A 72,089-nucleotide genomic window follows, 5' to 3' on the forward strand; every position below is an offset into this window, starting at 1 on the left:
ACACCCTCACCCCCTCAGGGCCTAGATTGTGGAGCAGTAATCTCTTTTTTCTTGCTGGGGTGTATTCCTCTCCATTCTCATCCTCCAGTGCTTCTATGTAGTTCCTAAAGTACTCCCTCCAATCCTCCCATTTCATCTGGGGTTCCCCTGGTCTGGGCAGGAATGGGATGGGGGCCATCAGGGCTGAAGCTGGGTTTGCCATCTTGGCCTCGCGTCTGGGAGCTACTGCTTGGGCTCCGGGGTTATTGGGCACACTGGATGCTCCTGCACTCTCTGCGGTGTCTCCTTGACTTCTGGGACTCCCTGGAGTGTTATCCCTTATAGCTTGCGTGGGGTTGGTGGATTGTACCCCCTCCTCTGGCTTTGGGATGGTGCTTTTGGTTGCCAGGGTGCTAGGTTATGGGCTCCTTTCCCTGGGGCAGCACTGACCTGAGCCTGGTGTGACTTGTCTCCTGGTAGGTGGAGCGGTTGCGCTGCTGCCACGCTCTATACTTGTGTTCTTTTGCTGATTGCTGTTCTGTCTTCCGGGCTAGTGGAGGTGCCGGTGGAGGATCGATGTCCAGTTCGGCTGTGCCTGAATGGGTTCGTGTCTCAGCCTCGTCGCCAATATAATGTTACTCCTTTATACTCCCACACAGCACAATGAGCCTCTGATTACTTGGAATACGTTTATTCTATTCAAAACAGCTTATGCGTTAATATAGAGCGCCGAGCGTCTGTGGCGGTAGAGCTCCGGTCGCCAACTGCCCTTCTCGGGTTTCGCGCTCTCCGCCTGTGTCCTCTGCGCATGCGCGCCAGTCCCGCTCTCGCCTACGGCGTGACGCGTCATCGCGTTCACGCTCGTAGACTAGAGCGCAACACCACACTCTGTACTTTCTGAAATGCTGTTAACCTGGTGGGGCATCTCCATGACAACAGACAGAAGTATCTTATCTATCAAAAGCCAATAGCGGCCCAGGGTCTAACTCCTTAATAAACGCATTTTTAAACAGCTTTTAATATCCCATCTCTGTGACAACAAATCATAATCCTGTAAACATACAATTCCTTCACATGTCAGATTCAGAACCCTGTTATTGCGCAGTTACAGATGCATTTGCTACTTCATGGTGAATGGTGTGTCCTGTAATTCAGGTGTGCCCAAGAGTTTCAGACTAATGCCAGATTTGCATGCAGCACATGCGCAGGATATGCAAATGAGCAGGGGCGGCTGGTGACATTTGAAAGTGGTGGGGCATAAACTAATTTGCATATTGCACCGCAGCGATCGAGCACAGCGAGCGAGCCCGAACCACCTTGCATCCATCCATACATCATTCATGCATCCACCCATCTATCCACCCACCCACCCTGCATCCATACATCATTCATTCATGCATCCACCCATCCATCCATCATGCATGCATCCATCCATACATCATTCATACATCCACCCATACATCCACCCACCCATCCTGCATCCATACATCATTCATTAATGCACCCACCCATCCATCCATCATGCATCCATACATCATTCATTCATGCATCCACCCATCCATCCATCATGCATCCACCCAACATGCATGCATCCATCCATACATCATTCAAGCATCCACCCATCCATCCACCCAACCATCATGCATCCATACATCATTCATTCATGCACCCACCCATCCATCCATCATGCATCCACCCATCATGCATGCATCCAACCATCCATCCTGCATCCATACATCATTCATTCATGCATCCACCCACCCATCCATCCTGCATCCATCATTCATGCATCCATCCACCCATCATGCATCCATCCATGCACCCATCCACCCACCCATCCACCGAACAATCATTAATGCACCCCCCTGCATCCATCCATCATTCATGTATTTTTATGACCATATAAAAATAAATTATGGACTCTAACAAGCCTTTAGGATCGATGTTGAAGGATGTGCCAGTTTACATATTACATCACCCCTACCTTTTTATGCTGAAAACCTTCTACCGCCCATGTATTTGCCATCCTGTAAGCCCTAGGTATGTACTATACAAATTCACATACAAACACACACCAACATACATGCAATAATAAATGCATATATCATGCTATTCCGCCTCTACCGTTTGTTAACATTTTGAATTTTTATAACCTTAGTTCAAAGAGTACATTATATTTGTGGTGACAGTTGTTAACTCATTTTCTGGAAAATGTTTATAAAATGAAATCTCTTTAAGGCTGTTGTTGCAACTATCAAAAAAGAAATTCTGAGAATTTTTACATTTCCAAAACCCCATGCCGTGAAATAAACGGGTGACCTGGAATAGACACACACATTCTGCAGCAGATGCTTTAACACACTGAACTATCTCAAGTCATTTGTGCAAGCTAGTTTACTGGAACACCGAAAAACACACACTCTTACCTTGCTGCCGGTCCCGCACACGTCACAGGCTCACAGCGCCCCTGGCCAATCCTGGCGCCAGGGGCACAGGTACCCTCATGCCCGCAGAATGCCCATTAGGGCTCCTGATGGGCATGCATAACACCGCCAAAACACAAGTGCGCATGCGTGGGCACGGGTAAAAATTCACCCTCCGTCCCCACGCATGCGTACTTGTGTTGCCGTCTGTACAATCATGTCAATGAATCAACATGAGGCCCGCCCGGCGGTCTGACGTCATGTTGATTCATTGACATGATTGTCATGAGGGAGCTGCGGGCGGCGTCTGGCAGGGGGGGCTACGCTCCCACACCCCAATGGACGAACCGCGCCTGCAAATGAGTTCAATATACGCGGATACTGCCCAGTGAAAATATGACTCCCATTGGAACAATGAAATGCTGAGTGCTCCGTTGATGGCAAAGGAGTCGCTCTGGGCCAATAATGGCTGTTACAGACCTTCTGCGTTAACACGCCAAAGTTTGTCACATTGTTTCTCTCAGTTTAATGTTGAACATGTGACCCTTAATGTGAGGAATGCTCTCGGAGCGTTATAGCCCATCTCCCTCTGGCTTTACCAGTCATTAAATGCCCTCCACATGATTATCAGCCACCGTCTGTGGTTTATACCTAAATCCGTGGTAGAGTTATTTTAACGGTTATTTTAGTCCTCAGCCGGGAGGTAATCCTAGAATAGTGCAACAAGCCAGGGCCAGGAGTGCGAGCCTAAAATACCAGTTTGAACACTTGAGGGCCGGGGCGACCTCATTACAATACAGATTACTATAGCAGCCATCACAGGGCTGGGGTTTAATTTATTGGAGCACCATGTCTGCCAATGGCCCATGGGCGTGCAAGGTAACACGTCATAAGTAGGCAGAGACAGGCAGGCATTTTTATTCTGATAGCTAGATGTAGGGTTTTTAGTAGAACCAGGAAAGGTGGCGCTAAGACCAGTACGCGTTGTGTTTACTATGCTCAGAATATGCACGGTGCTGCTTGGTCGGGTGAGTGAGTCGAAGAACCCACACCAGTAATGAGAACACAGTCCCGGGCACAGGTATTGGGGCTATGACAATGGTATAAAAGTCTTGTTTAGATCAAATTGCTACGGTTGACACCAGTATGTTGTTCAGAGTTATTTAATGAAGCAACAACAAAATAAAAAGCCGACATGCGTTTCGTCACAAAGGGAATTGTCCTGTGACTCTCCAGGGCTGTGTGGCATTGTGAAAAAAGAGAAAATGGTTCCACAGGGCTGGTGTTAATTCCAACACCGCCTGGGGTTTGAGGAGGACCGAGTGGTGAGTGATGAAGTAGGAACTCCAGCGAGTGGAATACACGTCTCAGGTGCAACGTGTAGAGGAGATGGCGAGGGAGCGGGAGTATGAGCCGCCTTGGGGTAGAATGGCATTAAGTCTGATATCTCGTGTAGATACGCAGGGGCGGGTGCGCCAAACTGCGGGTTAACTTTGAAGGCCTAGGTACACGGTGAATAGGACCATCCAGTGTCTTATGAGAGAGCGAGATGGAGGGTGCACTGTGCTACGGCAGAATGATCAGACGCCTGAGTGCATCGTGTTGGTAGCCATCCAGGATATGGGAGGGAGCGAGAAGGCGGTGTTGCATTCTATTATTTTCCTTCTGTGCTGTTCCTGGTTATTTATTTATTTCCTTGTTGGAACTAGAACCTGGCTCCTGCGTGAGCCTCCCTGGTTCTATGTTCCAGATTCCCTGTTTGGCAGTTTGATTCTGCTCTCCTCCTTTCTGGATGCTCTGTGCCTTCTCTTCACCAATTAAACCTTTTTATTGGATTTCAACGTGTATATTCGTACTTTACAAATTGGCGACGAGGATGGGATGATGACATACCTTGTGACACAGTAGAAATTTTGCCTTTAGAGGAAAAGGAAGAATCCTTTCTTGTACCAGTGTCTTTGCACATTTTTGAAAAATGACCTACACGTCCACACTTAGTGCACTCTATAGCAGGACAACGAGAATACGAAGCAATGTTGTTAGGATTACCACATCTAAAGCAATAATAATTTTTAGAATTAGACTGAGTTTTCGTATTAGTATTAGGCTTGCTATTGGAAAATGAGCTAGAGGAGGAAACAGCATTAACATTACCCTCATCAATACTAGAAGAAGATTTGCTAACAGTACCAGAGGAGGCTTTACTTTCTAGTGTTTTCATCCAACGCTCAGATTGTTCAAGAGCTTTGGAGGTACTGATAGTCACTTCTAAACTGGGATCACCCAGGATCCAAAGCTGTTCCTGAACTTTTTTACTTCTCACGTGTACAATAATTTGGTCCCTGAGCATTTCGTCAGTCATTAACCCAAAATTGCAATGTAGTGACAAAGCTCGAAGAGCAGTAAGAAAGTCATCAAAACTTTCACTTTCTTCTTGAGCTCTAGTATAGAATTTATACCTGTTTAATGCAACACTAGTATTGGGTTTGAACCTATTTTCAATACGCAACAATGCTTCATCATAAACATTGTGATCACCTCCAGAACGCATAGGTGGAAGAGTTCTGAATACATTTTGACCCTCTGAACCTAAACAGTGGAGAAAAATATTTTTTTTTCCTTTCAGCAGACATACGTTCACCATCAATGGCCTTTAAATAGGTAATAAATTCTTCTTTCCATCGTGACCATGGAATAGATGGTTCACCTTTAGTCTGTAGAAACTTGCTAGGAGGATCAAATTGCATGGTAAAATAGTATGGTTACACTAACTTAATACAGTAACTGTATACTATAGAATAGTATGAGTAACTCTTAAAACAGTAAAGAATAGTCTCCAAAAAAAAATAATAAAAATAAAAATAACACAAATAGAAAATGTTTTCTGAAAAATGTGAAAAATATCAAAATTGAGAAAGTTTAAGTGATGTTGATGTCCAAAAAACGTGAAATGCTGCTTAAAGTTAAGTTGAGCAAGGGTTTCACAGTCTAGTAAAATTTTCTCGAAGACACGAGTCTTTCCTGAAAGCTGATAAAGTAAATACGAATCTCACAATTTCTCGAAGACACGAGTCTTTCCTGAAAGCTGATAAAGTAAATACGAATCTCACAATGCAAAAGTACCAACCAGATTGTAGAGATGCTGCTCGCTGAGTGCGTTGACATCCAGAGAAGAACAGTATAGCTGCCGTATGGTTCAGAGCAACAACAGCTGAAGCGTGTTAGGTATCAAACGCTCCCAGCTTACAATAGCGCGGACTTCCTCTTGCACGTCAAGCATCAAGCACACACAGCGCGGAAAGCTTGATTGGCGTCATACAGGGCCGACGCTTCAAGGCTCTGGACGCTTTGTGACGTGGGAGACAAGAAGAAAACAAGGCGCATCAGCGTTGGAAACAAGGTGACGCGTTGAGCGCGCTGGGTTGGCTGATAGAATGCTGGTTGGTGGTTATGGCAACCGGACGCGCGTGACGTTGTCGAAGAAATGGTGGCTATGGCAACAGCAGTAGAAGATCTCGGCAATTTAGAAAAACGTAGGAAATCGATAAAATCCGAAAAGTACATACCAGGAGGCTGCCGATCGGACGCTTGAGTAGAGAACTTTTTAAACAGCGCTCCGAAAACGTTGAAAACGAAGAGGTAGGCGGGTTCGTTTTTTTGAAGAGGAATTTTCGCACCTGTGCCTTGTAATGCCGCAGAAAATGTTCCTCAGGTTCTCCAATCGTCGCCAATTTGTAAAGTACGAATATACACGTTGAAATCCAATAAAAAGGTTTAATTGGTGAAGAGAAGGCACAGAGCATCCAGAAAGGAGGGGAGCAGAATCAAACTGCCAAACAGGGAATCTGGAACATAGAACCAGGGAGGCTCACGCAGGAGCCAGGTTCTAGTTCCAACAAGGAAATAAATAAATAACCAGGAACAGCACAGAAGGAAAATAATAGAATGCAACACATCTCCCTCCTATAAAACAAACAGAACTGTAAAGGGAAGGGAAGTGTTAGGACAGGAACCTAGAAGGTAAAACAACAGGTCTGGCATTGGTTTTGACTCTATGAGCCACAGACTGAGAAGGTAGAACGCTGTTGCTGTCATGATGAGTAGGACTCTGAGCAGAACATTTGTCATGAGGAAGTATCTGAACAGGACCAGGTGGAACAGACTTACACTTGGCAACCTTCCTAATGTTCCAGGCTCTACCATCTTGAGTAATGACAGAGTTTCTGAAGACTTTAACAATCTTAATGGGATTGCTGAACTTAGAGAGACCTTTGAGAGTGAAACCAGGTTTCTTGATCTTGACCCACTCACCCACAACAAAATCAGGAACTCTCACATTCATTTTGCGGTCAAACAAAGTTTTCATAGTGTTCTGCTTGGTTTCAACACGATTGGCCACTTGCGAAATATCCAAGTGATCAACCTTAACATCTAGCTTCTTAACCCACCAAGGACAGATATCGGAACTAGGGGTTCTCCCTCTCAGAAGTTGGAAAGGACTGACCTCCGTGACAGCATGTGGGGTGATGCGATACATCCAGAGTCTTTCCCTTACCACATCCTTCCAAGACTCTCCCGAAGAACAAGCAAGCTCCACAGCATTTTTAAGGACACGGTTAAACCTCTCAACCTGGCCATTTTCCCTAGGCTCATACAATGAGGGAGTGTGATGCTTGATACCACAGGAGACAAGAAAATCCTCCATGTCCCGGGAGACAAGTTGGACGCCGTTATCAGTAACTAGGATTTCAGGAGAACCCTCTCTAGCGAAAACTTCCCTAAGGAAGGAAATAATAACTAAGGTGGTGGCACAGGAGACAAACTTAACTTCCGGCCATTTGGTGTGATAGTCAACTAAAACCAAAGCAAAACGAGCACACTCAGGAAGGCGATGGAAAGGACCAGAGATGTCAAAAGCTAGTTTTTGCCAGGGATGATCAGGCCAAGGAACAGGACAAAGGGGGGCAGAAGACACCTTAAGCATCTTATCACTACTGACACAATCCACACAATCACGGACAGTTCTGTCTACCATCTTGTCAAGACCAGGCCACCAAAAGTTGGTTCTAATAAGGCGTTTCATAGAGGACATCCCAATATGAGTTCTATGGGCCAAAGAAAGAATCTTGTTATACAAAGAAGCAGGAGGAATCATTTTCCCAGCCTTAAACAAAATCCTACCAACAGCCTCAATTTCAGACGAAACCTAACAAAAAGGAGCAAATTCAGGCAAAACAGACTTATCTTTGGGCCAACCTTTTTCCAAACAGTTAAAAATGAAAGAGAAAACGGGATCCTTCTCAACTTCAGACATCCACTCAATCTCAGAGATTCCCTTGAAATCATTAGAAACATAGTCATTGATCACAGAGACAATATCAATTTCACGATTGTCAGGATTGGTACCAATATCAGGGCAAGGCAACCTGGAGAGAAAATCCGCCGTGACATTACTTCTACCAGGAACATACAAAACCTCAAAATCATACTCCTGCAACTTTGAAGATAAGCGTGCAATGCGAGCAGTTGAGTTCCAACCGCCCCAGGAGACAAAATTCCAACCAAGGGCTTGTGGTCAGTTTTAAGAATAAATCTGTTGCCCCAAACATAATTGCGAAAATGCTCCACAGCCCATGTGCAGGCTAACAACTCCCTTTCAATGACCGCATACCTCCTCTCAGTGAGAGATAGGGTCCTTGACGCAAAGGCAACGCACCATTCTTCCTTGCCAGAAACTTGACCTAACACAGCTCCAAGCCCATAACAACTGGCATCCACGGTGATGATGCACTTCTTGTTAAGAGAGAAGGATCTCAAAGTGGGAGCATTGACGATATCTTCTTTGATAGAAGAAAAGGCAGACTCCTGCCTTTCAGACCACACAAAGTCTGAGGACTTCCTGGTAAGCTCCCTGAGGGGTTCCATTTTCGTGGCGAAATTGCGAATAAACTTACTGTAGTACTTGCATAAGCCAGCAAAGGAAAGCAATTTCTCCTTGTTATCAGGAGAAGGGGCTTTAACAATGGCATCAACAAGGGAACACTTGGGAACTACACCGTCAGCAGACAAGGTGTGACCCAAGTATTCGACACTCTTACAAAACAACTTACATTTGTTAAATTTAAGGGTGAGACCAGCATCACATAACTTGTTGCACACATCCTTAAGATGGACTCGATGATCATCCACATTCTTGGAAAAAATGAGGATATCATCCTGGAAACACTTTACGAAAGAGCAAACATCCATAAAAATGTGGTGCATGGCCCTTTGAAACACCGAAGCGGCGGAGGCTAGGCCAAAAGGCATCCTCTTAAATTGAAAAAGGCCAAAAGGAGTGATGAAAGCGGTAAAATGTTTTGCATCATCAGTTAACTCGATTTGGTGATAAGCGGAACGCAAATCAAGAGTAGAGAAAATGCAAGCACCATTCAACAAGCATACCATTTCGTTTATATTGGGAAGGGGGTGACAATCAGTGATTAAATTCGCATTGAGAGCCCTTAGGTCCACACACAACCTGATACTTTTATCGGGTTTCTGAGCCAAAACGATGGGCGAAACCCATTCAGAGGACTCTACTTCCTCAATGACACCTCCAAGAATCATGTCGTCCAATAAGACCTTGAGTTCAGCTCTTATACTAATGGGTACACCCCTCAATTTTTGTTTGACTGGGATGGCACCAGTTTTAACTTTGATTCTATGGGAAAAACCTTTAAGTTTGCCAAGTTTTTCAGAAAAAACTTGAGGAAATAACAAAGGGAGGTCCTTCTCGAGATCACACACATTCTTGGAAGATTCAGGAGCAATCATACTATCATCAGACAGAAGAGTACTAGTACTACAGGAAGCAGTGTTGTCCAAAGGTGCAGCATCGCAAGTAATGGCAACCACAGAGATAGGATCTTTGTTCCTGGGATTTAAGGTAATTCCAAGTCTGAATTGATCCCTCCAGCCCAGAACATTCACACCTTTGACAGCAATGTACATTTTGATCCAAGCACTATTTCCTCTAAATTCAATAAGGACTTCTTTATAACCAACAACATTAATGTAGGATTCATCAAAGTTTTGTGCAACAATATCAGGCTCACATAAGCTAGTTAGATCAACAAGGCTCCCAAAACCTTCATTGCAATATAACTTGGTAATAATGGTCCAGGGAGAGCCTGAATCAGCCATAAGTTTGAGCTCTTTTCCTAAAATACTAACGATACAATCCGGAGAACTCAAAGTTTCTGCAGATTTGGTATCAACCATATTGCGGATAGAAACAACAATACCATGTTCTAGGTCTTGGGATGATGACATACCTTGTGACACAGTAGAAATTTTGCCTTTAGAGGAAAAGGAAGAATCCTTTCTTGTACCAGTGTCTTTGCACATTTTTGAAAAATGACCTACACGTCCACACTTAGTGCACTCTTTTCCAATAGCAGGACAACGAGAATACGAAGCAATGTGGTTAGGATTACCACATCTAAAGCAATAATAATTTTTAGAATTAGACTGAGTTCTCGTATTAGTATTAGGCTTGCTATTGGAAAATGAGCTAGAGGAGGAAACAGCATTAACATTACCCTCATCAATACTAGAAGAAGATTTGCTAACAGTACCAGAGGAGGCTTTACTTTCTCGTGTTTTCATCCAACGCTCAGATTGTTCAAGAGCTTTGAAGGTACTGATAGTCACTTCTAAACTGGGATCACCCAGGATCCAAAGCTGTTCCTGAACTTTTTTACTTCTCACGTGTACAATAATTTGGTCCCTGAGCATTTCGTCAGTCATTAACCCAAAATTGCAATGTAGTGACAAAGCTCGAAGAGCAGTAAGAAAGTCATCAAAACTTTCACTTTCTTCTTGAGCTCTAGTATAGAATTTATACCTGTTTAATGCAACACTAGTATTGGGTTTGAACCTATTTTCAATACGCAACAATGCTTCATCATAAACATTGTGATCACCTCCAGAACGCATAGGTGGAAGAGTTCTGAATACATTTTGACCCTCTGAACCTAAACAGTGGAGAAAAATATTTGTTTTCCTTTCAGCAGACATACGTTCACCATCAATGGCCTTTAAATAGGTAATACATTCTTCTTTCCATCGTGACCATGGAATAGATGGTTCACCTTTAGTCTGTAGAAACTTGCTAGGAGGATCAAATTGCATGGTAAAATAGTATGGTTACACTAACTTAATACAGTAACTGTATACTATAGAATAGTATGAGTAACTCTTAAAACAGTAAAGAATAGTCTCAAAAAAAAATAATAAAAATAAAAATAACACAAAGAGAAAATGTTTTCTGAAAAATGTGAAAAATATCAACATTGAGAAAGTTTAAGTGATGTTGATGTCCAAAAAACGTGAAATGCTGCTTAAAGTTAAGTTGAGCAAGGGTTTCACAGTCTAGTAAAATTTTCTCGAAGACACGAGTCTTTCCTGAAAGCTGATAAAGTAAATACGAATCTCACAATTTCTCGAAGACACGAGTCTTTCCTGAAAGCTGATAAAGTAAATACGAATCTCACAATGCAAAAGTACCAACCAGTTTGTAGAGATGCTGCTCGCTGAGTGCGTTGACATCCAGAGAAGAACAGTATAGCTGCTGTATGGTTCAGAGCAACAACAGCTGAAGCGTGTTAGGTATCAAATGCTCCCAGCTTACAATAGCGCGGACTTCCTCTTGCACGTCAAGCATCAAGCACACACAGCGCGGAAAGCTTGATTGGCGTCATACAGGGCCGACGCTTCAAGGCTCTGGACGCTTTGTGACGTGGGAGACAAGAAGAAAACAAGGCGCATCAGCGTTGGAAACAAGGTGACGCGTTGAGCGCGCTGAGTTGGCTGATAGAATGCTGGTTGGTGGTTATGGCAACCGGACGCGCGTGACGTTGTCGAAGAAATGGTGGCTATGGCAACAGCAGTAGAAGATCTCGGCAATTTAGAAAAAACATAGGAAATCGATAAAATCCGAAAAGTACATACCAAAGGGCCATGCACCACATTTTTAAGGATGTTTGCTCTTTCGTAAAGTGTTTCCATGGTGATATCCTCATTTTTTCCAAGAATGTGGATGATCATCGAGTCCATCTTAAGGATGTGTGCAACAAGTTATGTGATGCTGGTCTCACCCTTAAATTTAACAAATGTAAGTTGTTTTGTAAGAGTGTCGAATACTTGGGTCACACCTTGTCTGCTGACGGTGTAGTTCCCAAGCGTTCCCTTGTTGATGCCATTGTTAAAGCCCCTTCTCCTGATAACAAGGAGAAATTGCTTTCCTTTGCTGGCTTATGCGAGTACTACAGTAAGTTTATTCGCAATTTCGCCACGAAAATGGAACCCCTCAGGGAGCTTACCAGGAAGTCCTCAGACTTTGTGTGGTCTGAAAGGCAGGAGTCTGCCTTTTCTTCTATCAAAGAAGATATCGTCAATGCTCCCACTTTGAGATCCTTCTCTCTTAACAAGAAGTGCATCATCACCGTGGATGCCAGTTGTTATGGGCTTGGAGCTGTGTTAGGTCAAGTTTCTGGTAAGGAAGAATGGTGCGTTGCCTTTGCGTCAAGGACCCTATCTCTCACTGAGAGGAGGTATGCGGTCATTGAAAGGGAGTTGTTAGCCTGCACATGGGCTGTGGAGCATTTTCGCAATTATGTTTGGGGCAACAGATTCATTCTTAAAACTGACCACAAGCCCTTGGTTGGAATTTTGTCTCCTGGGGGCGGTTGGAACTCAACTGCTCGCATTGCACGCTTATCTTCAAAGTTGCAGGAGTATGATTTTGAGGTTTTGTATGTTCCTGGTAGAAGTAATGTCACGGCGGATTTTCTCTCCAGGTTGCCTTGCCCTGATATTGGTACCAATCCTGACAATCGTGAAATTGATATTGTCTCTGTGATCAATGACTATGTTTCTAATGATTTCAAGGGAATCTCTGAGATTGAGTGGATGTCTGAAGTTGAGAAGGATCCCGTTTTCTCTTTCATTTTTAACTGTTTGGAAAAAGGTTGGCCCAAAGATAAGTCTGTTTTGCCTGAATTTGCTCCTTTTTGTCAGGTTTCGTCTGAAATTGAGGCTGTTGGTAGGATTTTGTTTAAGGCTGGGGAAATGATTCCTCCTGCTTCTTTGTATAACAAGATTCTTTCTTTGGCCCATAGAACTCATATTGGGATGTCCTCTATGAAACGCCTTATTAGAACCAACTTTTGGTGGCCTGGTCTTGACAAGATGGTAGACAGAACTGTCCGTGATTGTGTGGATTGTGTCAGTAGTGATAAGATGCTTAAGGTGCCTTCTGCCCCCCTTTGTCCTGTTCCTTGGCCTGATCATCCCTGGCAAAAACTAGCTTTTGACATCTCTGGTCCTTTCCATCGCCTTCCTGAGTGTGCTCGTTTTGCTTTGGTTTTAGTTGACTATCACACCAAATGGCCGGAAGTTAAGTTTGTCTCCTGTGCCACCACCTTAGTTATTATTTCCTTCCTTAGGGAAGTTTTCGCTAGAGAGGGTTCTCCTGAAATCCTAGTTACTGATAACGGCGTCCAACTTGTCTCCCGGGACATGGAGGATTTTCTTGTCTCCTGTGGTATCAAGCATCACACTACCTCATTGCATGAGCCTAGGGAAAATGGCCAGGTTGAGAGGTTTAACCGTGTCCTTAAAAATGCTGTGGAGCTTGCTTGTTCTTCGGGAGAGTCTTGGAAGGATGTGGTAAGGGAAAGACTCTGGATGTATCGCATCACCCCACATGCTGTCACGGAGGTCAGTCCTTTCCAACTTCTGAGAGGGAGAACCCCTAGTTCCGATATCTGTCCTTGGTGGGTTAAGAAGCTAGATGTTAAGGTTGATCACTTGTATATTTCGCAAGTGGTCAATCGTGTTGAAACCAAGCAGAACACTATGAAAACTTTGTTTGACCGCAAAATGAATGTGAGAGTTCCTGATTTTGTTGTGGGTGAGTGGGTCAAGATCAAGAAACCTGGGTTCACTCTCAAAGGTCTCTCTAAGTTCAGCAATCCCATTAAGATTGTTAAAGTCTTCAGAAACTCTATCATTACTCAAGAGGGTAGAGCCTGGAACATTAGGAAGGTTGCCAAGTGTAAGTCTGTTCCACCTGGTCCTGTTCAGATACTTCCTCATGACAAATGTTCTGCTCAGAGTCCTACTCATCATGACAGCAACAGCGTTCTACCTTCTCAGTCTGTGGCTCATAGAGTCAAAACCAATGCCAGACCTGTTGTTTTACCTTCTAGGTTCCTGTCCTAACACTTCCCTTCCCTTTATAGTTCTGTTTGTTTTATAGGAGGGAGATGTGTTGCATTCTATTATTTTCCTTCTGTGCTGTTCCTGGTTATTTATTTATTTCCTTGTTGGAACTAGAACCTGGCTCCTGCGTGAGCCTCCCTGGTTCTATGTTCCAGATTCCCTGTTTGGCAGTTTGATTCTGCTCTCCTCCTTTCTGGATGCTCTGTGCCTTCTCTTCACCAATTAAACCTTTTTATTGGATTTCAACGTGTATATTCGTACTTTACAGGCGGGTACGCTGCGCTGTTGTCCGTGTGTTGGAGGCCGTAAGACAGTTGTTCCGTATCAACTTCCAGTCGATGCACTCAGGCGTCAGTGTTGTTTCATACCTGCTGTGTTGCTTCCCACAACCAAATTCTCTATGTTCCTTCTGTGGTTTCCAGTGCTGGCACCTGCACTTTAATTGTCAGCGGGTACTTAATTGCCAGAACCTGCACTTATGACAGCTGGCTCATGGTGGTGCTGTTTGTACAATTTAAACAAGAGCAGAAAAACAGCTGTTTGTAAATGTAAATTGATACTTGTATAGCACACTACTCACCCGCAAGGGTCTCAAGGCGCTTGTACAAATACCGCTGTGGAACCCATCCTGGCTTTTCCCTGTGAGGCGTCCACTCCTGGGCACCACCAAGGTGGAGGCCAGACATCCTTAGCGTTGTGGGGGCCGTTGTGGTGCAAACTGCGATAGTCTCCTAATGAGAGCCCCAGCACTAATTTGTTTCCAAATTAAGCACTGCTGTTCTGCCCCACCCATGTTGCTTCTATCCACCCCTGCTGTCTGCATAACTTTCCCCCTCCCTCCCCCGCCCACTAACACCCTCTTTCAAAGTGGGTGATATGTGCGTCTATTACAGAAATCATTTTGTAGAGAATTGTTGTGTTTATGTTTTATGCAACATCCATAAAATAGATGAAATCAGGATCTCACATTTGGGAAATGGGAGGGTGTCACAAAGGATATTTGCAATAATATTAGTGAGCTGCTGCTGTGTTACAATATTGAAAACACATCACAATCCCTGAATATTACATGTAAACTCTTTTAGAATTTGGACGTCAGTGACCCAGCCAAAGAAAGATCAATCATAAATTCAAAACTGTTCCTCACAGGTGTAGAGAGCCACCCGGCCTCTGGACAACATTGTATCCACACACACACACGCACGCCTTCACCCTCGGGACGAGCACGCCCCGAGGTATATAATAAAAGCGCGGAAGACCGCTCGGGGTCTTTCCGGCATACCCTCCTACCTGTGTGTGTGTCCACTTCCTTCACCCGCACCACCCCGTGCGAGGCCCAGACCTCGCGCGCTACACTGGCGACGAGGCCGGTTCCGCCCCCGCGCGTGCCTGGCCGACTGGTAGGTGCCGCCTGCTGTGGTGCCTGCTGGTGGCTCTCCAGCATCTTCGTGACCGCGGAGCCCGTCCGCCGGTCTGCGGCCCACGCTCAAGTCGGCTCCCCGCCCACGCGCCTCCGAGGACGGAGCGTGTTCAGCCGGCGGGAGCCGCCTGGTGAGTCTATTCGCCCCCGCCCGCAGGCCTGCCCGGGGCCCCCGCGCTGCGTGCGCCGCTGTCCTGGAGCGTGCCTCGTGGTGCTCCCAGCGCGAGCGCGCTGCCCCGGTGGGGGAGGGGCGAAGAGGGGAGACGCTGCACATCAGCCCCGTGGCCCTTCCAGGGGTGTTCTCTGCACCTGCCCTGCATTCCGCTCCTGCGTGCACTGCCCTGCCTCGTGTGCAAAGCTGGCTCGAGGCCCGAGTTGTAGGAGCCTAGAAAAAAAAAAAAAAAAGAAAAGAAAGACACGAAGAGGACAGATTGATGAGCAGGCCGGTGGTGTCCCTTCTTTAAACAAGCACTGGCGCATCCAAATACAGTCGTCGGGGGATTCACCTGCATAACAACCAAACCATTCCAATTCATTCACTCTGCCCCAACTACACAGCGCGACCTACACAGCTGAATTGTCCCCCAGAGGAGGCACTCCAACATGAACGACGCTGCGACAGGAGGTGCCCCCACGACGCCGGCCACATCTGCCGTCCCACCACACCCGCCTCCACGGCGCGGAGTAGAAACGCATGTGGTCAGCCATGCGCACACTGGAGTAGCCCCACTTCCGCCGTTCAGTGAAACTGCAGACCCCGCGACTGCGGCACCACGCTGGAAGGCGTGGCTAGGACGCTTGAACCTCTACTTCAAGGGGACCAGGGAAAACAACAGCACCGTAAAGAGGTCGCTCCTACTCCTGTATGGTGGTCCGGAAATATATGATCTCTTCGAAAATCTCCCGAATACTGGTGAGGACGACGACTATGACGCGGCGGTGACCGCGCTCAACACTCACTTTGACCCACAGGTCAACACAGACTTCGAGAAGTTCAAGTTTAAACGGGCGTGGCAAACCGAGAGCGAATCGGTGGACATGTATTATGCGAGACTGCGCCGGCTAGCCAGCAGCTGCCCGTTCACCGACCCACGTGAGGAGATCAGAGACCAAATTATCGTAGGCTGCAAATCGAAGCTGTTGAGGAAGCTCATCCTCAGACAACCGGGTATCACGCTCGATGCCATTCTTATCCTCGCTAGATCCCATGAACTGTCAGATTCCAGAGCAGACGAAATGGAGCTGGCCCTCCGATCCCCCATAGCCCCACAAATAGCACCCAAGATGGCGCTCGTCAAGGAGGAGACCGTCGACGTGATACAGAGGAGACCGACGGGCGGAAGAGCGCGACAGTGGCAGGCTCGAGACGCCCAGTGCGCATACTGTGGGGGAGACCATGCAGCGACCGCTGTGTGTAACGCGAAGGGAAAGACGTGCTCGAAATGCGGCAGACTCAATCATTTTCCCGCGGTATGCCAAGGAGGACGATACAGACCCAATGCACAAAGGTCGCGAGGCGGATATGGGCCTCGGTCGATGTCATCCAGAGTGCGACAGCTATCGCTAGACCAAGCATCTCCACCGCCTGACGCGCAGGCCCAAGGTCGGAAACCGTACTACGAGGACGAAGAAGATGACGAAGTATACGTAATATCCTATGTCAGCAGGGTAGCCACCCGGAAGAGACCATCACCCATGTGCACGATCTCAGTAGAGGGATCAGAAATCAGAGCACTGATCGACACCGGAGCCTCCGTGAATGTCATGGACTCTGATCAGTATGAACAGATGTCACCAAAACCCATACTGGCCCCGACGCACGCCCGAATATACACCTACGGAGGCACCGAACCCATGCCGCTGCGCGGTGTAATCAGCACCGTCATCAGAAATGGAGACTACACAACCACGGCCCGGTTCCACATAACGGAGGGGAAGAAAGGCACACTGCTCAGCTGCAACACCGCGGAAGATCTAGGGTTGGTCTTCTTCGCCAACCAAGTCCACCAGTCGCACGCCGATACCATGCTAAAAGAATTCCCTGCGCTCTTCAGCGGCCTTGGAAAGCTCAAAGGCAAGAAAGTCAAACTGCACATTGACACCTCAATTCGTCCTGTCGCCCTGCGACACAGAAGAGTACCTTTTAACCTCCGCCCGCAGGTTGAAGAGGAGCTGAGGAAGCTCGAAGCTCTCGACGTGATTGAAAAGGTGTCAGGACCGACCCCATGGGTATCTCCCCTGGTGGTTGCCCCCAAACCCAAGCAGCCTGGCGCCATTAGGCTGTGCGTCGACATGAGGCTACCGAATACAGCTGTGAAACGGGAGCGCCACCTCACGCCCACCATGGACGACATCGTGGCCGACCTCAACGGGGCAAAGTGGTTCTCTAAACTCGATCTCAATGCGGGCTACCACCAGTTGGAACTCGACCAGAACAGCCGTTACATCACGACATTCTCCACCCATGTAGGGCTCCGGCGATATAAGAGGCTAAGTTTCGGAGTATCATCGGCGGCCGAAGTGTTTCAGAACGCGATAAAGGAAGTTCTGTCAGGGTTGAGTGGAGTCATAAATCTGAGCGACGATATCCTGATCTACTCAAATACATTGGAGGAACACCACACACATCTAAGGGCCACCCTTCAAAGACTACAAGACCATGGACTAACCCTCCACAGAGAAAAGTGCTCATTCTACCAGGAAGCAGTGGACTTCTTCGGATACAGATTCACACGTGAAGGGCTCAGGGTGGACCCAAAGAAGGCGGAAGCCATTCGGAATGCCAGCACACCCAGAAACCCCACCGAGGTGAGGAGCTTCCTCGGGATGGCCACGTACTGCGGCCGATTCATACCCAACCTGGCCGACCTGGCCGAGCCCCTTCGCACACTCACCAGGCAGGACCACGAATGGGAATGGACGGGCGCAGCGAATCGAGCCTTCCAAGAAATCAAGGCGAGCCTTCTGGACAAGGCTACGATGGCGTGCTTCCAACCCCGCAGGAAAACTGAATTAGTCGTGGACGCCAGCCCCGTAGGCCTCGGCGCCGTCCTACTGCAGGAATATGGTCAGAATGACTGGAAACCCGTTGCGTATGCGAGCAAAGCCCTCACAGAGACTGAGACACGGTATGCTCAAATTGAGCGGGAGGCGCTGGCCATCAAGTGGGCCTGCCTCCACTTCCACCTGTATCTCTGTGGCCAGCCCTTCACCATTGTGACCGACCACAAACCACTTCTACCCCTGTTCACCGGATCCTCCAGGCTCGCCCCACCGCGGATCGAACGATGGGCCGTCCAGCTCCAAGGCTACAATTTCACTCTGATCTTCCGGCCCGGCGCCAATAATCCGGCAGATTACTTGTCCAGACACCCCGATGTAACCCGACAAGCAACCCCGCTGGCTGACAGTCCATTGGTGGAGGAATTTGTCCACATGGTATCCGCAGCTGCCTGCCCGGAGACCCTCACCCTGTCGGAGATCGGAAAAGCCACTGCAGAAGATGAGACCTTGACCCGAGTCAAGAATGCCCTGGACACAGGAAGCTGGACAAGGTTTCTGGAAGGAGCACAAGGACTTCGTCCCGAGATAAGCCATGCCCGACAACAGCTATGGCAAATCCGACATGAGCTGAGCGTCGGCGACGAAGGCATCATACTGCGGGGACATCTCATTGTAGTGCCGACAAGCCTTCAACAACAGATCCTTGCGATTGCCCACATGGGCCACCAGGGAACAGCCAAGACCAAGGCCAGGTTACGAAACAAAGTGTGGTTCCCGGCCATGGATCGCATGGTGGATGAGGTGGTGCGTTCCTGCCATGCCTGCACCATCACGGGGTCGGACCCAGCCCCAGCCCCGATCATCACGGAGGAAGCGGCGACAACACCCTGGACCCAGCTGAGCATCGACTTCGGGAGTTTCCTCGACGGCCGACACACGCTAGTGGTCGTGGACTCCTTTTTCGAAATTCCCTGTTGTGGAGCTGCTGTCATCCACAGCGTTCGGACCTGTCAAGAAAGCGCTGGACCGCATATTTGCCACCATGGGACTCCCTGAAGTGGTGAAGTCGGATAATGGACCCCCCTTTCAAGGGCGAGAGTTTCAGGCATACCTGGATGGCCTGGGGATAAGACACCGCAAAATCACACCGCTGTGGCCGCAAGCAAACGGCGAAGTAGAGAGGCTTATGCGGACCCTCAACAGGGCGCTCCGCATCGCGGTCAATGATGGCAAAGACCCAGAAACTGAGCTGGACCGGTTCCTGAGTGCATACCGGCAAACCCCTCATAGCACCACTCATTGCGCACCGGCACATGTCCTACTCAAGAGGGCACCCAGAGGCAACATCCCGGCGTCTTCTACATGGACCCCTGAAGAAAGAGATAGTGATGCTATCCAAGCACGAAGAACCGTCACGAACCAGAAAGCAAGTGAGAGAAGACATGCAGAACACCATGGGCTACAAGTAGGAGACCGTGTCGTGGTCCAAGATCGGCACCCGGGGTGGAAGTTTAGAACCCCATTTGAACCAGAACGGTGGATCGTGGAAAAAGTCCGAGGGACGATGGTGACGGCCCGCCTCGGCCAGCAGACCGTCACAAGGAATGTATCCTGTTTCAAAAAGATAGGAAGCTCAGACAACGCTCACCACGAGGCCGACGAAACCATGGACACTGCAACAGATGGCTCGGGCGATGGAAGGACGAGAGCCCAGGACTCCGTGCCTCCCCAGAATCGTGACCAGCCAGAAGGTGACAGGCGTCAGGGCGAGGGGGGCCGAAGCGAAACAACTGGTTGTCCCTCCTTCTCCCGAGACGAAGCAACCATCTCGGCTGGGGCTGGCGAGTCACCCCCCCGGTCCAACCACAGGTACAACCTGCGGCCCAATCCTGGACCGAGCCAAAGACTCCGAGACTTTGTATGCTCTTCCCCGTAGCCATTGTATTTGGACAGTTGCATATGAACTAAATTGAAGGAGGGATGTAGAGAGCCACCCGGCCTCTGGACAACATTGTATCCACACACACACACGCACGCCTTCACCCTCGGGACGCGCACGCCCCGAGGTATATAATAAAAGCGCGGAAGACCGCTCGGGGTCTTTCCGGCATACCCTCCTACCTGTGTGTGTGTCCACTTCCTTCACCCGCACCACCCCGTGCGAGGCCCAGACCTCGCGCGCTACAACAGGGGCCCCCCAAATATGCTTGGTCCAGGGCCTACAAAATCCTAAGATATCCCTGTTCCAAGCTTGCTGTGTTGATGTCACTGCCAGCTCTCCTAACTTCACTTGACAATCAAAACAATTTTAGAAGCGTCTCTGCACTCACAGAGTGCAAATAAATATTTAACAACAAAAAGAAACAGAAGTCATAGAGGCGGCCGGAGTTTCCTCCTCTGGTCACAGCGCCTCTTAGTGGTCGCCTTGCCAGAGTGCATTACACTGCACAGCCCTCATTTCACAACAGGCGACACAGAGACATGTTTATAAAGTGACGTATTCCCTCTTCATGAAGGCACACTTGGAATGAGACATTGATAAACTTAATTAAACGTCTCTCTAGCAGTTGCCTGCTGCGCTTCCTCCCAGCTGAAGGTGTTGTGAAGGTTTGTAAACACGCATTAATATTATCGCACGGATAATGAACTGCCACGTCACCACTATATGGTTTATTCTGAGGTGCCTCGCACGTGAGTTTACACAGATTTACATGTAAGTCCTAGCTTTTACAAAAATAAACCCCCCTTTCACTGAGTGGCTGTCAATTAAATTAAAATAAAAAGCCCCGTTTCATAGCGTTTGGCTTCAAAGCGCTAGATCTGCATGGGAGGAATCTACCATGTTCCTATTAGGGCGCTGCGAGTGCCAATGACGCCCTGTGAAGTCAGTGTCAGCGAAGGGAGAGAAAAAATAGAAGAATTAATTCATGAGCGAACAAAGAAAAGATTCGTGTAATATTTACAACAGATTACTAGAACAGTCTTAAAGTCAACATAAAAGTGATATCCGCCCGAATAGGGACTTGAACCCTAGACCCTCAGATTAAAAGTCTGATGCTCTACCGACTGAGCTATCCGGGCTCCTTCTAAGAGCTTTGTAATCTTATTTTCTGAAGTTGCGTGTATTCGTTGTTGTTTGTACTTTGAAATATTTTGTGAGTGATATTCTTTTTGGGGGTGTGGGGGGCTCCCATCATTCCCTTCCATAAATGTATCATGTTTTCGTTTGAACTCACAGTCAGGAGCCATCCGCCTCACAGAAGCCACCCTGAGTCTCTTGTCCTGGCCCTCTCTCTCTATTGACACATTTTTTTGTGTTCTTCACCTTTGATTCCACACCCAGTATCGAGAGAGAAGGGACAGGGCAGCCCAGGGCAGTGACCGCGTCGGCTGCGGCAGGGTAGTGACGTAGAGCCCCCACCCTGTCTTTAGTTGCTGCTCTGCTCTTATCTGTTCCCCCGCCCCCCCCCTTTCTGTGTCTTTCTCTCTCTCCGCCCCGCCCCCCTCACTGGAAAGTGCCTTACCTCTTCCTACCTTTCACCCTCCTGTCTCAGTTATTAAACCCTGCCCCCACTGCCCCTTCCCACAACTTGAATAGTGCAACACATTACGGACTTCCAGGAAAAACCTCATTGTGTCTCTGGAGTGCTCCCGTGGACCTTTTATCGACCCCAGATTAAAGTTCTATGTGCATTTCCTGAGTGGGGGAAGGTGGGTGACTCTGTGAAGCTGGCAACTGCTGCAGCTCCATCCTCAGTGGGGGAAGGAGGGTGACTGTGTGAAGCTGGCAACTGCTGCAGCTCCATCCTCAGTGGGGGGTGGTGGGTGACTGTGTGAAGCTGGCAACTGCTGCAGCTCCATCCTCAGTGGGGGGAGGTGGGTGACTCTGTGAAGCTGTGAACTGCTGCAGCTCCATCCTCAGTGGGGGAAGGAGGGTGACTGTGTGAAGCTGGCAACTGCTGCAGCTCCATCCTCAGTGGGGGGAGGTGGGTGACTGTGAAGCTGTGAACTGCTGCAGCTCCATCCTCAGTGGGGGAAGGAGGGTGACTGTGTGAAGCTGGGAACTGCTGCAGCTCCATCCTCAGTGGGGGAAGGAGGGTGACTGTGTGAAGCTGGGAACTGCTGCAGCTCCATCCTCAGTGGGGGAAGGAGGGTGACTCTGTGAAGCTGGGAACTGCTGCAGCTCCATCCTCAGTGGGGGAAGGAGGGTGACTGTGTGAAGCTGGGAACTGCTGCAGCTCCATCCTCAGTGGGGGAAGGAGGGTGACTCTGTGAAGCTGGGAACTGCTGCAGCAGCATCCTCAGTGGGGGAAGGTGGGTGACTCTGTGGAGTTGGGAACTGCTGCAGCAGCATCCTCAGTGGGGGAAGGTGGGTGACTCTGTGGAGTTGGGAACTGCTGCAGCACCATCCTCAGTGGGGGAAGGAGGGTGACTCTGTGGAGTTGGGAACTGCTGCAGCACCATCCTCAGTGGGGGAAGGAGGGTGACTCTGTGGAGTTGGGAACTGCTGCAGCACCATCCTCAGTGGGGAAGGTGGGTGACTGTGGAGCTGGGAACTGCTGCAGTTCCATCCTCAGTGGGGGAAGGTGGGTGACTCTGTGGAGCTGCAAACTGCTGCAGCTCCATCCTCAGTGGGGAAAGGTGGGTGACTCCGTGGAGCTGGGAACTACTGCAGCTCCATCCTCAGTGGGGGAAGGTGGGTGACTGTGGAGCTGGGAACTGCTGCAGCTCCATCCTCAGTGGGGGAAGGTGGGTGACTGTGGAGCTGGGAACTGCTGCAGCTCCATCCTCAGTGGGGGAAGGTGGGTGACTCCGTGGAGCTGTGAACTGCTGCAGCTCCATCCTCAGTGGGGGAAGGAGGGTGACTGTGTGAAGCTGGGAACTGCTGCAGCTCCATCCTCAGTGGGGGAAGGAGGGTGACTCTGTGAAGCTGGGAACTGCTGCAGCAGCATCCTCAGTGGGGGAAGGTGGGTGACTCTGTGGAGCTGGGAACTGCTGCAGCACCATCCTCAGTGGGGGAAGGAGGGTGACTCTGTGGAGTTGGGAACTGCTGCAGCACCATCCTCAGTGGGGGAAGGTGGGTGACTCTGTGGAGTTGGGAACTGCTGCAGCACCATCCTCAGTGGGGGAAGGTGGGTGACTCTGTGGAGTTGGGAACTGCTGCAGCACCATCCTCAGTGGGGGAAGGTGGGTGACTCTGTGGAGTTGGGAACTGCTGCAGCACCATCCTCAGTGGGGGAAGGTGGGTGACTCTGTGGAGTTGGGAACTGCTGCAGCACCATCCTCAGTGGGGGAAGGAGGGTGACTCTGTGGAGTTGGGAACTGCTGCAGCAGCATCCTCAGTGGGGGAAGGTGGGTGACTCTGTGGAGTTGGGAACTGCTGCAGCTCTATCCTCAGTGGGGGAAGGAGGGTGACTGTGTGAAGCTGGGAACTGCTGCAGCTCTATCCTCAGTGGGGGAAGGAGGGTGACTGTGTGAAGCTGGGAACTGCTGCAGCACCATCCTCAGTGGGGGGAGGTGGGTGACTGTGTGAAGCTGGGAACTGCTGCAGCTCCATCCTCAGTGGGGGGAGGTGGGTGACTCTGTGAAGCTGGGAACTGCTGCAGCACCATCCTCAGTGGGGGAAGGTGGGTGACTCTTTGAAGCTGGGAACTGCTGCAGCTCCATCCTCAGTGGGGGAAGGAGGGTGACTGTGTGAAGCTGGGAACTGCTGCAGCTCCATCCTCAGTGGGGGAAGGAGGGTGACTGTGTGAAGCTGGGAACTGCTGCAGCTCCATCCTCAGTGGGGGGAGGTGGGTGACTCTGTGAAGCTGGGAACTGCTGCAGCACCACCCTCAGTGGGGGAAGGTGGGTGACTGTGAAGCTGGGAACTGCTGCAGCTCCATCCTCAGTGGGGGAAGGAGGGTGACTGTGTAGCTGTGAACTGCAGTTGACATAAAACAACCTAGGCAATCAATGGTGAGAACTTGTTTAAATGAAATATTAAAGGAGAAAGAGCTACCAATCAAATCAGTTTCTGGTATTTATTATACATCAATTACATAACAAAAATGTATAAATAATTCCATTAATCACACACATTGAATGCAAATGAATACATCAAACAAAATTAAGTTACAATAAAAACGGAGGAATTATCTTTTTCAAAAGTACAAAGTGGCAAAATAATTCTCGACGCGCGTTTCGGCGACCAGCGCCTTCTTCTGGAGGAGCCACGTGTTTTCTATAAATTAAAATTATAAAGACAGAGGAGATTACAATCAATAAAAAACAGTTCAATCAGGGAATAAAAAATATAGACAGATAGTCTTATATAAACCTTTTATATTAAAACAAGCTCTCTAATCAATTATTTTCAACAATCATTTTAATTCCTTGTATATTTACACCCAAGGAGGGTTCACATCTTAGACTGATGGGACAGTGGAAAGGAAAGGAAAGAAAGGGGAGGGGGGGTTTGGCTTTGTTATCTATAGGTGAGTCATAAACTATTTGTGATTGAGACATTCAAGGCTTGTCATAGTGAATTCGAACATAAATCATGATACTAGTTTTCTATAGATGGGCGAAAACAGTTGATTCAAACATGTCTATGACTAGATTAGATGCCTAATTTAAGGGGACCCAATTCCAGAATTTTTTATATACTTAAGGGTCGAAATAGAGGGAGTCATGATGCATTTAAGATCAATATTTCAATGGTTCAATTTCTATCTTCAGGGTAGAGTTCTGCATAACGGGCCTTAAACTATAGACAACATATCTCAATTAGGGTCTTTGATGCCCCTTTATAAAGGGGACTTGATTCTGGGTCTTTTGATGCTTACCGATAGTGTTAAATGAAGTTGTGGTGTAATAAGGTAAAAGGCGAATGGTTCAGTTTCTTTCTCCACAATAGATTTCTAGAGTATTGGGTCTCGGAACTGCGGAAAACATAACATAATCAGGGTTTCCAATCTGGTGATGGATATACATTGCCGATGTCAAGCAAGAGCCCTTCAAACATGTTTAATCAATTATGTTGTTTACCTATTGAGTATAGTTGGGCGCGTCCTCGAGACAACACTTTCTATAGGTATATGATGAAACCAAGGTATGATTATTTGTTTTCAATCGTTTTTATGGTTCCTATATTAAGACATTGAGCGGCAATTTCCCTTGTATAATCATGTTATGACATGTAGACAAAAGTTAATATGCGGCAAATTTTTATTTTATTTATGTAGATACATAGCACCAATGGGTGGTATCGAACTCTAATCTCGAGTTAATGAGTATTAATAGTAATGGAATTTATGATTGAAACAAAATCGGGACTATGAATTAAGTAATATGTCAACATGTTAGCGCATAGGGTTCTCTTTAATGTATAAGGTCATTCTAGTTCAAAAGGACTTGAAAAACATGTACCTGATATATATATATACAAAAAGGTTTTTTTTGATGTGCCCTCTCGCTGTCCGAACTGCAGTTTACGTTATGTTTCGTGGGCTGAAGACAGAGAATAAATGGGATATAAACAATTAATTTTTCAAACGATCACCATAATAGAAAAAGTGATTCAAGGGGTGTGAAAAGTCAAATTACCTATAAGACCGTGCTGATTCCGTCTATATCGGAAAGTCCTCCTGATATGGGGAAATTCCTTCTTTTTCGAATTCCTAATAGTTTATAACAAAGGTACAATATATTAGATTAGTCGTTACCATTGGACAAAGCCAACACGTAGCTAGATATCAGCTAAATCACGTGATGGAACGCATAAAGTCACATAGCTCTTACCTAATATTGATATTGTAAGGAACTCATAAAGTCCGACGGCGAGAAGCGGGGTTCTGAAAACGACACCAAATAACCGATATATCTCGTGTAATGGGCAAGAAACGCTTTTATAAAGATATTTCCAAAAGACATCGGCCTCAGCTGTGGATGGTAAGTCGTCATTCACCATGCGAGAACACTTGTCTCTGTTTGTGGAGATCAAAGAGGGACTATTGTGTCCGATACTGAGGAAATACAAAGGAAGGACTTCTCGTTTCTAAAATACGTCGGATGATAGAAAGCAAAGGCAGACCACACACTTTTAAAGGCAATGAATAGAGAAAACTTAATATATTATCCTCTGAGGTGCGGCAATACTTAACCTTATTTGTCAAGATCAAAAGTTAACTATTGTGTGAAATATCAGGGAAGAATAAAGGAAGGACTCCTCGTCTCTCAACTACGTCAGAATGATAGAACAAGAAAACAGACTACAGACTGTCACACGTAATGAGTGGAAAACATCAAAACCACTATAAAAACATATAATCAACTTGTACTGGTTAATTAATATTCTAATAGTTACATAGGTACACTAATATTAGAGATAAAGGAGAGATTAATTCTATATTTCATTATCTATCACTTAATTATGTGAATAGATATTGTAGTAATCCTTTACTGAACTAAGTGGGGCATTATAGAAATAAGTGGGGCATAATGAAATTAATGAAAACTATTTTCTATATTATGGGTAATTAGTTCATTCCAATTATCTAGTAACTAAGTTTTAATGCTGATCCATTATATATTGTTTTCCGAGTCCTAAACAGTTAATGGACCCAATAAATATCACTAATCCAAGCTGTGAACTGCTGCAGCTCCATCCTCAGTGGGTGAAGGTGGGTGACTCTGTGGAGCTGTGAACTGCTTCAGCACCATCCTCAGAGGGGGAAGGTGGGTGACTCTGTCGAGATGCAACTGCTGCAGCTCCATCCTCAGTGGGGGAAGGTGGGTGACTGTGGAGCTGTGAACTGCTTCAGCACCATCCTCAGAGGGGGAAGGTGGGTGACTCTGTCGAGATGCAACTGCTGCAGCTCCATCCTCAGTGGGGGAAGGTGGGGGAATGTGGAGCTGGGAACTGCTGCAGCACCATCCTCAGTGGGGGAAGGCGGGTGACTGTGGAGCTGTGAACTGCTTCAGCACGATCCTCAGAGGGGGAAGGTGGGTGACTCTGTCGAGATGCAACTGCTGCAGCTCCATCCTCAGTGGGGGAAGGTGGGGGAATGTGGAGCTGGGAACTGCTTCAGCACCATCCTCAGAGGGGGAAGGTGGGTGACTCTGTCGAGATGCAACTGCTGCAGCTCCATCCTCAGTGGGGGAAGGTGGGTGACTGTGGAGCTGTGAACTGCTTCAGCTCCATCCTCAGTGGGGGAAGGTGGGTGACTCTGTGGAGCTGCAAACTGCTGCAGCTCCATCCTCAGTGGGGAAGGTGGGTGACTCTGTGGAGCTGGGAACTGCTGCAGCACCATCCTCAGTGGGGGAAGGCGGGTGACTGTGGAGCTGTCTCTCCCATTGTTATTTTGTACCTTAGCAGCGCGCAGCTGTGAGAGTCTGTTTTTACTTCAGGCAAGGTAACTTTTTCGTACCATTGCCTGTTTTATTGTTATCTCCCTGTTGGTCTCATCATGGCAAACCTAGGCTTGACATACTCGGAATCTGAAATAGAGGCTCTGATGTCCGATCCTACTCTATTTGCAGACCCTCATATATCCCAAGCCATAGCTAACACCACAGAATGGGAAAATCTTACAGAAAAAAGCGCGAACACATCTGCACTATCCTACACGGTACTATCCTGAAACAATATCTCATTTCGAATACAGCACCAAGGGGCCTACTGGTCACCAATGCCCCTCGCATCTTCCTAAAAATGCAACTTTCAGGAAAGATTGGGCCATGATCGCGTGGCATTGCACGCGTGATTGGCTCGTCCTAATCATAAAAACAGCGTTCAGATTATCCGAGGCACTGATGATTGAAATCAGAGAGACTGAGTCTAACTTTAAGGCCACGTTAACTGGTTATAAGAAAAGGTTGGACGAACTCAACAAAGAAATGAATGAGTATAAGGATAATTTAATGCAATCGAAAGCAACGAAATTTCAAAAGGATCAAATGAAATTTGCTTTTGAGACAGTATATCCTTACTCCGCAGCAACATTCGTCTCCCCAGTTAAAAATACAAGTAAATCAGACCAATCAGATGATGACTCCTCGAACACTAGCGGATCAAGCTGTGGCTCCTTCCAAAAAACGAGAAGAAGAGGGAATCGTGGGAACAGGAACAACAGAGGGAGATCGGGCAACCCAAATTATCAACAGTGGCAGCAACCACAAATGGAGATGGGCCCACCTCCCTACCCCTACCAACAACCTCAGTATCCCTTCATGGGTTGGAACCCAGGTTTTGTGCCTCCAGTCCACTTCCACAATTAATACAGACCGCCTTTTTTAGAGAGCAGCCGGAGAGGATGGGGCAAGAGGAGAGGCAACAACAGGGTTTCCTGGGCAGAGGACGACTCAGTGTCGAACCACACTCGCAGCAGCATTCAACAACCAGGAATGAGCGGAGTGTGAGTCTGGTTACTAATTTGTCCGAACGAGTCTTGTCACCAATTTAGAGCCAGGTCTTAGAAAAAGGCCTAGGATTTGTTCCTACGGCGAGACCCGACAAGTTCAGACTCCATTGCGAACTGGCGGGATTCTTCCGCAAATTGAAACTGAAAGCTTTCTTTGAAGGAAAAACAGACCCCAATGAATCTATTAGGAAGGGTGACACTGGGCTGAGACCCAATTCAACATTCACCCCTCCTCCATACAAGGTACCAGCAGCTATCACCGCCTTTGAACAGGCAGTGTTCAAGGACCTAGAGTCCAGCCAGAACCCCAAAATGTTTGGCAATTTTACCACAGCGGAATACCAAGCACTCCAACTACTACAGAATGACACCTCCATAGCCATCAAGCCGGCTGATAAAGGCGGAGGAATTGTCATACAAAACACCATTGATTATGACAAAACTTGTGAAGACCTTCTAAGTGACAATCGGAACTACACTCCACTGATGACTGATCCCTCTGCTGACCTTACAAAAAGGATCACCGCCCTGGTCAGACAGGCTGAAGAAAGTGGATACCTCTCCAAAAATTAAGCAGAATTTCTGAATACCAACAGCAACATCATTCCATATTTTTACACATTGCCCAAGATGCATAAAAATCGACTGCCACCACCGGGTCGTCCCATAGTATCAGGTATCGGCTCCCTTTTGGAGCCCCTGTCAAGGTTCTGTGACCAATTCTTAAAGCCACTAGTACAAGCAACCCCTTCTTATCTGAAAGACACAAAGAGCCTACTTTGTCTCCTTGCAGACATCACATTCGAAGCAAACTCAGTCACTTTGGTGACTTTGGATGTTGAAAGTTTATACACAAGCATCCCCCAGGACGATACCATCAAAGTCCTGGGTAAGGCACTCAACTCTACGTGGTGGATTTTGAAGCCCAACACATCCTACCACAAACCGCGGAATTTAGTCCTTCCATGCTTCTATGGAAGCGCTACATCGATGACATCCTGCTTTTATGGACAGGCAGTGACGGTGACCTTGAGTCCTTTCTGCTGTGGATTAACACCCTTGACCACAACCTGAGGTTCACTAACACCACAAGCAAAACAGACATAGTCTTTCTCGATGTAGTAATCATGGTGACTGGCACCTGTCTAACCACGAAAACCCACCATAAGCCAACAGCTAAGAACAATCTATTAGAATTCAGTAGCTTTCATCCCCGCCCCCTAAAGGAGAACCTCCCTTATGGACAGTACCTGAGGTTGAGACGAAATTGTAGCACAATAATTGACTTCAAGGAACAAGCCTCGGGTCTAACTGGCAAACTGAGAGAGAGGGGATATCCTTCCACAATCCTTAGTAAAGGCTTTAAGAGAGCAAGAAACAGCCGAGAGAAGCCCTGCTGGAAGAGAAAACCAATAGTCAAGAGCTGGTACCACTCACCTGTGTAACTACATTTAATGGTCTGTCGAACTACATGAAAAAAACAATAAACAAACATTGGAGCATCATAACATTAGCGAAGAAGGATTGGGAAAAACCTCTTTTTTCCTTCAAAAAGGGTCGTAGCCTTAAGGATGCTTTGGTTCATACTCGTCCAAAACAGAAGACAAACCCTCAAATCTCTTCAGTCACGACGGCATGGGGACTGCCTCCAATCATAGGGCACTACCCGTGTTCAGATTGTAGTGTGTGCCATCTAACGGAGGCCTCGAAAACACTCTCATTGGAACAGGGAAAAACCTGGACACAAACTGCACATACCAACTGTAATTCAAACAATGCGGTGTATTTAATCACGTGCCCCTGTTCCCTACTCTATGTTGGCATGACCACACGAAAAGTTAAACAGCGCATTTGTGAACACCGAAGCAATATAAGGTGTAAAAAAGCAACTACAAAACTGAGCTGGCATTTTCTGGAGTCCAACCATACCACCAACGATATGAAATGGACAATAATTGAAACAATCACTGGTACCACTAATGTTTCTAGCAGGCTTTTTGAACGGGAGCAGCGCTGGGTGTACCGCTTAGGTACTAACATCATTGGGCTCAATGATGATATTCCGTGGAACACGGTCTTGAACTGATATTCCCAGCCCCCCCTTTTTTCCTTTCACATGGGCCTGTACACCATCTGCAGTGCAATACAGTACCGTCCAGCTCATTCTAAAACCCAGTGACAATAAACACCTGTAATATCGGGTACATGTGTGCCTTTAGAGTACCGCCCATGTAACTCTGTAAGCGCATTTTCTGATCAAGTGACACACTCTCCCTAAGTTCCTGTTAATTATGTGGTATGATAATCCCTTTCAGCCCTTAATATGCATACTTGACAATCTGACCGGCATATCATTGACTATTCCTAATTTTTTCTTTCCTACCTCTGTATCCAACCTACATAGACACCCATGCTGTGATAACATCGCATTCACACTGACGACGAAGCATATGCTTCGTATGCTGGTTGTGTTTACATTTGAGGAGTTCACTCTCCTATTGGTCAAAGAATTCAAGCCTCCTTGTGGAGACACACCGCGCCCCTCTCACCAGAGCGACGCGCTCCTTGACCTCGCTTCCGCTAGACCACGCCCACCCGGAAGAGCACCGAGGCTGCTACACAAGCTTCTAAACTCACTCACCGGCCCCGCTCTCCATCGTCGGGGTCCGGTTTGAGGATATACGAGGGGTATAAGCGGGCTGCGAGTGTTGTGGGCGTGAGTAACAACACAAGGACGTTTGGGCAATAACTACTTTATCGAGCTAAGTCTAACCCGATTCTGTGCATTTCTAGCCTATTCTCTTTATTCCTAGGATGTGCCAGGGACGCTCCAACCCCCCTCCCGAGACCCATGGTGCAGTTAGCGCCATATTTTAAAGTGAGATATGTTGTTTTTCATGATACCTTTCATTGGGGGTCACAGACCTTTGGTCCATTGATCCCTTAAAGCACTCATATCGTGTTTTAAACCCCTTATCTAGCCATTTTGTGCTTTTTAATGTAAACACCTCGTTTTCACTTCACTTCCCAGAGCTAGAGTTATCATCCCTATAGGGTTTGTGGATGGTGTTAATTCTAGCGTTTATTTTGGGAACACATTCGATGCCACTATTATGGAGCACTATGGACAAAAAACGTGATGGCACAGCTCTACAACTAATTGTTTGTATGTCTTATGTGTTTGTTTGTTTTTTGTTCCGCAGGTGCTGATACACTCCATAACTAGGAGTATTTTTTGGAATGAGCATCTTGCTCTTCCACTTTTTTATGCACTTTATCACATATATTTTTATTAATTTTTCACTTTCACGTCCCCAGGTTAGGGTGGACCGCAGGTGCTGATACACTCCATAACTAGGAGTATTTTTTGGAATGAGCATCTTGCTCTTCCACTTTTTTATGCACTTTATCACATATATTTTTATTAATTTTTCACTTTCACGTCCCCAGGTTAGGGTGGACGATTAGAGTCCATACCGCCGGGGTTTATCTCTGTCCTGACGAATGCCTAGGTAAATTTATACCACCCCTAAGGCTGAAACATGTTGACTGATTTAATTCTGAATTAACCATCCATTACCTTTGGCACTAAATTCAGATACATAAACCTTTTATTCGTGTCCTAGGGATCATTTATTAAACTTTTTTGTAGATACCCTTTAGACACTTTTAATTTTAAGTTAACCTCACAACACGCCCATTTCACACAACCAGCTCCGCAGTCTTCTGGCGTCGCAGCACACCGAAGAGGCACTCGGCCTCTTTGGTGGGGCCCGATGATGAAGCATGACACTGACCAGGTCGGTGTGTGAGGGCTTTCTTCTCCACCCAAATAGGGTGTGAGCTCCACTAGTTGTCTCGCTCCTTCTACGTGGCTTTTTGGATACTTTAACCTCTCTTTCTTTGTTTATTTGAGCTGTGAACTGCTGCAGCTCCATCCTCAGTAGGGGGAGGTTGGTGACTCTGTGGAGCTGTGAACTGCTGCATCACCATCCTCAGTGGGGGAAGTTGGTTGACTGAGGAGCTGTGAACTGCTGCAGCACCATCCTCAGTGGGGGAAGGTGGGTGACTCTGTGGAGCTGTGAACTGCTGCAGCACCATCCTCAGTGGGGAAGGTGGGTGACTCTGTGGAGCTGGGAACTGCTGCAGCTCCATCCTCAGTGGGGGAAGGTGGGTGACTCTGTGGAGCTGTGAACTGCTGCAGCACCATCCTCAGTGGGGGAAGGTGGGTGACTGTGGAGCTGTGAACTGCTGCAGCACCATCCTCAGTGGGGGAAGGTGGGTGACTCTGTGGAGCTGTGAACTGCTGCAGCTCCATCCTCAGTGGGGTAAGGTGGGTGACTCTGTGGAGCTGGGAACTGCTGCAGCACCATCCTCAGTGGGGAAGGTGGGTGACTGTGGAGTTGTGAACTGCTGCAGCTCCATCCTCAATGGGGGAAGGTGAGTGACTCTGTGGAGCTGTGAACTGCTGCAGCTCCATCCTCAGTGGGGTAAGGTGGGTGACTCTGTGGAGCTGGGAACTGCTGCAGCACCATCCTCAGTGGGGGAAGGTGGGTGACTCTGTGGAGCTGCGAACTGCTGCAGCTCCATCCTCAGTGGGGAAGGTGGGTGACTCTGTGGAGCTGCGAACTGCTGCAGCACCATCCTCAGTGGGGAAGGTGGGTGACTGTGGAGTTGTGAACTGCTGCAGCTCCATCCTCAATGGGGGAAGGTGAGTGACTCTGTGGAGCTGGGAACTGCTGCAGCACCATCCCCAGTGGGGGAAGGTGGGTGACTCTGTGGAGCTGCGAACTGCTGCAGCACCCTCCTCAGTGGGGAAGGTGGGTGACTTTGGAGCTGCAAACTGCTGCAGCACCATCCTCAGTGGGGTAAGGTGAGTGACTCTGTGGAGCTGGGAACTGCTGCAGCACCATCCTCAGTGGGGGGAGGTGGGTGACTCTGTGGAGCTGTGAACTGCTGCAGCACCATCCTCAGTGGGGGAAGGTGGGTGACTCTGTGGAGCTGCGAACTCCTGCAGCACCATCCTCAGTGGGGAAGGTGGGTGACTGTGGAGCTGCAAACTGCTGCAGCTCCATCCTCAGTGGGGGGAGATGGGTGACTCTGTGGAGCTGGGAACTGCTGCAGCACCATCCTCAGTGGGGGAAGGTGTGTGACTCTGTGGAGCTGCGAACTGCTGCAGCACCATCCTCAGTGGGGAAGGTAGGTGACTCTGTGGAGCTGCGAACTGCTGCAGCACCATCCTCAGTGGGGAAGGTGGGTGACTGTGGAGCTGTGAACTGCTGCAGCTCCATCCTCAATGGGGGAAGGTGGGTGACTGTGGAGCTATGAACTGCTGCAGCTCCATCCTCAGTGGGGGAAAGTGGGTGACTGTGGAGCTGTGAACTGCTGCAGCACCATCCTCAGTGGGGGAAGGTGGGGGACTCTGTGGAGCTGTGAACTGTTGCAGCACCATTGATGGAACGAGGTTTCATACGTACAGAAAATTGCTTGGACTCAGTCCTCTCAAAAGAACCTCTAATTAATTAACCACAAACATGTTTTGTTTACTAAAATTCACATTTCACGACATTTCTAGTATGTAGGGGAAGCTCTCCTATGTGCTTGTACTAATATTAACTCAAGTGTATTAAAATGGCTGCCAAAAACACGGGAACGATTCTGCGTATACGTCCGCCACATCTACGTGGTGTGACGTCTTTCTGCTCTGGAGCGAAATCTTTGCTTCTGAGCACTAGTGCCAGAAATGGCCGCTTTAAACCTCACATGCTAACGCTTATGCTGCCGCTTGTACTAAACTTGTTTGTTCTGCTTAACTATTAATGCAAAAGTTAAAATAAAATAATGGGGTTAGAGTAGAAATAAGTGGTATACAGTGCATTCATTTATTTTTGTATTCTAATATGTTTCTTTATGACTTTGATACTAGCTCGTACTTGGGCTTAAATACTGAGACCAACTCCATTTTGAACAAAGCTGCACATGCCCACTCTAGCTCCAAAACTGCTGAAGCATTGGCATTGAAACCCAGTCAATAAGCTTCTTATCCACGATGTCTATGAGAAAATGCCCTTCTGACCTCAGGAGGAACTGAAGCTATATAAATTGTATCAAATTTGTTGAACAGTATTGCTGGGTGGAATAAAAGTGCATGGGAAAATAAATTATGGGCGGTAACCGGAATCAATTGAAACCAATACTAAAATGATCACATCATAGTATGGTGTGATGACCTCTCCTCGTCTTTCTAACCAATCACTGAAGGGGAACATGTAGATTTGCTACATTTAGGGGTGGTACACTGCCCCCGAAATGGTATAACTAAGGTAGGTTTAGATAGAGAATGTCCGACTTGTCCGAGTAGCTGACCTGTCACTGACCCAACAACTGCTATAGGAGATCGAGAGCAGAGGTGCTGGCGGAGCACTCTGGCAGAGAATCGAGGTGTTGGGGGAAATTATCGATTACACAGTCAGGGTACTAAATTTGCTAGAGAGGGGTGTGACGCTGGTGTTGCACTTAGCTGAGGTCACCTGTCCTGATCTGCACCTGCCTTGTCTCGTGGGCACCTGATTAGTCGGGGACCTGGTCCTTATTTGCCCCAGCCCGTGGCCAGGATTGGTCATTGCACCATTCTAGGTAAATATAATCCATGTGGTATGTCCTTGTGCTATTTCCTTTTCTCACCCTTTCGAGGTACCAATGTCTACAGGTGTGAATGTGATTTCTTACAAACTTTATGTCCTATTGGTTATATTCTTGCTTGTAAAATTTATGGTCACAAAATTTGTGGCCCTTTTAGTTTTGACTCAAAAATGTTTTCATAGATAAAGGTTTTAAAACTTTCCCTGAGTCTGTGGTTATTACAGGAAATTGTAAATGTGTTTAAATATTGCCTGTTTCTAACTAACTCCCTCTTCGATCCCTAGGACTTATAGTAAAGGTGACAAGGATTGGTAAGTCATGGTGTACACGTATAAGCCCTAAAAAGACCTCAAATTACTGATAGGCGACTAATTAGTAAATTAGTTAGGCAGGACTACTAGTTCAAAGTGTGAATGTTATATGGGCCCAGGTGAGTATGGTAAAATTGAGCTGGTAGGTCCCCGTGCGCTCTATCACCATCCTCAGTGGGGAAAGGTGGGAGACTCTGTGGGGCTGTGAACTGCTGCAGCTCCAGCCTGTTGCAAGTCCATGCTGACCCATGCAGGCAGGAGATTTCTTCCTGTACTGGCAGTGGGTTAGTCAGCTTCACTGTCAGGTCAGATGGGAGTCTTACAAAGCTGCAGCTATTGAAGGCATGCCAAAGGCAAGCCCGTCCGCGACCTGACCGCGGCAGGCGCCAGGAAACCTGGATCTACGCCCTTCCATCACTACAACATTACCACCCTCCTCACATTCAACCCCGGAAGACTCGTACACTGCCAACAGGCCTCATCGAACATGACCAACTGCCAGTTCTCCTCCCTCCACTGCCGCCAGACCGTCACCACCAGCCCGGCTTCCAACACCTCCGATGCCTGCAGCAAAGACACCCTAAAATGCATCCTCCTCAAAGTGCGCTCCGTACACAAACATGCCATTGAAATCTAGAACCTACTCGTCTCTCTCTCGCCCAACATCGCCTTTCTCACGGAGACCTGGACCAACGCCTCCTCTGCCCCGAACATCAACACCACCATCCCAGATGGATACAAGATCCAGAGGAAGGACCTCCCTAACAAGCAGGGAGGGGGCCTCACCATTGCCCACAAAAGCACCTCCAGCGAAATCTTCCTCTCCACCGAACACCTGCACTTCCAGATCCAGACCAGCCCCAACGCAACACTCCGAAGAACCCTCGTCTACAGACCCACCCAGCCCCAGGACACCCTTCTCCACCACCATCCCTGACTTCATTGCGCCCTACGCCATTGCCTCAGTGAACTACATACTCAATGGAGACTTGAACTTCCACCTCGACGACCCCAGGGACCCCAAATCCACCACCCTTCACGACAACCAGGCCAACATCGGACTCAAACAACTCGTCACCAGACCAACCCACAGAGCAGGACACCCCCTCGACCCCATCTTCGCTGCAGGAAACAGTGTGCAATTCAGCCACACAACCCAACCCTCATGGACCGACCACTACTGCGTTCATTTCACCGTAGGAAAACCCAAGGCACCCAAACCAGCCTCACGCTGGAACTGGAGCAAGGTTACCGAAAACCAACTCAACCCCACCCTCACCCGAAACAACCAAACTTCGGCATCCAATGGCAACACCGCAGCCAGAGAACACCTGGATCACTAAATGGGTGGACGAGCTCACCTGCTGCATAACCCCGACAAACAGCACCCCAGGAAAGCCACCTGGTTCACTACCAGCCTCCAAGAAGCCAGACGTACCTGCAGACACTTGGAGAAGAACTGGAGAAACACCAAAACACCCGAAAACCAAGCCACTTACAAGTACGCCATGACGGACTACACAACCAAATTAGAACCACCAAGAGGACCTTCATCCACACCAAAATCCTCACCAACTCCACCAACTCCAAGGAACTCTTCACTGTCATCCAGGAATTCACCAACCCTCTCAGCGAAGGCACAGACATCACCATGACCCAAGACCTCTGCAACAAGCTTGGAACCTACTTCAACTTCAAGATCAAAAACCTCTATGACAACTTCATTGACCTCCCACCTGACGCCATAGCCGGCTTGCCACCCAGAAGCACCAGCCAGCCCACCATCTCCACCTGGATGCCGATCACAGTGGAAGGCACCACCTCAACCATGAAAGGCATCCACTAAGGGGCCCCCACCAACCCCTGCCCCACACACATCTACCACAGAGCCACCACCACCATCGCACCCAAACTACAACGCACCATCAACACCACCGTTGAAACAGGCACCTTCCCAAATGACTGGAAATGCGCAGAAGTCAGGCCCCTGCTCAAGAAGCCGACAGCTGACCCCACCGACCTCAAGAACTACAGGCCCATCTCGCTCCTCCCCTGCGCGGCCTAAGTTGCAGAGAAAACATTCAACAGGGAACTGACAAGATTCATCTAACACAATGCCATCCTTGACCCGTCTCAATCCGAATTTTTAAGCAACCACAGCACAGAGACCACCCTACTCACTGCCACAGATGACATCCGCACCCTCCTGGACCAAGGCCACTCTGTAGCCATCATCCTACTCGACCTATGAGTAGTCTTCAACATCGTCTCCCACCGCACACTTGTTGCCAGACTACACGACGCTGGCATACAACGAACAGCCCTAGACTGGATCTGATCATTCCTAACTGGAAGAAGCCAAAGAATCAGACTGCCGACCTTCCTCTCCAATCCCACAAGTATCACCTGAGGAGTCCCACAGGGATTGTCACTGAGCCCGACCCTCTTCAACATCTATATGCTCCCCCTCGCCACCATCGTCTGACAACACAGCCTTAACATCATCTCCGATGCTGAGCTCATCCTCTCCCTCACCAAGGACCCCTCCACCACCAGACTCAACTTCCAGAAAGGAATGCAGGGGGTCACTGTCTGAATGACCAACAGCTGCCCCAAGCTCAATGCCGAGAAGACAGAGGTTCTTGTCCTCGGAACCACCCCTTCAGCTTGGGACAATACCTGGTGGCCGACAGCCCTCGGAAGCCCACCGATCCCCTCAAACCACGGCAAAAACCTCAGCATTGTACTCGACTCATCCCTCACCATGAACAGACAGAGCAACGCCGTCACCTCCAGCTGCTTCAACACCCTCCTCATCCTCCGCAAGATCTACAAATGTATCCCCCAGGACTCAAGGAAGACAGTCACCCACTCACTCACCACCAGCAGAATGGACTATGGAAACGTACTATGCACCAGCATAAACAAGTCCCTACTCTTAAAACTGCAGACGATACAGAATACCGCCACCCGACTTGTCCTCGGCATACCCCGGCATGAACACATCAGCCAACACCTTTGAACGATCCAATGTCTCCCCATGGAGAAAAGTGTCACCTTCAAAATCCTCACCCATGCCTACAAATGCCTAAACAACACCAGACCGAAATACCTCAACAATAGAATCAACTTCCAAGTACCCAGAAGAAACCTCAGATCTCTCATCCTTGCACTGGCCGAAACCATGCACACCAGCAGAGCTAGAGCGGGGGAAGATCCTTCTCCCACATTGCGGCGAAAACCTGGAACGAGCTACCGGCAGACATTAGACATGCCTCCTCCCTGAACACTCTCAGGGAGGCCCTCAAAACCTGGCTCTTCGCCTAACAAATCTGCAACCCCCCCCCTCAGCATCTTAAGACCCTCACAGGTGAGTAGTGTGCTTAATAAACCCTTGATTGATTGATTGATTGATCATGCACCTGCCTGCAGTTTCTTGCAATATTTTATGACAGAACACTGTTGGCTTCTAACGGACTCCGTAGAACTGTGACGCAAATGTCAGAGTGCAATGCTGTTACAAAAGGGGGTCTCTAGCTGGCTATGGTTTTCACCTTTGGCCAAATAAGGAGCCTTCTTTCTATTCACCATAAGGGGGATACACTACTGAAATAACACCTGCTCATCTCCTTGATAGCTTGGCACAAGCAGTCAGGCTTATCTCGGAGGTATTGTGTAAAGGATTTGCACATAACCAACAGAATACAGTGAAAACACTACAAAAGGACACCATACCAGTTTTAGAAAAATAACCAATCATTATCTGCAAACAAGACCAAAATCATAAAAGAACAATATACAGTAGTCAAAAATAAGCACTTTATAAGAATGACTTTACAATTCAGTTTCTTGAGGTCGGTACCTCCGTTCAGGGCTACAGCGGTGCTAAAGAAACAGAACCCAACAGTTCTGGATGACTGCATTGGTGCGAACTGGCGTTAGTGCCAGAAGACTCATAAATAGTACCTTTGGTTTCGGCAAACCCGCTAGTGTGGGCCCGTCATTGCAACCATTCTGGTTGCGATGTGAAGTGTAGCAGTACGGCATGCGGTGGCCTCCAATCACAGTGCAGGTAGCAGCTCGGTGAGCGTCATGCTGCAGATTGGTGAGGGTCATCCAGCGGCGTCAGTGAGACCAGGGCTGCTGTGTGGGGTGAGGTGGTGCTCGTTGTGGGGCTGACAGGACACGGTGCAAGCAACAGTGCCGGTTGATGGGAGCTTGCATCGGTTGACCCAGTCTGCGATGTGGGATGGGTGTTGCGTTGTGTAACTAACGAGCGGTGCCCCCAAATCATGGTGCAGTCATGAGTGTCAAGATCAGTAGGCAGCAATGTAATCAGTGAGACCTGGGCGGCAGAGTGAAGTGAGGCGGTGCTCACAGGTTGGTGCAAGCAGGGGCGGTCTTCATCATCGGTGAGATCAGGTTTGTGGTGGGGGGTCCCTTCTGCGGAGCCTTCAGGAACGGAACCAGCAGTGGTGTCGGTGGTGGAGTAGGCTGCTTTCCCTCTCTGTGGCAACTGAAACCCATGGTTTCAGCAGCGATCTTTGCTGTCCCTGAGACTTCGTGAACATGAGGCAAGCTCTATTTCAAGCCCTTGGAGATACTTAGCAACAAGTGAAGAAAGTTCAGTCCAGTCCTTTCACTGCCAAGGCAGAAGCAGCAACTGCAGGCCAACCCACCAAAGCAACAACAAAGCAAAGGGGCAGTACTCCCCCAGGCAGTTCTTCCAGCTCTTCTTCTTAGTAGGCTCCTTGATCCAAGTGAGTTCTAAAGTTCCGGTGTCTGTGCCCCAATATTTATACTACATTTCTTTTTGTTCTCTTGGGCAGAGAATGCCTGTGCTTAGTCCAAACCTGTTTGGTCCTCTCTGGCCCTGCTTCGCAGCAGGAGGTGGGGTGGAGACAGCATTGTCTAAGGCAGACCAGGTCCATTCAGGAGCTAGGAAATTCCCTCCCACTACTTTAAATGTAGCCCAGGTCTATTTAGCTGAGCCCTGACTCATCTAGGAAAGGCAAAAACACACCTCACTCCCCGTGACTGTCTGAAGAGAATGCATATCCCCAGGACCTGTCACTCCAAAGCCAGTCAATCCTCAACCCAGCAGAGGCACACAGGATGGCTAGGCAAGAAAATACCTACTTCTAAAAGTGGTATTTTCAAACACAGACTATAAAAATCATCTTTGCTAAAAGATGCATTTCTACATTCCGAGTTCATGCATACTAAATTCCATTTCTCTATCTTATCCCAATCAGAAGATATACTCGTAAAATGTTACCAAGTATTCCCCATTCTATCCCGTGGGACAGATAGCCTCTCACAGATTACAAATTACACTGTAGTTCACTATCAGGACATGTCACACACACCAGGATATGTCCTACCTTTGCCATGCACTGCACCCTACCTTAAGTTTGATTCACGTGTAATAAAAGGGAAGATTAGGGCTTGACAAGTGGGTGAACTTGCCAAGTCGACATAGCAGACAAAACTGCACGCAGATACTGCAGTGTCAGGTCTGAGACCCTTTGAAAGGCTGCTTGTGTGGCTGTCACAATCTGCACTGCATGGCCCACTAGCAGCATTTGATTTAAAGGTCCTGGCACTCTCAGTGCACTTAACTAGGGACTTACCAGTAAATCAATTATGGCAATCATGGATAAACCAATCCATAATGCAACTTACAATAGGAGCACTTGCACTTCAACTCTGAACATCACTGAGAAAGTGCACAGAGACACTAAACCAGCAAAAACAGAGTCAAAACCAGGAGGTCAGAAAGCAAAAAGACAGGGGAAACACAGCAAAAAATGGCAGGTCTAACAAATGCCATGAAAGCCTGTTTTAGAATGTTGGGTTCATAGTTACACACAGAAGAATAAAGATATGTAAAACTGAGCTCTGTGTGTGTCGTAGTCATTTGCGGGTACCCGGGCTAGGAAGACGCTACACAGGGTATGCCCTTCATGCTGGAGGGGAAGTCTCAAAGGTACGTAGAGTAGGGTGTCAGAAATCAGGTATGACTAAGGGCCCGATTCTGATGCAGTTTGAAATGACTCCAACTGTTGGACTGAGCCTTTCCGACCGCATCGGAATTGCCAGTTTGGATTCCTTTCCAACCGAGCCGTTTCGATGGGCTCGATCGGAAGGGAATCCGAATCACCTTTCTGGATGGATTCTGATGGGCTCGGAGAGCCCGTCTGCCATTCAGAAAGCCCTCAGTAATCCCTCTGCAGGCTCTTTCCTGCCGAGGGATTACAATGGCTGCTTCCCACTGCCTTTCTGTGCCGGCCTTCCGACACAGAAAGGCATTGTGAATCTGTCTTTGGGGGCCCCCATTGGTTCCAGGGCACCTAATGGCAGCCTAGGGGACACCTTTGGTGCCACCCTCTTGATCCCTGCACCCGGTGGTAAGTACTTTAAGGGGCCTGCCACGGGGTGTAATGCTGAACTGCACCTCTGCTCTTTGCAATGAGAGCATGTATTCCATTTGGAATGCATGCTACCATTGTAAAGAATAGGCATGCAACCGAACAGGGTTCCTGCGCTGGAACCGACGACAGAAGGTAATACGGTTCCAGTTCCAAACCGATATCGGATGGACTCCGGTCCGTCCGACATTGTAATCGGGCCCTAATATGGGTGGTTGTGACAAACACACTTTATGCTCATCTAACTTCTCTAAGCAATAGACTTTGGAACTACTTCAGCTAAGTGACAGGGATCAGCACAAATTCTGGGTAATTCAAAATATGCACGTGGGCCGCACACATAATTCACTCCAGGAATAATGGGAGCCTTCTCTCCCATAATCTGTTCTGCATTGACCCATATCTCAAACGTGTGTTCACACTTAATTTCTCCCACTTGTCATGCACCACATTTCAGCTCCTATGAATGCACAACTTGCCTTGTTGTTGCCAATCTGAAGTTAATGTAGGTTGAGTTCCCAGCTCTGTTTCATTTCTTCCTTTGCCCATTTATCTTTACCCAGATCTCTTCCCATTTCTTTTCTCGCTTCAATCACCCTTCCTTTGTCTTCTAACTCATCAATACATTTCTTTTCAATAGCGGTCATGGAACAGGTTATATTCTGTCTCTGGGCGTAGGCAGTGTCAAGCTTCGCTACAGGACAAAAGAAGCTCCAAACAGTTTCCACTCATCAGGATGTGAATTTAAGTGTTTGTTCATCAGAACCTCTGAAAAGATGAAATCATAATTCAAAAAGTAATATTCAAAATGAAAGACGAAGTAAAATATTGAAAGTGATGCCACAGGTAAGAGGAATACGGTAGTACATAATACCCTCAGGTAATTGAGTGCAAGCATAACAATTCTTCACCTCCATAATGTCAATATAAATATAAAGGCAACCTAAATTATGCAATTGAGTCTCCCTTTGAACCATCCTTATATATCATATTAAAATGGAAATTGTGATTTTTTTCTACTGCAGGAATAAATGTGGTAGGTTTGACATCGCCACCAGAGCCCTTCAACCAAGCAGGGGTCAATTTACTTACTGGTGTGCGACCACGCATTAGTTCAAAAGGAGACTTTTCACCACTCCTATGAGGTGTGGAGCGGTAAGCCCAGACCAGTTCCTGGACACGCTCATCTGAAAAGCAGCCAGTCTCTACAAACATCTGAATCACGCCCTTAACAAGGCGATTCACCCTTTCACAAAGGCCATTACACTGTGGGTTGTAAAGACTAGTCTTCTGATGTCTGATGCCACAATCATTAACAAAAGAAGTCATTTTCGAGGACGTGAGTTGAGTCCCATTGTCTGAAATAAGGACAGAAGGATACCCCTCGTTGATAAAAATACCCTTCAAAAACTTAATGGTGGCATCAGTAGTGATCTCTTTTACAAATTGTACACACAGCCATTTTGAAAAACAATCGATTAGAACAATTGCAAAACGGTGATCAGTAGGTAGCTCACTCATGGGGCCTATGAAGTCTATGCAGACACTATGCCAGGGAGAATTCTCAAAAACAATTTTATTTATTTCAAAAGATTTTTTATTAGGAGCTGCAAAGAGAATCATCAGTACAGGAATAGTCGGATCAGTACGAATAGTTACAGTCACATGAATAGGAATACAGAAAATTGTCACCAATAATGCAATCGAGTACATAAAACATAAAACAATGAGTCCATCACGTTACCTAAAATACCTTTAAAATGTCCACATACATTCTGATAATAACTGGTGTCATGTAGAGCCTGACCTTGAAGGAGATAGGCACCACCCCACTATCGCAGAGGCTACAGAAGCTGTACATTTTCGTAACCCAAACCTGTAGTACATGTGGGAGCTGGAGTCATCACTCTGTGGTTAGGAATGTGCAAAAACATAGAATGGCTAACAATCAGAATGAAACATTGTGTGATGACACGCATTAGGGCCTTGTAGACGAGATTCAAGGAGGTTTGTATGTATCAAAATGAGTGTCCAGCGAGGACCAGATTTTCCTCGATGGGGGTCTCCACGGGGTGGAGGTCAAGGATATATTGTCAGCACCTCTCAAGTACGATACCCAGTTCAACCAGTGAGGAAAGGAGGCTTTGTTCGTGCTTTTCCAGTTGTTAAGAATGATTTTAACCCCAGCCGTCAGCAACAGGTCCAGTAGGGCTCTATCGTTTTCATTGAGAGTGACGGCTTTGGCAAAACCTAGTACAAGCGACGAGAATTCTCTTGGTAGAGTAATATGGAGGACTTCCTTCACGAAACCAAAGATCTTGTCCCAATACGAGATAACACAGGGGCATTTGAAGACTAGGTGCTCCAGATCTCCACCCACCCCTGAGCAGTTCCAACACGTGTCATCGTCCTTGATTTTATGAAGAAACAACCTCCTAGGAGTCCAGAATGCTTTATGTAGAAGCCAGAACTTGGTTTGAGACAGTGTAGGGCATATTTTATGGCGGGTGGTGGATTCCCACGTTCTGGCCCAAATCGTGTCCGAGTTTGGTTCGGAGGAGAATGAGTCCCAGTATTGTTGGATGGGTGCATTTAGGGAGGACGCTTGCGGACGCATTAATTTATACAAGCTAGAGACTTGGTGTCCTTGTTTGTTAAGGGAGGGGAATAAGTCTAGGAGTGAAGGAGTGGCATCATTCAGATTAGTCTTAGCTAGAGCTACTTTAATGTGTAGGAAGTTATAAAATTCAATATTATTGAGGTGGAACTTAACCTGAATTTCCTTAAAGGTTAGGGGTAGCGCGTTTCCGACGAGTTGGTGGGGGAATATGATGCCCTTGTCTATCCAGGATTGGTAATTGAGAGGTTTCCCTTTGTATGTGATGGTTGTGTTGTGCCATAACGACTCCCACTGTGAATTTCGGAATTGATGTGGTAAATATTTACTGACTTTTAAGAGAGCCATTTTCGTGTTTTTGAAGATTAGACCTGGACCTAGGGTGGGGCTGGGTTTGACAGTGAGTAGGGCGCTTGGGCTGAGCCCCTTCAGAATCGCTTTTCTCAAAAACAATTTTATGTGTGGACTGAGAGCCCAAAACTTTGAGGCGCTTCTCGCCTTCCCTGCAGCAACTACACTTCAATACACAATCAACTGCATCGTTATCGATAGAGGGCCACCAAAAGTTCTGTTTGACACGGCGTTGAGTGAGACTTTGACCCAAGTGTCCCTCATGGGCCAAGTCTAGAATCCTCCTTCTTAATAGATCAGGAGGGACAAAGCGATCACCTCGCATCAAAACGTCTTTTCCCTCTAAAGAAAGTTCATCCAAAATTTTCAGGAAGGGTCTGACGGAAGGACTAACAGTACTTTCCCTCCTTGTACCATTGGAAACAAGACTGATAACAGCCTTCAATGTCAGATCTTCCTCCATGCCCTTGGACCATTCATCACGGGAAAATGAACCACCACCCACCAACAAAACATCCTCCATTACAGCAACCGCAAGATCATCGGACGTGATCTCAGAACCACAACAAGTGGAAGGAATAGGGAGCCTAGACAGACAATCCGCTTGGATATTCCTCCACCCATGAACAAATTCGATCTCGCACTGATAGTCCTGCAAGCGAGAAGCCAGTCTCGCCAACCTTGGGGAACCCTTACCAGCCCCACCAGGAGCTAGAACGTTTAAAAGAGGTTTGTGGTCTGTACGTAAAACAAACTTGTAACCCCACAAGTAGGTTCGAAAGTAACTCGTTCCCCAGACTGCGGCAAGAGCCTCACGCTCTATTACCGAGTAGTTTGACTCAGAGGTGGACAGAGGCCTAGACGCGAATGCTATGGTTTTCTCAACGCTACCATGTCTTTGTAAGAGAACTGCACCAAGGCCAATGGCACTGGCGTCAACCATCAGGATGGAGGACCGAGCAGTGTCAAAAGGGGTGAGGACGTTTGCAGATTTAAGTTCCCCTTTGACCAATTTAAAACAGGATTCATGCTCAGTGGTCCAACAAAACTTGACACCTTTTTTTAGTAAGGATCTCAGGGAAGCAGTCTTGGATGAGAAATCTCTTACAAATTTCGAGTAAAACTTGATCAAGCCCATAAAGGACCGAAGTTGATCCTTATCAACTGGGGAGGGTGCTAGCTCAATGGCTTCAATTAAGTTTTTCTTGGGTTTAATGCCTTCTTCTGACAAACAAAATCCTAAATACTCTATCTCTTTCAACAGAAAAGCACACTTCTCTTTTCTTAAAGTTAAACCAGCCCCATCCACCCTAAGTAACACATCTTGTAAGATTTTGTTGTGTTCTTGTAGAGAATTACCATAAATCAAGATATCGTCTTGAAAATACAGCACCTTATCAAGACCCTTGAAGACTTCAGAGACAAGTCTCTGGAATACGCTAGCAGCTGAGACTAGCCCAAAGGGTAGCCTAGTGAATTGGAATGTGCCTTCACTGGTGATAAAAGCAGTTAAATGCTTTGAGTTATCATCCAGACAAATTTGATGGTATGCGTGTTTAAGGTCCAACTTACTGAAGAACCTTGCCCCTCTAAGGGTTGACACCAACTCACCGATGTTTGGTAGGGGAAATACATCGGCTACAACACACTTATTTAGGGAACGAAGATCCACACAGAACCTGATCTTGTTGTCCGGTTTCTGCGAGATCACAACAGGCGAAATCCAAGGAGATGCTTCGATGGGTTCAATGATACCCCCTTGGAGCATTTCCTCAAGGGTAGCTTTAACTTCATCTCGTAAAGCAAAGGGCACCCTCCTTACCTTGTGTTGCACAGGTGAACTGCCCTCCTTGAGAATTATGCGATGTGAGTAGCCAATAAGTTCACCCAACTGGTCCCTAAAAACATTTTTATATCTGGCCAAAATATCCTCCAAGGATGAGGTCTCAACAATAGAAATCGGATTATCGGACCTAGGATCAAACACAATGTGCAGATCATATTGATGGTGACGGCCTAAGATTGCTGGACCATCTGCTGATATATATATTTTTCCATAAGCTGATCTGCCTTTGAAGTCAATTTCAGCTTCAAAGAATCCTAGCATGTCAATTTTCTCACCCTGGTAACCAGACGGGAAAATGTCGCATGTCTTCAAAGCTCTTTCGCCCCACACACTCTTCATCAATGAAGAGGGAATTATGGTCCACTTGGAACCTGTATCAACCATGAGTGTAATGACTTTCCCATCAACTACAAAATCATCCTTAAAAGGATTACCCCTCTGGTTATCACACCCTAAAATGCATCCTCCTCAACGTGCGCTCCGTACACAAACATGCCATAGAAATCTGGAACCTACTCGTCTCCCTCTCTCCCGACATCGCCTTTCTCACGGAGACCTGGACCAACGCCTCCTCTGCCCCCAACATCAACACCACCATCCCAGACGGATACAAGATCCAGAGGAAGGACCTCCCCAACAAGCAGGGAGGGGGCCTCACCATTGCCCACAAAAGCACCTCCAGCGAAATCTTCCCCTCCACTGAACACCTGCACTTCCAGATCCAGACGAGCCCCAACGCAACACTCCGAAGAATCCTCGTCTACAGACCCACCCAGCCCCAGGACACCCTTATCCATCACCATCACCATCACTGACTTCATTGCGCCCTACGCCATCGCCTCAGTGAACTACATACTCAATGGAGACTTGAACTTTCACCTCGACGACCCCAGGGACCCCAAATCCACCACCCTTCATGACAACCAGGCCAACATCAGGCCAACATCGGACTCAAACAACTCGTCACCAGACCAACCCACAGAGCAGGACACCCCCTTGACCCCATCTTCGCTGCAGGAAACAGTGTGCAATTCAGCCACACAACCCAACCCTCATGGACCGACCACTACTGCGTTCATTTCACCGTAGGAAAACCCAAGGCACCCAAACCAGCCCCACGCTGTAACTGGAGCAAGGTTACCGAAAACCAACTCAACCCCACCCTCACCCGAAAAAACCAAACTTCGGCATCCAACGGCAACACCGCAGCCAGAGAACTCCACACCTGGATCACTAAATGGACGGGCTCGCCCGCTGCGTAACCCCGACAAACAGCACCCCAGGAATGCCACCTGGTTCACTACCAGCCTCCAGGAAGCCAGACGCACCTGCAGACACTTGGAGAAGAACTGGAGAAACACCAAAACACCCGAAAACCAAGCCACTTACAAGTACGCCATGACGGACTACACAACCAAATTAGAACCACCAAGAGGACCTTCATCCACACCATAATCATCAGCGAAGGCACAGACATCACCATGACCCAAGACCTCTGCAACAAGCTTGGAACCTACTTCAACTTCAAGATCAAAAACCTCTATGACAACTTCATTGACCTCCCACCTGACGCCACAGCCGGCCTGCCACCCAGAAGCACCAGCCAGCCCACCATCTCGACCTGGATGCCGATCACAGTTGAAGGCACCACCTCAACCATGAAAGGCATCCACTAAGGGGCCCCCACCAACCCCTGCCCCACACACATCTACCACAGAGCCACCACCGCCATCGCACCAAACTACAGCGCACCATCAACACCACCGTTGAAACAGGCACCTTCCCAAATGACTGGAAATGCACAGAAGTCAGGCCCCTGCTCAAGAAGCCGACAGCTGACCCCACCGACCTCAAGAACTACAGGCCCATCTCGTTCCTCCCCTGCGCGGCCTAAGTTGCAGAGAAAACATTCAACAGGGAACTGACAAGATTCATCGAACACAATGCCATCCTTGACCCATCTCAATCCGAATTTTTAAGCAACCACAGCACAGAGACCACCCTACTCACTGCCACAGATGACATCCGCACCCTCCTGGACCAAGGCCACTCTGTAGCCATCATCCTACTCGACCTATCAGTAGTCTTCGACATCATCTCCCACCGCACACTTGTCGCCAGACTACACGGCGCTGGCATACAACGAACAGCCCTAGACGGGATCTGATCATTCCTAACTGAAAGAAGCCAAACAATCAGACTGCCGAACTTCCTCTCCAATCCCACAAGTATTACCTGAGGAGTCCCACAGGTATTGTCGCTGAGCCCGACCCTCTTTAACATCTATATGTGCCCCCTCGCCACCATCGTCTGACAACACAGCCTTAACATCATCTCCTATGCTGAGCTCATCCTCTCCCTCACCAAGGCCCCTCCACCACCAGACTCAACTTCCAGAAAGGAATGCAGGAGGTCGCTGTCTGAATGACCAACAGCTGCCCCAAGCTCAATGCAGAGAAGACAGAGGTTCTTGTCCTCGGAACCACCCCTTCAGCTTGGGACAATACCTGGTGGCCGACAGCCCTCGGAAGCCCACCGATCCCCTCAAACCACGGCAAAAACCTCAGCATTGTACTCGACTCATCCCTCACCATGAACAGACAGATCAACGCCGTCACCTCCAGCTGCTTCAACACCCTCCTCATCCTCCGCAAGATCTCCAAATGTATCCCCCAGGACTCAAGAAAGACAGTCACCCACTCACTCACCACCAGCAGACTGGACTATGGAAACATACTATACACCAGCATACACAAGTCCCTACTCTTAAAACTGCAGATGATACAGAATACCGCCGCCCGACTCGTCCTCCGCATACCCCGGCATGAATACATCAGCCAACACCTTTGAACGATCCAATGTCTCCCCGTGGAGAAAAGTGTCACCTTCAAAATCCTCACCCATGCCTACAAATGCCTAAACAACACCAGACCCAAATACCTCAACAATAGAATCAACTTCCAAGTACCCAGAAGAAACCTCAGATCACTCAACCTTGCACTGGCCGAAACCATGCACACCAGCAGAGCTAGAGCGGGTGGAAGATCCTTCTCCCACATTGCGGCCAAAACCTGGAACGAGCTACCGGCAGACATTAGACATGCCTCCTCCCTGAACACCCTCAGGAATGCCCTCAAAACCTGGCTCTTCACCTAACAAATCTGCAACCCCGCCTCAGCATCTTAAGACCCTCACAGGTAGGGAAGTACACTTAATAAACCCTTGATTGATTGATTGATTGATCATGCACCTGCCTGCAGTTTCTTGCAATATTTTATGACAGAACACTGTTGGCTCCTAACGGACTCCGTAGAACTGTGACGCAAATGTCAGAGTGCAATGCTGTTAGAAAAGGGGGTCTCTAGTTGGCTATGGTTTGCACCTTTGGCCAAATAAGGACCCTTCTTTCTATACACGATAAGGGGGATACACTACTGAAATAACACCTGCTCATCTCCTTGGTGGCTTGGCACAAGCAGTCAGACTTATCTCAGAGGTAGTGTGTAAATCATTTGCACATAACCAACAGAATACAGTGAAAACACTACAAAAGGACACCATTCCAGTTTTAGAAAAATAACCAATCATTATCTGTGCAAACAAGACCAAAATCATAAAAGAACAACATACAGTAGTCAAAAATATGCACTTTATAAGAATGACTTTACAATGCAGTTTCTTGAGGACGGTACCTCCGTTCAGGGCTACAGCGGTGCTAAAGAAACAGAACCCAACAGTTCTGGATGACTGCATTGGTGCGAACTGGCGTTAGTGTCAGAAGGCTCATAAATAGTACCTTTGGTTTCGGCCAACCCGCTAGTGTGGGCCCGTCATTGCAACCATCCTGGTTGCGATGTGAAGTGTAGCAGTACGGCATGCGGTGGCCTCAAATCACAGTGCAGGCAGCGGCTCGGTGAGCGTCATGCTGCAGATTGGTGAGGGTCATCCAGCGGCGTCAGTGAGACCAGGTCTACTGTATGGGGTGAGGTGGTGCTCGCTGTGGGGCTGACAGGTCACGGTGCAAGCAACAGTGCCGGTTGATGGGAGCTTGCATCGGTTGACCCAGTCTCCGATGTGGGATGGGCATTGCGATGTGTAACTAACGAGCGGTGCCCCCAAATCATGGTGCAGTCATGAGTGTCAAGGTCAGCAGGCAGCGACGTCATCAGTGAGACCTGGGCGGCAGAGTGAAGTGAGGCGGTGCGGAGGGCGGTGGTCACAGGTTGGTGCAAGCAGGGGCGGTCTTCATCATCGGTGAGATCAGGTTTGTGGTGCGGGGGTCCCTTCTGCTGAGCCTTCAGGAACGGAACAAAATACACAAGAGAGCAGACAAGGTCTGGAAGACGGTGTATAGCTGTGTTGGCGAATGTGCAGCAATGGGTGCATGCGTGAACGTATGTTATTGGAAACATAGGCTGGAAAAATCCCATCAGACCACCCTTTATGGTGGATTTCGCGTCATGTGGGATGTTTTGCTGATCATTCCATATCACAACTGACCAAATAGTGCCGCTGTAGAAATGGATGTCAGTAATCTAGCCGTGATGTCCATTGTGAAGTAGTGTTTGCTAAAGTGCAGTGCTAAAATAACAGTGATAGATTTAAAATTGACTACACAGGCGCTGTACAACATTCAAAACGCAATCTATGTGTCAGATATTAAAAACACGCCGAGTAGTATGACTACCCCATGGCGCTGTGCAGGACGGTCGACATGTTTCAGCCTCACGGGCATTGCCCCGGCTTTCTTCAGGACCATAGAAAAAAACGCTACTGCAACTATGAATAATTGTGTTGAGTGACAAGGACAAATGATGTACTAGAAAAGTTACATATCTACCAGGAACCATCACAAAGAATGCCCACTGGAAGGAGAGAAGAACATCTTCTTCCTGGAAAAAATGTTTACAAAACACTATATTACACACAAGTAACCACATGTATACACAAACATAATACCAACAAAACTCACACCTGCCTGAATGAAATTTGCATTCAGCAATATGAACAAGCATAATAGCTTAAACAACATGAAGCATTTCTTCACGATGCTACTCACCCAGCTTTGTGTGGGTGAAGACCTCACCTCACCCGGCGACCGCTCGGGAGTATGAGGCCCCGCTCTATGGTGTAGAAAAAGGAACACTATAAGCACACAACTCTATAGCGTCCAAGCCAATTGCTCTACACACCAACCCAACAGACGTGTGATGGTCACCCAACTGTTCAGCCCGGAGTCCCAACCCACACCCAGACACTAAGAAAACATAACGCTATGGTGTAAAGCATATAACCTCTGAATGGTTTGTTGATAACTCTCAGGCACCTGCAAAAACCACAGTGTGTCCTAATAGATAGGGTTCCTAATGATTAACCCAGGGATTGTCCATAGTAGGGAGCTGTTCAAAAAATATTAAGCCATAATGTCCTTAATGGAGGGCTTAGGGGGCCGTCCAAAACTCTTAGGCTCGAGTTTGCTAAGCTATATTGCATAAGAGGGGGGCTGACTGATAGCGAAGGCATCAGCAGGAGACTCACCTGTCCGTCGGTGCCCCTTCAGGAACGGAGCCAGCAGTGGTGTCGGTGGTGGTGTAGGCTGCTTTCCCTCTCTGTGGCAACTGAAACCCATGGTTTCAGCAGCGATCTTTGCTGTCCCTGATACTTCGTTAACATGAGGCAAGCTCTATTTCAAGCCCTTGGAGATACTTAGCAACAAGTGAAGAAAGTTCAGTCCAGTCCTTTCACTGCCAAGGCAGAAGCAGCAACTGCAGGCCAACCCACCAAAGCAACAACAAAGCAAAGGGGCAGTACTCCCCCAGGCAGTTCTTCCAGCTCTTCTTCTTAGCAGGCTCCTTGATCCAAGTGAGTTCTAAAGTTCCGGTGTCTGTGCCCCAATATTTATACTACATTTCTTTTTGTTCTCTTGGGCAGAGAGTGTCTTAGTCCAAACCTGTTTTGTCCTCTCTGGCCCTGCTTCCCAGCAGGAGGTGGGGTGGAGACAGCATTGTCTAAGGCAGACCAGGCCCATTCAAGTGTTAGGAAATTCCCTCCCACTACTTTAAATGTAACCCAGGTCTATTTAGCTGAGCCCTGACTCATCTAGGAAAGGCAAAAACACACCTCACTCCCTGTGACTGTCTGAAGAGAATGCATATCCCCAGTACCTGTCACTCCAAAGCCAGTCAAACCTCAACCCAGCAGAGGCACACAGGATGGCTAGGCAAGAAAATACCTACTTCTAAAAGTGGTATTTTCAAACACAGACTATAAAAATCATCTTTGCTAAAATATGCATTTCTACATTCCGAGTTTATGCATACTAAATTCCATTTCTCTATCTTATCCCAATTGGAAGATATACTCGTAAAATGTTACCAAGTATTCCCCATTCTATCCTGTGGGACAGATAGCCTCTCACAGATTACAAATTACACTGTAGTTCACTATCAGGACATGTCCCACACACCAGGATATGTCCTACCTTTGCCATGCACTGCACCCTACCTTAAGTTTTATTCACGTGTAATAAAAGGGAAGATTAGGGCTTGCCAGTGGGTGAACTTGCCAAGTCGACATGGCAGACAAAACTGCACGCAGACACTGCAGTGGCAGGTCTGAGACCCTTTGAAAGGCTGCTTGTGTGGCTGTCACAATCTGCGCTGCATGGCCCACTAGCAGCATTTGATTTAAAGGCCCTGGCACTCTAAGTGCACTTAACTAGGGACTTACCAGTAAATCAATTATGGCAATCATGGATAAACCAATCCATAATGCAACTTACAATAGGAGCACTTGCACTTCAACACTGAACATCAGTGAGAAAGTGCACAAAGACACTAAACCAGCAAAAACAGAGTCAAAACCAGGAGGTCAGAAAGCAAAAAGACAGGGGAAACACGGCAAAAAATGGCAGGTCTGACAAATGCCATGAAAGCTTGTTTTAGAATGTTGGGTTCGTAGTTACACACAGAAGAATAAAGATATGTAAAACTGAGCTCTGTGTGTGTCGTAGTCATTTGCGGGTACCCGGGCTAGGAAGACACTACACATGGTATGCCCTTCATGCTGGAGGGGAGGGCAGTCTCAAAAGTACTAGAGAAGGGTGTTAGAAATAAGGTACGACTAAGGGCCCGATTCCGATGCAGTTGGGAATGACTCCAACCATCGGACTGAGCCTTTCCGACCGCATCGGAATTGCCAGTTTGGATTCCTTTCCAACCGAGCCATTTTGATGGGCTCGGTAGGAAGGGAATCTGAATCCCCTTTCTGAATGGCTTCTGACGGGCTCGGAGAGCCCGTCTGCCGTTCAGAAAGCCCTCAGTAATCCCTCGGCAGGCTCTTTCCTGCAGAGGGATTACGATGGCAGCTTCCCACTGCCTTTCTGTGCCGGCCTTCCGACACAGAAAGGCATTGTGAATCTGTCTTTGGGCGCCCCTAACAGGGCCCCCATGGGTTCCAGGGCACCTAATGGCAGCCTAGGGGACACCTTTGGTGCCACCCTCTTGATCCCTGCGCCCGGTGGCAGGTACTTTAAGGTGCCTGCCACGGGGTGTATTGATGAACTGCACCTCTGCTCTTTACAATGAGAGAATGTATTCCATTTGGAATGCATGCTACATATTGTAAAGAATAGGCATGCAACCGAACAGGGTTCCTGCGCTGGAACCGACGACACGAGGTAATTCGGTTCCAGTTCCAAACCGATATCGGTTGGACTCCGGTCCATCTGACATCGTAATCGGGCCCTAAGATGGGTGGTTGTGACAAACACACTTAATGCTCATCTAACTTCTCTAAGCAATAGATCTTTGGAACTACTTCAGCTAAGCGACAGGGACCAGCACAAATTCAGGGTAATTCAAAATATGCACGTGGGCCTCAAACATAATACACTCCAGGAATAATGGGAGCCTTCTCTCCCATAATATGTTCTGCATTGACCCATATCTCAAACGTGTGTTCACCCTTAATTTCTCCCACTTGTCATGCACCACATTTCAGCTCCTATGAATGCACAACTTGCCTTGTTGTTGCCAATCTGAAGTTAATGTAGGTTGAGTTCCCAGCTCTAATGTTTCATTTCTCCCTTTGCCCATTTATGTTTACCCAGATCTCTTCCCATTTCTTTTCTCGCTTCAATCACCCTTCCTTTGTCTTCTAACTCATCAATACATTTCTTTTCAATATTGGTCATGGAACAGGTTATATTCTGTCTCTGGGCGTAGGCAGTGTCAAGCTTCGCTACAGGACAAAAGAAGCTCCAAACGGCTTCCACTCATCAGGATGTGAATTTAAGTGTTTGTTCATCAGAACCTCTGAAAAGATGAAATCATAATTCAAAAAGTAATATTCAAAATGAAAGACGAAGTAAAATATTGAAAGTGATGCCACAGGTAAGAGGAATACGGTAGTACATAATACCCTCGGGTAATTGGGTGCAAGCATAACAATTCTTCACCTCCATAACGTCAATATAAATACAAAGGCAACCTAAATTATGCAATTGAGTCTCCCTTTGAACCATCCTTATTTATCTTATTAATATGGAAATTGTGATTTCTTTTCTACTGCAGGAATAAATGTGGTAGGTTTGAGAGTAGACCTAATGAAATGAGTGGAAGATGGGGAACGTAATCCTGTAAGCAAAGCAGCTAATTCTATGATACCAATGATTAATATTCCAGCTATTATCAGCCTTTGCCTATCAGGATTATAGGCATTCGTGGCTTCACTACAATCAGACCATTGAGAGTAGAGTTAGCAGCTAGGTGACTTCATCTCTGCAATGTTTCTACTTGTGAAAAATGCAAAACGGATTTTCTGTGATGTGATGTAGTTGTCTTTATATGCAGCAGTCTCTGTGAGTCATCCTGTGGTAAATGAATGATGCAAAGTCCACTGTGTAAGTAAGATCCTTTATTGTAAGTTTCTTCCAAGTCAGGTAGATAAGTCAAGTTAGGAAGTACAGGTAAAGAAGACCCCACCAGGAGCCAGCTGTTAGCAGCTCAGCCTGAGTTGACCAACTGCCAGAGTAAGATAGCGAGAGGCACTGTGAGCCAGAGAGACACCCAGGCATTCTATGATGTCATAGACATCATGGTACAGTCTATCCAGTGAAGAACAGTAGAGAGGACATTTACTACACATCCCTAGCCCCTACTCTGTATTCTTCTGAAAGGACAACCCCGCTCTTCTTCTGCAGCCTTGACCCAGGGAAGCCTCTTAACTCCGTACAGCAAAGTTCATTAAGATGCAAAGTTCAGTTCAGGAAGAGTTTAGCAAAAGCACAGTTTGTTGTTCAGCTCCTTCAGTCTTGGAATCAATTCAAGAAGCAGAACTCTGTGCTGAGGTCCAGATGCACTGCGGTTCTGTTGGCCCTGCACTGCTCCAATCCAAACCAGGAAGGACTTGGTCAATCCCACTGTTTGTCCACTCACTCCCCTAAGGAGCTATTTGCTTCCTTCAAGGCGCCTGTGCTCTTTTCGATCTCCTGAGTTCTGTCTGTTTGTCCTCGACATTACTCAACTCGCTGGCCTCAGTTTCCATGGTAACGGTTTATCACATGCGCTCAACCCTCAGAGTTGGCCTCGCTCTCCAGTGTCTCCTTGGCATCCATCTTTGCCTCGAGCTCTGTTTTTTCTCACCGCTCGGCCCTTCACCAGGATCAAGGTTGGTCTCCACTGCACACGTGAACAGGTTCTTTCACCTGCCTCAACCTCCACCTGCGATGCGTCGGGGCTCACCTAGACCATCAGGGAGCGTGGGGGCCGAGGCTGCACGTGCCTTATGATGTCACTGATGCAGCGCGTGCAGCGAGGTTCTTTCCTCTGCCTCAACCTCCACCTCCGATGCGTCAGGGCTCACCTGGACCAGCAGGGGGTGTGGGGGCGCGAGGCTGTACGGGCCTTATGATGTCACTGATGCAGTGCGTGCAGCGAGATTCTTTCATCTGCCTCAACCTCCACCTCCGATGCGTCGGGGCTCACCTGGGGCGTGGAGGCGCGAGGCTGTACGGGCCTCGCGCAATAACCACTCCACGCATCAGTTTGCGTAAAAGGCCATTTATTAGGACAGGCATGACAGCTTACAATAACACCACATTATTAACTTAACAATCCCCCCAACATCCTGCCTTTCAACCGTCATCCACTCACGTGCTCCACCAGCCATTCCCAAATCACACCACAACCTCTTTGCATCTCATTCACTTCCCCTTTCCACTTTCCGACTCCTCGGTCATTTCCATCCATCGCACTCCCGTCTACCACTCTCTCCCATCCTGCGCCTGTAACCCCCTCCCTGTAAGGGTGATTCTGCCCATCATGGACTCCCCACCCCTCCCAGTTCCCGCCACCCAGGGAACCCCCGTAGGGCGGTTACCTGCCCCACCAAGCGTGCACCTTTCGAACTCAGTCCCTCCTACACCAGATTGACTCATTCCATAGACAACTAATCAAGTCCCGCAGCTCCATCAGGTAAAATGCATTTCCCATGTGAGAAAGGTGCACGCCGTCGTCCCTGAAAAGAAGAGGTTGTTCCAGCTGGAGCCCGACATGAGCCAGCACTTTAATCCCCCGATCCGCACAAAAGAGTCTCATAGCCCTGTTTAGTTTCCTGCGGGCCCTTTCCACGGCCGCAGGCTTGAGTGCACCCCTCCAAATCCTCCGTGGCGCAAAATCAGTCCACACAATGCAGGCGCCAGCCAGATTGCGCTTCATCACCTCCAAGTCCCTCTGCATCAAATGCAACAGTGACACCCCCGATTGTTTCACCAAGTCATTTTTCCCCAGGTGGACGATAATCATGTCCGGGCAGCCCAGCTGCGACACTTTCCTTGTCAGCCACGGCAACAGTTCACCCCATCTCATTCCGCTCTTACCCCACCATTGAACTTCGTGATAGCTGCTCCTCAGGCCCAGGCTACGGCCGTACACCTGCCTGTCAGCGTATTTCGAAGCCCAGTGCACAAAAGAGTGCCCAACGACCCAAGTGACAGTCTTGGCCCCCGGTCCACGAACACAACCTACGAAGAAAAGGATATTAGTACCAAGGCATGACAAGAAAAATGCCAAGCAGCGCAGCCATCCAAGCATTGCGCCCCACGCCCTCACTTGCGCACATAGCGCTCACAGCACCGCGACCGCCAGCGACCAATCCTCCTGATCTCCTCCCACGACCAACCCAAACCCGCCGCCGCCGTAGCCACCCCAATTCGAAAGGAATGCGTACCAAACCGAGCCGGATCCCTGCCCAGCCTCCTCAAAGCCATCCGTAAGACCGCCAATAACTGGCACAACGTCAAACGCTTCATTGACGCATGCACAAAAATTTCCCTTTCCGACCTCCGCACTTTTCTCCCAAAACTCAGCCACTCCCGCACCGGACACACGCCTGCACACCCACTCTCAGACAACCAAACCCATTTGCCTCGCCCCATCTGGTCAGTCTTGGACCGCCCCAACCAAATGCCCAATCGCAACCCATCCACACGCACATCAGCAAACAACCGACCCGGCGCCCCCCGAGCCCCCAGCAGCTCGGACACACGAAACGCTCCAAAGAACATCCAGATCATGCATAGGCGAAACAGAGCCACCTCCTCCCCGTCATAGCAACAAAAGTCCAATTCCTGCAAAACCATTTTCAATAAGTCAAACGTGACCGCCTCCCTAGGCAACTCCCCCGCCAACCCAACTCTGCCCGCACCCTCCCCCAACCCTTCAACATTCGGCTCAGCAGATCCGAACTAGCCGGATCAAAACCCAGATACACCATGCAGTAGAAAGACACTCCCGCCAACTTGCCAGCGATCGTTGTCTGCGACAACCCCCTATCCATGCAATCCAACACAAAGTGCACCACCCTCCGTTCGCACTCCTCCTTTGGCAAACTCACCACATCCTTCCCCAGGCCCACAAAGTTCCCAAACTCACTCCAAGCCAATCTGTACGCCCGCCTAGTAGACTCCGCTAAAGACCTCTCCACCAGACCAACCACTCTCACTCCCCCCATGCCCAGATACCCTCCGGCACCTTGGTCTTGCAAGCCTCCGCTCCCGGCGCCAGCTCCCTGAAGCGCTGCCACTGCGAACGAGATAACGCATCCGCAATTTTGTTACTTGCGCCAGGCAAATGTTGCGCGCGAAACAGCACATTGTAACGCAGACACAGCAGCATGAAGCTTCGCAGCAAGCGCAGCACTTGCAGATCCCTCGCTTTCTGGTTGTTGACCAAGTCCACCACCGTCATGTTGTCCACATGAAACAACACCGACCTGTTCTTGAACTCCGGGCCCCACACCAGCAGTGCCACCAACAAGGGAAATAACTCCAAGAACGCAATGCTCCTCCCCTGACGCAGCCAGTGAGCCGGCCACCGTTCTGCGCACCAGCGACCATCCCAGAAAATTCCGAAACCAGCCGCCCCCGCCGCGTCCGAGTAGAGTTGAACCTGCCACACCATCCTGTCCCGCACAAAGTCCAAAGACACGCCATTGAAGTCCTCGAGGAAAACCAGCCACACCCGCAAGTCCGACCGGACCCCCAGCGTGATCCTGACCCTGTGATGTGGGAGGGCCACGCCCGACATGGCCATGCCGAGCCGCCTACAAAACGTCCTCCCAGCCCTCACCACTCTGCAAGCAAAGTTCAACAATCCCAGCAAGCGCTGCACCGACCTCAAATCCAGTTTCTGAACCTTCAGGGCGCCCCTCAAAGCATCTTGCATCTCAGCCACCTTTGTCACCAGTAAACGCGCCTGCCAACTCACCGAATCCAATTCAATACCAAGGAATGTCAGACAACAACTGGGCCCTTCCGTCTTCTCCGGTGCCAACGGCACCCCAAAGTCTTGTGCCAACAACTGAAACTGTCGCAGAGCCCGACCACATTCGCCAGAGCGTCCCGTTCCCACAAACAGAATGTCATCCAAATAGTGAGACACCAGCCGGTGCCCACTGCGGTCCACGAAGGCCCACTGCAAAAAGGAGCTAAAAGTCTTGAAGAGCGTGCAGGAAATCGCACAGCCCATCGGCAACACCATGTCCACAAAGATGGCCCCATCGAACTGCATACCCAACAAAGGAAAATCCGCCGGATGAATGGGGAGAAGGCGAAAGGCCGACTTGATGTCACACTTGGCCAACTCTGCCCCCCTCCCGCAGGACCGTACCAACCCAATGGCATCGTCCACAGAAGCGTACAACACTCTAGAGTCCTCCTCCGCAATGAAATCATTCACCGACCCACCTTCCGGCCAAGACAAGTGATGGATCAACCTGTATTCCCCTTGCTCCTTCTTGGGCACCACCCCCAAAGGTGATACAATGAGATCTGATAGTGGCCAATCCGAAAAAGGACCTGCAATCCTACCCTCCGAAACCTCCTTCTCCAACTTACGCGCCACAACCCCCGGCAACTCCTTAGCCGACTGCAAATTCTCAGCCCAACGCCTCTCCCTGGGCCCCTGATAACCAATCCGAAAACCTTCCACAAATCCCCAATACAAACGCAACGCCGCCTCCTTATCAGGGTACCGGGAGAGCCAAGAACCCATGGCCTTCACCTTAACCGGAGTACGGGCCCTTCGGACCAGGCTGCCCCCTACCCTTGGCAAATTTCCACTGCTCTGACGACGTAGCCAAGGTGAGGCACTGCGTGACCGGGTGACGCCCCCCTCACTTTGAACACTCATGTTTAAATTTACAAGAGGGGCGGTTGCAGAAACCTTTATTGAACCCCCAGCAGGCCCCTGAAGCGACTGGCTTGTACTGCTGTCTTGCTGAGCCAGACCACACAGGCTGGCTCCCTTGTCCACTTGCAGCTCCCTGGTTACCCGCCCCAGACTGGGCGGGGCGCGGCTGAAAAGACCGATACGTAACCGGAAGACCACTGGCTGTATGCGTAGACGCCGCCGCCTGCGTCAAGGACATCCACTGAATCCAAAGCTCCTGATCCACATCCCCCCACGGCTTCTCAGGGTTAACGCTGACCCTAGCCCGAAACTCCTCGTCGTAGCTCAACCAAGCAAAACCCCCAAAATGAAGCTGCGCCTTCCTTATCACATCCATATATTTGAACAAAGCAATAGCCCGATCCCCATACTTCTCACAATAAATACTTGCATAAATCAGGAAGGCAGACGTCCAATTCTCCATTGTAACCGGCACCCTCGGCCGCCTGGTCAATTCCCATTCCTCCTCTTTAGACCCTTCCTTCGCCTGAATCTCCCTGTGCAGGAGCTTAAACACATCCACATATTCATGCCTCCAAATCCTTGCCTTAGTCTTGTCCGACAAATGTGACCCCAGGGGCATCGCCAGCCCCATGTACGGCAACTTTTTCCGCAGCTTCTCCACCCACTCACTCCCTCCTCCTTCCCTTCCAGGTCTTCCACCTTGTCAGTCTGCGTGCTGGCCGTCGCGACCTGCTTACCCCCATCAGCCTTCACAGGCCCCACTCCACCTTGGGCTCCTGCCCGCACAGACCCATCCCCCACCCCCACCGACTGGCAGGGCTTCTTTCTCCCCCCACTCCCCCATCCAACCAGGCGTCCCACCAAGGGCCCTTACCTGACAAAGTTGCAGGAGCCTCTCGCTCCTGTCGCCGTGCTTCCGCCGGCCTCGACATCCCTCTGCTGGCCCGACTGGCGCCATCCCGTGCCTCTTGGAAAGCACCAACCTTTGTCGCTGCCCCTCTAGCCTTACACCCACGTCCAGGCTCACGCAACTCACCCTCTTCCAACTCATCCTCCTCGTCCTCATAGTCCAACCATTCATCCTGTACATCCAGCGGCACCACTTCAGTCACGACTCTCTTAGCACCCTTCCTTTTCACACAAGGTGTAAATTCACACTCCAACATGGACGGTGCCCGCTCCCTCGGTGGAGGGCAGGCCGCCGCGGACCCCCCTGCTTCTTCGTCCTGGCGTTTGGAGGCCGTCTTGTACCCCGCTGGCCCACCCCGGCCTCTGCCAGCTGACCCTGCTGGCCTGACCCCCCCCCCGAGCCGTATGAGCTCGGGGAGGCCCCGGTGCCACCAGGTCTCTGATCCGTCAAGGCAGTCCCTGAACTCTCCACCCAGACCCACTGCCCTTGCGCCCCAGGGGCCCCCCTACCTCGGCTACCGGCCGATCCCCCGCCACGCCCTGATGCCTGGGTCCAATCGCCCTTGGGCACCCCTCCCGCCTTTTCCTCTCTGGCGGCACATAGGCGCTGCCACTCCCTCTCATATTCCTCTATTACACGGTGCTGGTCCAGTGCCCTCTCCTCCTCGGTCATCTGGGCCCACCGGTCGAACATGGACGACTGCCCTGGCTCCCCCAGGCCTCCTTTCCCGGGCAAGGGTGCCGCAGGTCCTCCCGCCACCTGTCCTGCCCCTCCGTGCTGCTGCGCCTTCAGGGGGCCCTTGCCCTTGGAACCCTGAGACTTCACCACCCCCTTCCGGGCCCCAGAAAGGTCGACCGGCTGCTCAACGACGGTGAAACCAACCTCCCCCCCAGACTCCTCCCCGGACAGCGTGAGGGCAAAATCCTCCCCAGCCGCCACCTCCCAGTCATCAGAGTCCTCCCCCCCACTGCCTTCGCTGCTCACCCCATACCCTGCCAACTGACTCAAGCTCTTGGACAGTCTGGCCTGAGACGCCAGTGGAGCCTGGCCCTGCACGTGCTCCCCAACTGCCAGCTCGGGGCCCTCAGGCCCCTCCCCCCCGGCACCCTCCTCCTCCTCCGGGACCACCTCCCCTGCCCCCACCTTGGCAGGGAGGCTCAACCTCCTCCCCCCTTTCTTGGGGGCCTCCTGCGGCTTCTTGCCCTTCCCTCTCCTGTGCCCCCCCTCCCGAGACCCAGAGGGCTCATCCATGCAGGCTGCCACCACCGCAGCCACCCCCGCCGATGCTGACCTGGTCGGGCGGGTCATGCCGACCCAAGCCTGGTCCAGGACACCGGGCTGGAGGAGATCTTTCCTCCCAGCCCGGCCAAGCACAATCAGTGCAGCCCTCACCGCCTCTGCGTCTGGTACAGCCACGGAGAAATCACCAAAAAACGCCCTCCGCGAGATGCATGAGGTTCGGCACCCGCTCGTTCCGTCCGCGAGATGCGTGACGTTTGGAAGCCCTTCGCTCGCCGCCCGAAGCACCTGCGCCGGATAATAAAATAAAAGCTAAATTACACCCAACCTAAATGAGAAGCAGTAAACTAGCCTAATCGCCATCCTGGGGCACCAGTACGACGCACCAATTGACTAAATACCACTCCGCCTACCTAGAAAACACTCCGCCTATGCTCCAAATCCTAACTCTTCCCTGCAGGGGCGGATTGGCAAGGCGGGCATTCGGGAATGGGCCGAAGGGCCGGTGCCTCAGTGCCCTCTGTGGGCCGTTTTTTTTCTCCCCTGTCCCAGTCCACAGAGAGTGGACTAGGAAAGGGGAGGAAAAAAAACGGCCCACAGAGTGCACGGAGACAGAGACTGAGAAAATGAAAGCAGCCTCGCTGTGCGGCCGGACAGCAATTGTCAGCTGTGGCCTCTCCTTCACCCCTGCCCTGCCAAGCAATCAAGCTGAGGCTGGGCTGGGGAGGGGTGATTGTTTGCAATAATCGGCCTCCCTGGGGGCCAGGTGTTTCTCAGGCCTTTGAGCCATTTGCACCTCGGCCCCCTGGGGCCCATGCAGCCCAGAAACGGTGTTAGTCTTAACACCTCGCCCACAGCCCTTCACATTCAGGGCATAGTGGGCGAGGAGAATGGGTCTTGCTGTGGGGGCCTGGTGATGTTTGGAATTTTTTTGTTTTATTTATTTATTTATGTGATTTTATATAGCGCGGACTTTACCCGAAGGTGTCAGAGCGCTTCACACTAGGAACAGCAATAATACATGAGGAGAAAATTATAAGTGGACAAATTACAAAAGCAAACGTTAAGTTAAATGAATCAAAAGTGACAATAGTGAGCAACCAATACAAGAGGAGCAAACGATACATTACAGGAGGAAATAGAGATATGTGTGCAGGTTACAAAAGCGTACAAAATACAAGTAGAGGTATAATACTGCAATTAATGGCAGACACTCCAGCACAAGAACAAACGTTACGTAGGCAATGGTGGCACTTGTGCAAGTATCTAAAGCAAACAAAAGTGAGAGGTAGCAAACAGTGTGTTACAAGAGAAAAGTGACTTGTGCAAGTTACAAAAGGGTACCATACACAGGTACAAGGGTAATACTACAGTAAATGGTAAATACTCAAACTGCCAGAACACACTGGGAAGGCACTTCCCATGCACCAGCTTCACCTCAGCCTCCCCGCTGGCTACCTGGCTACCTTGGATGACCCAGAAAGCTGTGTTTTGTGCTCCCCTGCCAGGACATTTTCCCAAGGCCTGGAGGGTTGATTAATTTACTAATTGCAGGGGCCTTACCTCTGTTCATGTGCTCCTGAGCTGAAGGTCTGGGGAGGGCTGAGTAGGTTAGTAATAGCAGGGGCTTTGCTGCTTTTCAGGTGCTCCTGTGCTGAAGGGCTGGAATAATTTTGAGACAAAAGGAGGCCTTGCTATTTTTTTTAGTTGCTCAGCATGTAGGCCTTTGTCACCTTGGCCCTGTGTCGTGTGCAAGAACAGTATCCTCCTACTTTCATTCCTTGTCTGTGCAAATGGTGCTTCATTAAAGGGCACGCCCCTTGAATGTAGGCCACGCCCCTTGAATGTGGCCCACGCCCCTTAAATATGGGCCACGCCTCTTGAATGTGGGCCACTTTTTTCGTCAGTGCCCGGGCCGAATTGTGATCCCAATCCGACCCTGCTTCCCTGAGGCAACGGGGACAGGAAAATGAAGTTGTTCCTCTCCTGTCCCCCTAAATAGCCTCCTATCTAACCCCTCCCACCCCTGACCTATCCCCCTAACCTAACTTCCTGCCTGCCGTGTCCTCGCGCGAACACCCCGGGGGAAGACTAGTCTGCCGACCTACATTCCCCCGGGGGCCGCATTATGATGTCACTGATGCAGCGCGCGCAGCGTCTGTACTCTTTGAATTCTGCTGAGGGGGCTCTTTCTTAATGTTTGCTTCATACTACCGATGTTTGTAGGGACAACCCACGCAGAGAAAAGTGTCACCCGACAGAGAACATCCATCTATCGGCAGACTGCGCAGTGAGGACGAGAAGGACAGAAACAAAGACACACAAATAACAAGAGACGCCCAGAGCTGAGGCTCCAGGGAAGAGGCGAAGAGCGGAAACAGAGTGAGTGACAGGAAGAGTAAACTTTACTTTTAGTCACAGACACTGTTCTGTCCTAAGGGGTGCCCCCGCGGCCCCCGAGCTCTTTACTTCTAATTCAAACACAAGGGAGAGAGTAGAGGGTGAGTCACCCTCCCTCCAAGAAATCAAACGAACCACAACATAGGGTGCGGTGACTGGCGAAGCACATGACTGATACACGCTTCACATGCACAACTTTAGACAAACTTGTGTCTGTTCCAGTCAGTGTGCCAAGAGCCTGTGGGGGCCCAGCTGCCTTTCAGCAATCTTCAGCGACCCCGTCACTCCCCAGGAGGCCCCTAGCAACAGCCCCTCATTCACCCCAGCAGACCCCCATCACCCCAGCAGGCCTCATTCACCCCAGCAGGCCTCATTCACCCCAGCAGCCCCCATCACCCCAGCAGACCTCATTCATCCCAGCAGGCCTCATTCACCCCAGCATTCACCCCAGCAGCCCCCATGACCCCAGCAGACCTCATTCATCCCAGCAGGCCTCATTCACCACAGCAGCCCCCCATCACCCCAGCAGCCCCCCATCACCCCAGCAGCCCCCCATCACCCCAGCAGGCCTCATTCATCCCAGCAGGCCTCATTCACCCCAGCAGCCCCCCATCACCCCAGCAGCCCCCCATCACCCCAGCAGGCCTCATTCACCCCAGCAGGCCTCATTCACCCCAGCAGCCCCCATCACCCCAGCAGGCCCCATTCACCCTGGCAGACCTCATTCACCCCGGCAGACCCCATTCACCCCAGCAGGCCTCTTTCACTCCAGCAGCACCTCATCACCCCAGAAGGCCCTAATCACCCCAGCAGGCCTCCTATTTGTGCAGCATTCAGTTCTCTGCGTTCAATGAGAGTCATCTGGCCTCTTCAATATTCAGTTCTGTGCTTTCAGTGAGAGCCCGCTAGTCTGGGCAGCGTTCAATGCAAACCATTAACTGAACTGCAGTCAGCGATGAGCCCTATAACAGCTAGTAATACTGCCTGTACTCCTCATGTGGGTTTCCGTAGTGTAGTGGTTATCACGTTCGCCTAACACGCGAAAGGTGGTTCGAGACCGGGCGGAAACACTTCTTTTCTTTTCCACCCGAGCTCACTGGAGCTAATTCATTTCTTATTCTCACACCTGTTGGTTCCACATATAGCATCGCCACATTTCACACCCTTTGCATTTCCAGTGAGCGCGTTTATACATCCAGCTACTCCAAGGACAGACTGACATCGCACTCCTGTCCCTTTACAGACAGACGGCCGGACAGCTGCTTCCATCCATCACTCACAGGCACTGCACACGCTGCAGGCAGGCGCGGACACAGGCAGACACCAATGTTTACACAAACACAGGCACGAAATGCACAGACTCAGAACACAGAATCATAAAGCACAAGAGAGCGCAAGAGAGGGACCTCAGTGAGACTGAGGCACTGGGAGTGAGTTCGGAGAGAGTGACAGAATGAGAGAGTCAGGCACTGGAAGTGAGTGAGAGGCTGAGACACACAAGCACAGAGAAGACACACAAAGGTAGTCTCCAGCACTGATTACAAATACACAAGCATTGTGTAGCATCCAACACTGATTACAAACACACACACATTGTGTAGACTCCAGCACTGATTACAAATGCACACACATTGTGTAGCATGGTAGCATCCAACACTGGTTACATATACACACACATTGTGTAACATCCAACACTGATTACAAATACACACACATTGTGTAGACTCCAGCACTGATTGCAAATACACACACATAGTGTAGACTCCAGCACTGATTGCAAATACACACACATATAGTGTAGACTCCAGCACTGATTACAAATACACACACATCGTGTAGCATCCAACACTGATTACAAATACACATACATTGTGTAGCATCCAACACTGATTACAAATACACGCACATTGTGTAGACTCCAGCACTGATTACAAATCCACGCACATTGTGTAGACTCCAGCACCAATTACAAATACACAAGAATTGTGTGGTCTCCAGCACCAATTACAAATTCACACACATTGTGTAGACTCCAGTACTCATTACAAATACACACACATTGTGTAGTCTCCAGCACCAATTACAAATACACACACATTGTGTAGTCTCCGGCACTGATTACAAATACACACACATTGCGTAGACTCTGACTCGGATTACCTGATGTCACAGAGCTTGCATCGTCCTAGGGACACCAGCATACAGAAATGTTTCCACATTACAAAAAGTAATTCTCCTGGGTACATCACAATAAGTTAATGCATGTTCATCTTTCTCAGATTGGATGTCTGCCAACACCTGTGCGATACATCTGGATTGACTGACTTTTACTCCTGCGCACATCAGCATTGGGCGCTCAGTGATTTCACTGTTACTGGGAGATGATCGTCTTCTGTGTAATCACCGCCCCTGGGTTTACGCCATGGACCCCTTTACCGAGGGCTCTTTTCAATCTCCTTGGGTTGCACCATCACCACTTCTAAGTTGACCACATAGCTCCTTTTCTCAGGAGACCCCAGACTTCTTTGGGTTGTGTTGTTACCATTTCATGGTTGACGACATAGACCATTATTCGGGTGTCCTTGGATGATCTTTGGTTGCACCTTCACCACCGCTGGGTGGTCGCCAGAGACCATGCACTGAGGTGGCTTTTCAATCCTTATAGATTGCGCCATCAACAATTCCAGGCTAACCGGGGGGCGCTAGGTGGCGCTGGTCCAAGATGGCCGTGCTTACGTGAGGCTCCGGCCCTTCCGAGCAGTTTATTATCCTCTCATACCATCCTGCTGAATATTACTCTGCCATCTTTTCCACCGATGAAACCGTGAGGTTGAGAAGTATCCGCCGATATGAAACATGCGGCATGTTTCATATCGGCGGATACCTCTCAACCTCACATGTTACATGCCCAATTACCTGTGACGGTGACCGGCTAAACAGCACTGAAACCTGACCGTGAGCTGTGGCCCGTCCTTACAGAACCTGCTGCCCGGCTGCTGACTCTACGCTGGGCCGAGGACTGAAGGCCTGCGGAAACGTGGCGGCCCGACTGCGGAGCAAAGCTGGCGGAGGACTGCCTGTTAAACCGCAATGCTTGCAGTGAGTGCCCGGGAATGCTGGTGGAGGCGTGAGGGGAGAAACAGCCTGAACTTGAGTGCGACCGCGGTGCTCACTGACCACGGGCTGACGCCGACGTGCACAGAGCCTGCCGCCCGGCTACCGCCGATACCAGATGCCGAGGACTAGAGGCCTGGGGTTCCGGGGCGGCCGCAGCTACAGCACTACCACTGAGGGGTAACGTCCTGAGCTGCCCATGAGCTGAGACCCGCGACTTCAGGCGGGAGATGGATTGAGGCCCCGGCCGGCGCTTATGACAGAAATAGTGCTGTTTTGTTGTACGTGCGCGTTGGCGCTTGTGCCCCCCCCTTCCCTCTCCCCAACGAAGAGATACGCACCCGGCGAAATGAGGGACTTATGCTACACCACAATGCCTGGACCTGCGGCACTGTCTGTGTGATGCGGGAAATAGCCTGAAACTGGCCAACTAGGAACGCTGTGCACCATCCGGATCCTACATCAAAGGTGTTGGGGAGCTGGTGGTCAAGGCAGCGCATACTGGCTACCATCCCGCGGAGACGCTGCAACGCCTGCCACCAGAACCTCGCTGAAGGTGACAGAGTCATACCAAGGACATTGCAGGTACACTGGGAGAGGGGAAACAATCAACCTGCCACCGCCATCTTGACTTGCCTGTCATTTTGAAGGTCCCCCCCGGTCTGCACTTGGCAGAGCTTACCACAAACGAGTGCCTTGAAGAGGCTGCAGCATATGCACTACCACCACACTGCGCAGTGACTGGGGCCTACACGAGCCCACTGCCCCATAAACCCACCAGAGCTGCCTTTTTGGCGTGAGTGCCCGATTAGTTTCATTGCAGGGGGACACTATTACCTGCCTCATCTGACTCTCTGAACGCAGCTAGGCCCACCGGCGGCTTGAGGGGGACCGTCCTGGTGTCCAGTGGAGGTTCCCGTTCCCCCCTCTCATACTATACAGCGGCAGCACTTATTCCTCATCGATACTTACCTGACAACAACATTTCACCTAATTGCCTGACCACGCCTTTCTCCCCAAGAGTTATCTGCTGCGGGAACACTCCCTCCACGCAATATTACGCGCATACCGATGAGCCATCCCGGCCCTTGCAAATAGGTGCTCCCTAGAGCTGGATCTAGTGCCCAGTTCCTCATAACCTAACTACGTACCTGTTGCACTTTGGAGGCCTATAACGTGACTACTACACTTCTTGCGGCAAAATGGGGTGCAATGAGACCAGGCAATCCAAGTTTCCTTTTGAGTCCCGTAAAAACCCCAGATCCCAATCGGAGGACAACTCGAGGGCCGGAGATGAAGCCCCTCCGAGGAAGATTGGAAAATGCTCTTGCTAGGGATGAAACAAAGCCTTACGTCAATAGACTCTAAAATAGACACGCTCAATATGAGGATGGACACTGTGGTCGCCAAATTGAGCCAACATGACACTCAATTGAAAGAGGCGGAGAGGAGGATTTTGGACCTAGAAGACAACGCAACAGCCAGCGGCCGCCAGGTCATGCAGATGGATAAGCTGCTCAAGGTAATAGCTGACAAAAACAAGGACTTGGAAGCTCGGTCCCGCAGAAATAACGTGCATATTTTAGGCCTTGCAGAATCTACCAACACGGGCCGCATGGAGGACTTCATAGAAAAGCTTGTTGCGGATCTGTTTGGCAGGGACTCCTTTTCAGCACACCTCACTGTGGAAAGAGCGCACCGTTCTTTAGCGGCCCGTCCTCCTCCCGGCACACCACCCAGGCACATCATAGCTTGTTTTTTAAATAATCGAGACTGAGACACGGTCTTCCACCTGGCCCGGGAAAAACAGCAGGTACCTTACGAGAACACAACACTGGCATTTTTTTCAGACTTTACACTAGCGGTGCAGGAAGCAAGACTTAAATTTGCTGGCGTAAAAAATAAGTTGCGGACCTGTTACCTCACCACTGTGGGTCCACACACACTCTCCCTGCCCTCCACAGTTGCTGGTGTGGCCTGGTCATCCCCTGGGACAGGGAGGGTGCTTCAGGTGGTACTGGTGGTACTGGTGATGGCGGTGGTGGTAGTGGTGGCGGTGGTAGAGGCACAGGTCGTGACTGCAGGGGTCTGCTGTGCTGTTGTTGTTGCAGCAGACGTGGTGGTGCGGAGGATGGGGTCTTGGGACCGCTGGGTCTGTGGCACACCAGATGGGCCGGCCTGGAGCTAATTTTCCAAACTGTTCTGGGAGTCAACATCTGAGAGTCCATGTACCGGGGGTGGAGACTGGCTCTGCTGTACGTTGTTGTGGTCCTCAGCAGTGAGTTCTTCATCACCTGTGGATTAGATGGGGAATGGTCAGTGTTGTGCACTGTGCAAGTATTGTATCATCTGCGTTTCATTGGCTGTCTATACACTACACAATTATGAAGTCTCCACTAGTATTATTGATGGCAACACTGTGTGTAATTTCTTAGTGCAGAGGAACACCATTTACTCATACATGTTAGGTGTCAATCCATTGCATGAAATTGTTGCTGTGTGTAGGGATGCAGGTCTCACACACACACATCAGGAAGAGTTAAGATGGCTACCTACCTGTAAGCCTGTTTGTTGAGCAGTGCAATGGCTGACACATGCTCCTGGGTGAGGGAGGCTTCCATGCTACAGTCCACTGCAGTGGCTATACTGCCGCTCTCCCACTATCTCTCCCATTCACTCCTGTGTGCGACCGCACGTGTCGGGAACAGCGGTTCCGGCCGCGGGACCCTCCGGGATATCCTCATTTCCCGTGCGGTGTCTCTGCTTTCCTTGCGGCGGGTTGTTGCTTTTCTGCTGCTTTTCCGACCGCCGTGGTCGGTATTTTTGCCATAACCGCCAGCGTCGGGCGGTTTTGGTAGGCCCGCTACAGCCGTGGTCAGTCTTTTGTGGCGCTGCTTTATCTGGCAAAACTGAAAATCACACACCGCGGGAAGCAAAATCTTTTTTCAACACCCCACAGTAGGTTGAAGAATGCATAAAGTGCCATAAGAAGGCATCTTCCAGAGAAGCAGATTTCAGAGACCGCTCCAGATCACACTCTCTGCTATCTCAGCAGGACTGACGCATGCTGGGACAGAAGTCCCCGGCGGAGCACCTTATCACCTCTCTCTGACGTGACAAACTGATCTGCTTTGGTGATGTATATGAATGACTTACCTTGTTTAAATATGCAATCACTGCCCTGCTTGGACAATCATCTCCGTCCCACGCTTGGTTGCCTGGCTTACAGCTGTGGTACCAGTGGGTGAAAGTAGGGAGATGACTGGGCAGGTCGAGTGCCCCCAGCGGTCCTCTCCCCCTACAGGGCGAACCCCTGCCCCCCCCCACCCCCATTTCTCTGGGTGGGAAATTTCTGTTCTAAGATGTGGGTTGTTTCAAGGGGAGGGGTGGGAACCTAATGCCGGCAAGTTGGGGATGCCGGTGTGGGAGGCGGGACGACATGTTGTGAAAATTACATTAATGTGTGCCAAAGGGATAATACCTAAGCTACACACAAAGTCTAGTATATCAAACGTATCGTTATGTGCAGATGGGGGGTCACTACTCACCCATCAAGTGATATGTGGCATGCACTGGTATGGGTTCTACGGGTGAGATGCAGGCACTGCGAACCATCAAGATAACCTCATGGAATATACGGGGCCTCAACGACCCCAGGAAGCGCAGGCAGATATTAGGGTACCTGGACAGACACGAGATTGCCATTGCCCTCCTACAGGAGACGCATCTGGTGCCCAGTAACACCACACACTTTGCATCCAGATGGGCTACGTGCCAACATTTTTCCTCCTATTCTAGCTACTCTAGAGGAGTTACCATTTTGATTAAACGTGGGGTAGCTTTCACGCCTAGGGGAATGGACACTGACGCAGAGGGCAGATTCTGCTTGCTATGGGGGCATCTGCACTCTTATGAAGTGTTGTTTGCCAACTATTATTGCCCTAATGTCGATAATCCTAATGCCCTTCTTCTATTGTGGGGGAAAATCCAGACGCTGGACATAACATATGTCATCCTAAGGGGAGACTTCAATACTGC

At 49.2% G+C, this 72,089-nt stretch overlaps 1 long non-coding RNA gene across 1 annotated transcript; it reads right to left on the reverse strand.

Annotated features, from left to right (window-relative positions):
* Positions 1–24,097: 24,097 nt before the first annotated feature.
* On the reverse strand, positions 24,098–26,215 carry LOC147745263 (uncharacterized). Its single transcript, XR_015299444.1, has 3 exons — positions 25,876–26,215; positions 25,681–25,754; positions 24,098–24,316 (listed from the first exon to the last, which is right to left on the reverse strand). It is a non-coding gene; the product is annotated as an uncharacterized LOC147745263 (long non-coding RNA).
* Positions 26,216–72,089: the final 45,874 nt, after the last annotated feature.

Source organism: Lissotriton vulgaris, chromosome 1_1 (genome assembly GCF_964263255.1).
Source record: "Lissotriton vulgaris chromosome 1_1, aLisVul1.2, whole genome shotgun sequence".
Lineage (NCBI taxonomy): Eukaryota > Metazoa > Chordata > Amphibia > Caudata > Salamandridae > Lissotriton > Lissotriton vulgaris.